The 72,089-nt window shown below is 36.0% G+C and overlaps 1 protein-coding gene across 2 annotated transcripts; it reads left to right on the top strand.

Annotated features, from left to right (window-relative positions):
- Positions 1-2,641: 2,641 nt before the first annotated feature.
- LOC109701911 (cytochrome P450 2C3-like) lies at positions 2,642-25,382 on the top strand. 2 transcript variants are annotated; one of them, XM_020187355.2, is made up of 9 exons: positions 2,642-2,850; positions 4,985-5,147; positions 6,719-6,868; positions 11,404-11,564; positions 13,896-14,069; positions 15,339-15,480; positions 18,182-18,369; positions 22,326-22,467; positions 24,589-25,382. In XM_020187355.2, the coding sequence occupies exons 1-9, from the start codon at positions 2,683-2,685 to the stop codon at positions 24,768-24,770; spliced, it is 1,470 nt and encodes a 489-aa protein (XP_020042944.1). In that variant the 5' UTR covers positions 2,642-2,682; the 3' UTR covers positions 24,771-25,382. The 2 variants fall into 2 exon arrangements, with proteins under 2 accessions (XP_020042944.1, XP_073934801.1); XM_074078700.1 differs by lacking the exon at positions 11,404-11,564 and having other exon boundaries at positions 13,933-14,069.
- Positions 25,383-72,089: the final 46,707 nt, after the last annotated feature.

Here is a 72,089-nt window from a genome sequence, read left to right on the forward strand (position 1 = left end):
ATTCTGAGCAAACAGTACATTACTGGAGGCATCACAATTACTAACTTCAAAATACACTGCAGTGCCATAACAATAAAAACAGCATGGTTTTGGCACAGAAATGGACATGAAAAACAAAGGCTTAGAAAAGAAGACCCAGACTTAAACCTACACATCTACAGCTAACTGATCTTCAACAAAGGAGCCCAAAACACATAATGGAGAAACGCTTGTCTTCAACAAATGCTGCTGGGAAAACTGGATATCCACGTGGAGAAATCTGAAACTAGATCCCTATCTTTCATGCTGTACCAGAATCAGCTCAACATGGATTAAAGACCTTAATATAAGGCCTGAAACTTTGCAACAACTTTAGGTAGCAGTAGGAAATACACTGAATCAGATAGATAAAAGGAACAACTTCCTAAATAGAACTCAAAAGGGTCAGCATTGAAGAGAAGGAATACACAAATGAGACTGTATCAAACCAAAGAACTTCGGCACAGTAAAACAAACAGTTAACTTTACTCAAGAGACAGCCCACAGAATGGGAAATAATCTTTGCCAGCTTCTTATCTGATAAGGGATTTATATTTAGAATCTACAGGGAACACAAAACACCTCAACTCCTGAAGAATCCATATTCCAATGAAGAAATGTGCGCATGAACTAAATAGTGAATTCTCAAAGGAAAACGTACAAATTGCCAGTAAATACATGAAGTGTTCAAATTCCCTGGGATGTTAATCAAACCAATGCTTAGAATAAATCTCACTACACTTAGAATGGACATATTCAAGGGCAATAACAATGACAGATGCTGGCGAGGATATAGCAAAACAAGAACTCTTATACACTATTGGTGGTAATGCAAATTAGTACAACCATTATTAAAAGCAATATGAAGATTCCTCAAAAAGCTAGAGAATTGCCATATAATTCAGTGATTCCACTCTTGGGCATCTACCCAAAGGAACGTATGTTGGATACAATAGGCACACCTGTACACCGATGTTCATCACAGCACTATTCACATTTCCAAGCTTTGGAAACATCCCAGGTGCCCCGAGATAATGAATGGATCAAGAAAATGTGGTACACATACACAATGGAGTTTTATTCAGCCATGAGGATTAATGATATGTGGTTTGAAGTTAAATGAATGCAGTTGGAGGACGTCTTGTTAAGTGAGGTAAACCAGGCTCAGGAAAACAAACAGTGCATGTTTTCTCTTGTATATGGAAGACAGATCCAAAAGATAAATATATACACAAAAATAATCATGATCCTATCAAAACTCATATGTAGAACAGATTTGAAATACTGGAACTACTCTATGGAACTCGGGGAATGATGCAAAGGAAAAGAGAATAATGGAGCATCAATAATATCGTAAAACATACAGTCTGTGCAGGTAGAGGATATAAGAATTTGTATTTAAAGCTGTTGAAATTGAGGAAAAGTGATAAGAGAGAGTAATAGAGAGAGCTCAAAAGAATAAACTGAAGTATAACCAAAGTGGGGACACATCGAGAAACTCCTATGAACATTGACTTGAATATTAACAATGAAAGACAGGACTATAAAATAGCTACAGTGTGTGGGGGGCACTAGGGGGAAGGGGGAGGGCAAATGAAGGAGATTAATGTGAGAATGTACAGTTAATGAATTTCGTATAACCATATGAAATAGAACAAAGAAACCTCTTGCAATTGCTTTAAGTGGGGGTGGGAAGGGGGGTTGAGGGGGAAAGACGATGGGGGTGATGTAACTAATGTACAACATAAACCTAATTGGAATTGTCACTATGAATCCTCTCTTACATAATGAATATATACTAATTAAAAATTATAAAGAAATTCTTAATAAAATATAAGCAACTGATTTAAACAACACATTTAGAAGATTATACACCACGATCAACTTGTTTTTATTCCAGGGATGCAAGGATGGTTCAATATATGTAAATCAGTAAATACAATACTGCATATAAACAAAATCAAGATTAAAAAAAATCACACGATTATCTCAATTGATGCACAAAATGTGTTTGATAAAATTCATCATCGGAATTGAGAGTAAGGTATGCGGCAAGGCAGTACAGCCAAAGAGCTGTACTGTTGTATTTAAGGAGTTTATTTCCTTGATATGGTAGATTCCATCAATTTTGTACTAACACTGTATCCCTTTGGGAGTATTTTTATTTATACCTGATGGAATAGGGCTGTAATAAGAGAATTGGGGTATCTCCAAATTCTGTAAGAAAAGACTGGTTCCCTGTTGCCTAATGCCTCTGTTCTGTACTTTTCCCTGGCATCTTCTGGGAAAAGGGACTGAGGAAATACTTCTGTCTTCATTCATATGATGATGAATCTTTGGAAAGGAATATTCTTTCTAATCATTTAGCAGCTACACGAATCACTGTTAATCCTTTGCATACTGGGTATTGTGCAGCTTTAATGTTAACTTATTGCCATTTTGATAGTGTTATTTCTGAATTAGTTTGAATAACAAAATAGTAACTTATCAGAAGCAAACATATCCTATTTCTTTTAGTATCTGCCAACAGAATGAAGTGTACTGAAGACAAATAGTGCTTAACCAAAGTTCAAAGACTTTGTGTCTGTTTGGTGATCAGAGTGCACAGTATTTATAGAATTGTTGAAGACTAAGTTTTCAATTGCACTTACACAAAGTGTATCAATGGATCTCTTCATCATCCTGGGGATTGGTCTTTCTTGTTTGATTCTTTTTTCTCTGTGGAGCAAATGCTATGTTAAACAGAAGCTCCCACCTGGCCCAATTCCTTTCCCAATTGTTGGAAATATCATACAGTTAAATTCTAAGAATATCAGCACATCCTTAAGCATGGTAAGTATATTAAATTTCTTTCAGTTGTATGTAATGAGCCTTAGAGCTCACTAGTGCATGGATACAAACACGGATGGATTTAATTGCCACACAGAAGTGATTTAGAATGTACATGTCATTAGAGTTTGAAAGCAGAAGCATGAATTTAGGTGTCTTAACTTGCTAGGTTTGGCTACCAATCCCAGAATAAAAACAGGCAAAATCAGTAGTGAAAAATAAAACTGTATTTTAATTTCACTGTTTTCAAGGAAAGACAGATGTAAGGGTTGTCTTTGGGTGACAATAGCAGTCTAGGAGTTGTATAAAGGAGAAAAGGCAAGGGAAAGCTTTGGAGGGGTTTGACAAAAATACAGTCATCTTGTGATTGCTGCTTGGGATCTGGGGGAAAATCTTCATGTGGTAAGAAGGAAATTGAATCTAGTTGCTGTTCAAGAGGTTGCTACTGCTCAGGCATAATTTCTATTTGCTTCACAGATGTCTTGTGTATCAGTCCTGTATCCTAGAAAGGGGTGATTTGTTTCCATGAGATGGCTATTCTTATTCCTAGTCCATCCCCATTATGCTTGCAAGGCATCACTGTTCCTGGAAGGTGTAGGGCAATGACTGATGACATCTACGTGTCATTCTAGAGGGTGTGGAATGGGAAGTTGGAAATGTGTTTGTAAATCTTGAGAATACCTTAGTACCTTTGTGTCTTGAACATGGCAACATGCAGAATTGAGCAGGTATCTCACCCAAAGTTTAAAGGAGACATAGAAAATGAAGGTAGAGATGTCAAGTTTTATCCATTTTTGAATCTATTTGAATCTGAGGCCCAAGTGAAGAATGAAGGGATTTTATCTGTATATTTTTAGCAACCTTTATCCGTAAGTACCTGGTACACATAGAGATATGAGAAGGTGAGATCCATGAGAGAGAAGATTATTGAAATGATGAGAACAGGCCTTCTTTGTCTACATTATGATGTATGTCCCTTTTGTAATAATTATGCTCTTTTGAGCTATACTGGAAATGAAATTGTTCTTAGTATTAAACAAGCTACTGACTGACTGAGGCTCCAGAATAAATTTTTGTAAAGCACAGCCTGATTCCAAATCAATGACATGACTAGTCTGGAGATGTAGCTCCGTGGTAGAGCACTTGCCTAGGCCTGGATTCCATCCCCAACTCCACAGACACAAAAAGAAGACATAGCTAGTACTTTGAAATTTTGACATTTTCTATTGTACATACTGAATGAATGCAATAAGTACTATACTCCAATTTATTTACACAGTGGTAGTGCTCTGAAGCCTGTAGAATAATCAGAAATCTGCCTTTTCCCTAGAAAAGGAAAGTATTTGCTAGAATACTGCCCCTGGAAGCTCCTGTTTCCTGTGCTTTGAGGTATACTTAAAGGAAATGGTGTCAGCCTCTCAGGTTAACCATTTGCCTATTCACAGCTTTGGACATGTTGTCAATCTCTCCTACTTTAAGAGGTAAATAATACTGGTTTTTCAAAGGTTACTTGAGTATACCATGAACTCAACAGTAATTAAATGACTACTTTGGATTAAACACTCAGTTAGGTGCTTGTATGGGATTTTAATAGTGAATAAAAATTTTAAAATACCCTAGAACTTAAAAGCTGGTGAGTAGGCATATATGACCAGGCAGCCATGTTCTCATGTGTTATTAATACATACAGTTTGTTAGTGCTAAAAGGATGATGAGGAGGATAATGATAGGTGATTATTAGTCTACACCTAGGGTAAGTGGGAGGGAATGCCCTTTAACAGGATAAGGAAGACATCATTTATTGTAAGACTAGGCAGGAAGAAAAAATTAAAGCAATTATATGTTGGCTGGAAATGTTAATGAAATAATATGGACAATAGCAAAATACAATGTTTGTCACATAGCAGGATCCGCATAAAAATCATCATAATAGCAATATAAGGAATAATATGATGACAATTACCTTTTTTATGTATTTTCTTATTAAATTTCTGGGTCTAAAAGTTGAATTCTTTCATAATGTTTGGATGAATATGAAAATGTCTCTCCAGTAAGATTAAATCAAACACATTTCCCTTATTTATGAACATTTCTGTTTTGAAACCCTCTTTTCTTGCATCTCTTGCTCATTTTCCAGCTAGCAAAAGAATATGGTCCTGTGTTCACTTTGTATTTTGGAATGAAGCCCACTGTGGTATTGCATGGATATGAAGCAGTGAAGGAAGCCCTGATTGACCGAGCAGAGGAGTTTTCTGGCAGAGGGAGTTTCCCAGTGATTGACAAAATCTCTCAAGGATTAGGTATGCTTCTTTTGGGGGAATGCCCATGGGATTATAAGTTAAAAATACCCCAAATATTAAAAGAAATTAGAACATTTGTGGGTGGGGTGCTTGTATCATGTTGTTCACAATTCCAAAATAATGTCACGAATAATTTTTTTGAATTGTGTTAAATTTGGGAACCAAAACGTATTTGGAATATTTATAGAGTTGTCTTCAAACCTCCTTCTATTTATTTAAAAATACCTTAGAAATATTAGAAGCCAATAGAATATAAAGAATAAAGCACAAGTATGCTCTGAAAAGAGGATAATGGAGAAACACAGAGATTATGCACTTGATTGATAGTGGAAAAGATGTTTAAAATTAGTGCAGTTGCTCCTTGATTTACATGACTGTAAACACAGCTGAAATTAAGATATTCCAAATCAATAATGCATTTAATGTCACCCAAACTTCATAGTCTAGAAAAACAACACACTTTATAATGGTGCTTGGTTAACTCATGAATGCTTGGCTGACTGGGAGCCTTGATTCACTGGAGCTGTCCAGGATTAGAAAAGAATATGATTATAGGTCAACCTTGGTAAGCATTAAAATTCAAACTTTGTTTTATAGGTCCTATTAAATAAGTATTCTTTTTGTACTGTTGCAAAGAAAAAAATCAGAATTTGAACCACCTTTTAAATTCAGGACCATATATATTTGAACTTTTTATGTTTGGAGCTGACTTTAAGAGATCCATTCTTCTGGTAGGTCACTAAGTTCTGCTAAGTAGACTTCCTAATAGAATCTTCGTGGGTGTGAAGACTGTATTTCACGGAAGAGTTTAAATAAGTACAAGTGAGTATGTAAATGTGATGAGCTATTTGTCAATAACTAAATAAGTATATCCTTTCATTGAAAAATATATTGTCATAAGATTCCTTCCAGTTCAGAGGGCAGAAGACTTATATCCTCTCCTCTCTCTTTCTCTGTCTCTTTCTTTCCCTTACTTCCTCTTCTATCGTCCCTCCCCACCTATATTCTTCTTCTCCCTGCCTCTTCCCTGCCCTTCTCCCCGCTCTCTCCATTCTTCTCCTCCCACTATTCTTGTGGTGCTAGGAATTGAATCTAAGACCTTGCAAACAATAAGCAAACTCTCCAGCACCCAGTTATATCATCATTCCCCACTTCCTGTGAGAATTGCCTTGTCCTGATGACTATTCTAAAATTCAAATATAATAAGAAAATTGAGCCATGAAAAGTTAAGTTATGATGTGGACTCACCTGGATATCAGCTATAGTCACACATTTTACTTCCAAATGAAGATTATTTGAAGATCATTACTCCAAGGATTATCTTCAACAAATTTGTCAGTGAAATAGCAGGGAAGGCACTATAGTCACAGAATAGTTCTGAGGTTTTGGGGAGCTAATAAGAGAAGATGAGTTTTATAATGTAAAAATTCAAGAGTCTCAGTTATAAAATACTAGTCTGGGTTAAGAGAAGTTGAAGGTGAGGCGGGAGACAATGGGAAATACTAAAGGATGCACTCAACAGCAACTCATGACAATAGAGGATATGCCTTTGCCTTTTCTTGTTCTTCTAGGTGTTGTTTTCAGCAATGGAGATAGATGGAAGCAAACCCGGCGCTTCTCTCTCATGGTTTTGAGAAATATGGGGATGGGGAGGAAAACTGTAGAAGAGCAAATTCAAGAGGAAGCCTTGTGTCTGGTGGATGCCATCAAAAAAACCAACGGTGCATTTTACTTACATAAGTAACAGTAATATTTATGTTGTACTAAATTACATTACAAATAGATTTAAAGACAGACTATAGAGTCTCAAGCACAACAGAAGTTTATTTTTGTTCCCATAATATTTGTAAAAGGTGAAGTATTTGGCATAACAGTCTTTTCAGGGACCAGATTGACAAACATTTTATGTCTTCACCATTTGGCTGTCAGTATCATGCAAAGGATGAGCCACAGTCTTTGTGTGGTAGTGGAGGAAGAAAAGACCAAGGAAATAAGTGACAGAGAAAATTTATTCCATATTCCTAGGGCTCTGCCTTTGTACCTGGGTAAAACCTAGTTGTAAGATGAACCAGAAAATGTTATGAGCTATGTACACAAGAAGAAGAAAAGACATGGGTATTGATATTCAGCCAGTAGTCTTGGGCATATTAATGTAGAAACATAATAAATTCTTGGCAAACAATAATGGGGCCACCAAATTCTTCCAATACTAGGGTATAATTTGCATCATATGAAAGAGTGTAGTAGTAAAGTGAGGGAACTGACAAGCACAATTTTCAATGTGTAGATGTGTTTATGCACATGTGGGATAGGAGAAAGACTGGGCAGGAGAACAGGTAGGAAGGTATGAGATCAGGATTATAAGAGATATGTGGTTTTAGGGCATCAATATCTAAATATTTTAAAGAAAAATTTTCACATTACTTTATTCTCTATGGTGAATTGCTATTGTGTTCTTATATCCAACATTATTTAGCTGTCCATATAGGATTTTCCCATATTTTTGCTATTAATATAAAATGTATTTATTGCAGACATTTGCTTAATCTTTTGTCAACCCTAAAATAAATTTCTGGAAATGAAATAAGAATGTCAAGGGACATAACTTATGCAATCATATTACATAGGAATGGGTCAGCGGTTTGGCAGATGAGGGATAAGCACGTGATTAAATTTGGTGTATATTTTTTGAAAACTTATTTTTGAATGCAACATATTGATTATTCTCATGAATACAACTTTTGAAAGTTTTTCAAAAACTGTTTTAACATAAGAGTATTGCATTCCATTATTTTTGATGTAACATTTTATGTAACTTGTGCTCTACTTTTGGCCTGATGGATTTTTTTTCAATCTTCCATGTTATTAATATAAAAATGAAATCCTTATAAATCTTTGCATGTCTCAGACTACTTTCTTAGGACAAAGTTGTGGGAATAAAATTATTAAAGACATATCTGTTGGAGATAAATATATTATATACAAGTGATTTTTAAGCTTAATTTACAATTTATATTTATATTTTTTACCATGCTCAACTTATACATAATGAGTATGGCCTTCTGTTCTTCTTAACCTATTTTCCCTAACACTTTGATTAGTTCTCCCTTGCTATGAGGTCCTCACATAGTTGGGAATGCCCATTTCATTGTCTTTCACAGATTGGCCAGAATTTTTTACTGTTGTTTTTTTAAATTTTCTTTTTTAACATTATTGTTGTATTGGGGGTACATTGTCACATTTTTGCATGGTCTTAAAATATATCATAGCTGAATTTACCCCCTCCTTCATTCTCCTTTGTCTCTCCACATAAATTCCTGGAATAGCTTCAACAGGTCTCACTTCTCATTTACATGCATGTGTATACAGTATTTGCAAAATATTCACACTCCTACACTCATTCTTCACATTCTCTCCTGTCTGACTTATACACACCCCTCCAGACATGACCTGTTCTGTGCTCCTATTCTGTGATTTTGTAAAAAAAAAATGACATTTTTGTTTACTTAAGATTTGTGACATTTTCATATATATATGTATTGTAAGCCAAATTGTTTCATGTCCTCTATTTTTCTCCTGTCTACCTTATGGTCCCCTTCTTGTGGTGATATCAACAGGCTTAACATCTCTGTATTCATTCTTGTATAGAAAGTACATTAACCATCATATAGAAAGGACCATATTCGCCATCAGAAATTCCTTCTTTTACACTTTTACTCCTGTTAGTGACCTCCCCTTAGCATGACCTGTTTTCATAATATTGCTTGCATTTATATTTGGCCTATATTGCAAATATGAGCAAGTACATGTGACCTTTGGCTTTCTGAACCTAGTTAACTTCAGTTAAGATGATGTTCTCCAGTTCCATCCATTTATCTGCAAATGACAAATGTTCATTCTTTATGGCTCAATAGAAGTCCATTGTATTTAAATGCCATATTTTCTTAACCAATTCATCAGTAGTGGGGCTAGTTTAGCTATTGTTAATAGTGCTCCAATAAGCATGGGTATATAGGACAATTATTTCAAACTGACTTACATTTCTTGGGGTATATCCCTGGGAGTGGCATTGCTGGATCATATGGCAGATCTACTTTTGTTTTTTAAGGAGCCTCAGTACTGTTTTCCATAGTGGTTGCAATAGCTTACATTCCCACCAGCAGTGTATGAGGGATCTTCTTTCTCAACATCCTTAACAATATCGTTGTTGTTTCTGTTCTTGATGATAGCCATTCTAACAAGAGTGAGGTACAATCTTAAAGTGGTTTTGATTTACATTTCCAGTATGGCCAGGGATGTTGAACATTTCTTCATGTGTTTTTTTTTTCCTTTTGGATTTATTATTTTGAAAACACTCTGTTCAGTTCATTATACCACTGCTTCATTGGGTCATTGATTTTGGGGGAGTTTAATTTTCTGAACTCCCCACATATTCTGGTTGTTAATCCCTTGTCAGGTGTATAGCTGGCAAAGATTTTCCTCCCGTTTTGTTTGCTGATCATCAATCTGGTTACTGTATCTTTTGTTGTATATTAGCTTTTTATTTCTGTGTAGTCCTTTTTGTCAATGCTTCTCTTAGTTCTTGAGCCATTGAACTTCTATTTAGGAAATTGCTGCCTATGCTATTAGTTCCAGTGTATTCCCTGGTCTTCCTGTATTAGCTTCAGTGTTTCAGGTTTTATATTAAGGTTTTAATCCATTTTGATTTGATACTTGTTTATGGTGAAAGACATGGATCTAGTTTCAGTTTTCTGCAGGAAGATGTCCAGTTTTTCTACATTTTTTGAAAAGGCTGTCTTTTCTCCATTGTTTGATTTAGGCACCTCTGTCAAAAATCTGGTAGGTATAGTTAGGTGGCTTCATTCTGTGTCTTGTGTCCTGTTACACATGTCTTCTTGTCTGTTTTTGTGCTAGTATCATGCTGATTTTATTCATATTGCTCTGTAGTATAGTTTGAAATTGGGTATTGGGGTACCTTCAGCATTGCTGTTTTTGCTCAATATTGTCTTTGCTATTGAATCATCTAGTTATTTCATTCTTGAGTCACAATATTTTAGCTGTCACTGCTTTTAATTAAAATGCAGAGGTCAAGAATGATGATTCCACACAATTTAATTGGATATGAAACGTTTAACACACACAGTACTTACTAGAAGGCAGCCTGACTCCCAAACAAGCCCAAAAATGGGGGGTGGGAGAGCAGGACAATGTTATTGTCTTGAGATTCTTGTGTGGTAAGTAGGTGGGGCCAGGATGAGGGTCCCCTGTGTAGTCCTGGAACTGCAGGAGTGAACTTCTTGCTGTGCTGAAATCAAGAACATTTGTGCTTTTGTAAATTTTAATTGCGTATTTTTTGTTGGTATTGGAGTTTGAACTCAGGGACTTGCGCTTTATAAGCATTTGCTCTATCACTTAACCCACACCCACAGCCTCTTTGTTGAGATATATTTGAGTTGTCTCATATTTATGCTTAGGACAGCCTAGAGTAGGATCCTCCTATTTATTTTTCCTGAGTAACTGGGATGACAGGCGAACACCATCAAGTTGAGGTTTGATTGGTCGACATAGGGTTTTGTGAATCAGCTAGCCTTGAATCAGTAACCTCCTGATCAGTGCCTCATAGAGTAGCAATTGGGCTTTTTAATCCTCTTTTCTACATGCTAGTCAAAGGGGAAGGACAAGCATTGAGGCTGAAAAGCTACCAGTATTCTAACATCCAAAAATAGAGTCACGCTCTTTATTTCACATAGGAAGCCAGTTCCCAAAGCTACAGCATATTTTTCAGATATCTTAGTATAATTCCAGTTTCTCTATCATTCTCGTCTTTAAGAAAAATGAAATAGATCATTTTGACTGTGTTCTGTTAAACGTATTTTCAAGTTTCCTCAGTCTTTTCAGTTTTTAAAAAAAATATATTGCTAAGATTTCTATGAGCTCTATTGGAAATTGTCTATACTGAGATTTAAATTAAACACATTTAAAGACATTATAAATGCCTCTATTCATGTGTTTTCTCTTGTGAATTAGGAGATTTGAAGTATAATGAACACAGTGGATAATTCACAGAGAAATTAATAAATTACCTACTGTAAATTGGACACTTTTGTTTGGAAAAACATAGTAAACATTTAAGCCTTGTAGTGTTTATAGAAAGAAAGACATTGCTAGATACCTCACCTTCCCAATTATTGTAAATAGTAAATTTAAGATTTGTGTGAGAGTTGTACATTAACTTCTAACTTCCATTGTTCTGTAGGATCTCCCTGTGATCCTAGTTTTCTTTTGGCCTGTGTTCCCTGCAATGTGATCTCCTCAATCATTTTCCAGAATCGTTTTGACTATGATGATAAGAAATTATACAGCTTGATTGAATACTTTCATGATAATATCAGAATTTTAAGCACTCATTGGATATTGGTAAGGCCCAGTTTTACTCAAATGTGATATTGTTAATTGACCCAAGTTCATCTATCTCACTACTCTAATGCTAACACATGGGAGAAGAGAGTTGGTAAGAAGGAAATTAAGTTTATTCAAGTGCTGGCATCGGGAGAAGATGTCAAGAAGCTATCATCCTTTAAAAAATGAAAAAAGAAACCATTTTAGGAAATTGATGTATGTGTAAGGGCATTTTTGGGGAGGAAGGAGAGTAGTTGAATGGTAGTTAAGAAGACTGTGTGCTGAGTTGTGCATTCACCTAAGATAACAATTTCTATTACTTGGAGGATGTTTTTACTTTTATTTTTAAATTTTTAGAGGAATGTACTTGAGATAAAAACTAATGACCTTGTTTCCACACTTGTTAATGTAATTCTGGAAATTATGTACTGATCCACTTTTAATTAAAGATCAATATTAAAAAGTCCTTACTGTAAGCATTGACATTATCTGAAGACCTTCAAGTATTCTTGAATCTAAAAACTGAAGAAAGATTACTGATTAGGAGCTCTTAGGTCCAGTGGTTTTCCTGCTCCTTTTTCCTGCTGTATCTGACTCTGGCAGTTCAGATCTCTGCCTTTTAAAACTGGATTTGTACCTGATATGGGTGTGCACACCAGAAATGCCAACTACTTTGGAAGCTGAGTCAGGAGGATTGAGAATTTTAGGTCAACCAGTATTGCTTGGTGAGATTTCTCACTTCAATAAAGAAATAAAGAGATAAAAACATAAATAAATGTAGACAGATTTTGTATCCATGAACAAGGGGAAAATCTCGCTTTATAAAGGGCAGTTTGCAACACAGTGTTAACCTAGTTAAGGGTGATACATGAAAAAATAGCTTAGCTAATATCACTGCTACAGTTCCCTTATATTAGTTTTTAAGATACAGAGTGGGAGGAGAGCAAAAGGAAACTTTTGCAGAGTACTTTTAACAGGCAAGGCAGCTCCAATCAGACATATTGCCTATTGCACAGATAGTGGAAGAATAAACATACGTTGGTTGTAACCTGCAAAAAAATTTTTTTTTGAGGCAGGGTCACACATTGTAGAACAGGCTGGCTTCTCAATCCTGATTTTCCTGTCTCTGCCTTCACAGTGCTCAGATTAAAAGCATGAGCCACCAAGCCTGGCAAAAGTTAGAAATTTTTAAAGTAAACTAAAAACTTGAACACCAGAGGGGTTCTATGCTTTTAGCATTTTCTTTCATTACAAAATAATTTTGTAGTTGATTTATTTCTCATTCCTACCTCATTCCTTTACCCTAGTAAAATTGGTCCAAATGAAATTAATCACAAAATCATTTGGAACCCGTTAGGTCCTTAATGTTTCAAGTGAAATTTACAGCATTAAATAGAATAAGAAGACCTATAGCATCTGTGTACTTCTTTTAAGGAAAGAAGTTTGTTCTTGAAATTCCTTCTTCCAATTTTTTTTATATTTACTGTTTGATGGTATAGGACGTACTTATTATTGTGGCACAGTCTCAGAACATGTTATTAACCCATGTTGTACAAATTTTGACAACTAAAATTCAGTATATGTTCTAAAGTCATGATGTGTTTCACCTGGGAAGGACTCCAGAGAGCAAACGTTTTTTCCTTCATGTTTTTGGAAAAGATATCAAACCTCAGACGTATTAGGCACAGTTTTACAAAATAGTTTATCAAGACAATCTGTTAGTTAGACCTAGAATATAGGTTTCTTGATTCTGTATCTAATTTTATTCAAACTTTTAAAATGAGTAACTTCTTTGCTGCTCTGCCTGATGCAAGGTCAGAGAACTCTGGGACTAACAAGACCAATGAATCAGTTAAATGTGTATATTCCTAAGGGAAGCAAATTCCTTGACACAGGTATGATAATTTATTTGGGAACTTCCTTAGTCCTTATGATGCACTGTTTCTTGATTAAGAGTTTCAGGCCTGGCAATTTTTATTTGACTCTGGACACATATGTGTAGTGAAACTGGCCAGAACTCTGGCTGCTAGCATTGATATCACTATTTTGGTTGTTTCGAATTGTAAAATAGCTGACTCAATGTTCTCATCAGAAAACAGGTGGCAGTAGGCTAAATTTCCTTAGAGTGCTGTGGTTGAGGAATCAATGTAAGTGGCACTGAAATTGCTTCATTAGATGTACAAATGGTGACTGATCAATTTCTCAGTGCCCTGATCTTCAAATTCTGAGTAAGTATTAGTGCAGGAGCTGTTGTATCCATCTTTACACAGCATCTAACAAAGTTTCTGACACCTAAAGATGTCTTTAAGTGTTTAGCAAATAAGTTTATAAGATTTTTTCCTCTTTCAGCTCTACAACACCTTTCCTATTTTACATTACCTCCCAGGAAGTCATAATGAATTATTTAAAAACTTTGCTGGCCAAAAAGAGTTTATTTTGGAGAAAGTAAAGGAACATCAAGACTCTCTGGACCCCAATAACCCTCGGGACTTTATTGACTATTTCTTGATTAGAATGGAAAAGGTATGATGAGACCTGACTTGTTACCATATGTGGTAGGTTATGTGACTCATAGATTGTCTTTGTTTTTTATGGCTAAACAAGGATATTTAAACACATTTTTCTTCTTTACAATATACACATTGCTTATGTTAACATTTGTTTAGGTAAACATACAGTGAACATGTCTGGCATACTATTAAATAATGAATGATCCAAGAATTAGAAGTAGTTGAATAATTATATGTATACATATATGTATGTGTATATAGTTGTATAATTTTTTGGTACTACAGCAGTTTGAACTCAGGATCTTGTGCTTGCCTGGTAGATGTTTTACCACTTAAACTATGCCTCATTTTCTTTTTGCTTTGGATATTGTCTGGAATAGGGTCTTGCATTTATGTCCAGGCCAGCCTGGACTGAGATTCTCCTATTTATGGTTACTGCAAGGATGGATGGTAGATGTGTGCTACCACACAAAGCTTTTATAGGTTGATAAGGAATCTCACTAACATTTAGCCTGGGCTGGCATGAAACTCAGTCCACCAAAGTTCTACCTCCTGAGCAAGAGCTTTTGCATTTTAAAGATGATTCTTTTTTTGAGTCAGACTGAAGCACAAAGACATCATTCAAGATTGATAATAATATGTCATTGCATATAAAATAAACTCCATGAATGGAAGATATAACAAGTTAGTGGGACTCAGGAATGGATAGAAATCTGCAGCGGTTCACTTCGTGGAGCACCTAGGGAGCCTTCACAGTTGAGGCTGGTTTTGAGGAAACAATGGCTGTGATCAAGAACGAGGATAAAATAGTTTCAGGGAATATTAATTGTGATCAAGTACTTGGAAATTTTGGTCTTCATTTTATTTGAGGTACAGTGATGAGTATGATGACTGATGAAGTTGAAAATAGTGAAAAAGTTTGGGGATGTGTCATACTGGATGCTCAGATGGAAAATTTAGGTATGATAAAATAGACAACAGACACTAGGTTGACAGTGAGTATCAATGAATTATTTAATATAATTAATGTTTGGAAAAAATTTCAGAGGACCTGATTTGTTCCAGTGTGTGAAAGGGTATGGAATCCGAAAGAACTTGGATACTTTAACTCTTAGTGTATGTTTTCATTGTGAAGAATTCTAATAGTCATTTCACTTTATCTCCTGCTACGGTATTCTGTAATGCTTACCTTAATTTACCAAATGCTGTTGCTATATTGATTTATTTTAAGGTCTCTGTGAGAGTTTTTGTTAAGCAAGTAAATTTCACACATTGTTTCTAGGAAAAACACAATAAAAAGTCTGAATTTACTATGGAAAATCTCATCATTACCATATGGGATATGTTCAGTGCCGGAATAGATACAACAAGTACCACAATGAGATATGGACTTTTGCTCTTGTTGAAGCATCCAGAGATCTCAGGTATGATCACAGATGATGGACAGATGAAAAGTCCAGTTAGAAACTGGTAGACAGGACAGATAAAAATTCTACCCTTTATCTACCTAGATAAGATAGAAAGAAAATTTCATCATTACTATATTTGCCTTTCTTTTAATGAATTCAATTTAAATTTCTTCAAATTAAAAAAATAAGAGAATGAAATATTTAAAGAACTGCAGAGATTTTAAGGCAGTGGTCAGTATATTCCCTGCTATAATGAATATCCTTGATTTGGCTTGGGGCAGATGGATTAACCCTTGCTTTGAAATATAGACAGAATTATGCTTTTTTCTTTCTTTCTCTTTGTGTCTTCTTTGTCAAAATAAATAGGTAATTGTCAAAAGATTTTTTTGTTAGTGCTGAGGCTTCAACTTCAGTACCTCATGCATGCTCAGCAGGCACTCTGTTACTGAGCTACATCTCCACTTACCCTCAAATCTGTTTCTGCTCAATTCAATTAGCACTGTAACAATTTATTTGAGAAAATTGTGATATTCCTATATAAAGAAGACTAGGTCTCCAAAAGAAGGTATTATACCCCAAACAAAAAAAATTTCTAATATGTTCTCTTTTTGTTATTGCTATAGATTAAATCAAGTACAATGTATATGACAGGCCAGTACTCTACCATTAGGTACATTTCGAATACCTAGTTCTTTTTTTTCTTTATTCATATATTCATATGTGTATACATTGTTTGGGTCATTTCTCCCCTCGACCCTCACCCCCTTCCTTTACCCGACCATCTTCACTTGCAGGCAAAATCTGTTCTGCCCTTTTCTCCAATTTTGTTGAAGAGAAGACATAAGCAATAATAAGAAGGACAAAGCATTTTTGCTAGTTGAGATAAGGATAGCTATACAGAGAGATTACTAGCATTACTTCCATGTTTAATACCTAGTTCTGAAACAGGGTCTCTCTCTGTAGCTCAGACTAAGTAATTAATTTAAGATGTACTGTGAGCTGACCTCAAATTTACATTCACTCTGACTCAGCCTCCTGATGCTGATTACAAGTTTGCAGCACCCAGTTTTCTGCTCAGCATAACTTCTCACACAATGTAACTTTTTTTCTACCATTTTTATTGTGTTTTTCTTTTGAGGTCATTTCTTTCACCTCTAAATTATGTTTTGTGTTTTAAGGTGTTTTAAGTTGTTTAAAAGGGTTTATACTTCATAAGATTTATGCTATGATATCACCCACAAAATTTCTACTTTAAGGTCCTTCTGCTCTATGATTTTAATCAAGAGATTACTTATGAATAGTATAATATAACAACATAGCTTTCAAGTGCCTTTGATTCTAAACATTGTGAAATGTTTGACACATACTTTGCAACATAACCTCACTAACTTTTATAAGTCTATGTTGATTAAGAGCACAGGCTGTATATATTTTATCAATATTTAAACTTTGTGTACATTTCACAAAGTCTTCTTGTGATATTTCTCCACTTTCACTATCATTTTCCTTTTTCATTTTTTCTTATACTGCATCTGTATTCATTTTACTATTCTTCCTTCCCAGATCATTATATACTGTGCCATTTTACTAAAAATTCTGATTTAATACGTAGTTGCTGGCCACTTTTTATTGACCATTATCTTCTAGAAGAAACTTACCTTCAACATGTGAAACTCTTTTTCTTATTTCCTCTTCCTCCTTCTTTTACCCCTCCTCCACCTGCTATTCCTTCTCCTGGTCCTTGAATTCCTCCTTCTGCTCATTTACAGGATCTCCTATGTAGCCTGGGCTGAACACAATTTGTGATTCTTCTACCTCAGAGTCTTTTGTTCTGGTATTATAGGAGAGTGCACCTACACACAGCTCCTGATTCTTCTTACAACTATCAAGTTATAGAATTTTTGCATGCTCCATTACTAAGTGATTCATGTAGTAAATATATACTATTTGACATTAGTATCAAATAAGAATTGTCAATTTGGAAAATGGGTGACAGATTTTAATAGTATTGGCTTTAAATTCCTACTTCAGTATTATATACCTGTGTGACCATAACCAACTGACTACCTCTCAATTGCTCAGATCCCTTTTTTCTTCCAGGTGAATAATATAGGAAAGACCACTCTTTACTTCGGAGTCCTTAGGAAATGTATTTCCTTCTTTCTACTCATTTCTTTGTAAACCACAAAAAATTATACCAAACACTTACAATACTTTAGAGGAAATATAAATTAGTATAATGAATAGTGTAGTATATCAGGCATAAAAATATGTTGTTTTCTTCTTGTTCACCTGTGGTGTATCAACTAAATATCTATTCCATTGTTTTGTTTATTAGGCATGGATGGCACTATGCACTTATCTTCTTGGAATATACACATTTATATCATAAACTGGCATGAATAAAATAGTTAATGTGCTTGAATTTTAGTGGCTTTTCAAGATTCTAGATCTCTGAGCTTATGAATCAAAAATTCACAAAGTAGGGAAAGTTTAGAAATGAATTTCATAGCATAATTGTATTTTATAAGTACATATATTTAAATGTCTAAAGAGCTTCCAATTTGCCTATTTAAGGGAAGTTTGTCTCTTCTGGAGAAAGCAACAAATAATTTTCCCATTTCTCCATGTATCATTAAATGTGCCCATGACAAAGAAATTATGGAAAAGATAGTTCCTATTCATTTCACATAAATTATTTCTCCTGCCTTGTCAGCTAGAATCCAGGAGGAGATTGAACGTGTGATTGGCAGAAACCGGAGGCCTTGCATGCAGGACAGGAGCCGCATGCCCTACACAGATGCTGTGGTGCATGAGATCCAGAGATATGTTGACCTGGTTCCAATAAATATGCCCCATGAAGTGACTAAGGACATATGGTTCAGAGGATATTTTATTCCAAAGGTGAGAAGTATTTCCTCCATATTCATCCTTAAGAATCTTAGTCTGTCAATGATTACAGTAGAAGACTTACATATTCTCTGACCTCCTGACGATATGACACAATCATAACTCAGTCATCTCACTTTATGTCCACTGTTACATAACTTCTTGTTTGTTGACTGAATTTTCTAATGTAATAATGCTTAGGCTTTCATAGACTTTTTAGTGCATTGATAACTCTATCCTCTGCTTGTCCACTGGTGCAATCTGCTGTCCATTTCTATGCTTTTCAGGTCATGTGCTTTACTCTTAGTGATTAACCATGATCCTATGTTCTCCTCTTCTTTATTCCTAGGTGTCTCCTTTCTGTTTCAATAACTTTTAACATTTCCTAACCAACAGTCTCCTATCTCTTGCTTTCCTTGGGCTACTGATCCTGACAGAATGACCATGAATTCCAATGGGAAGTTTTTATTATATTTGCTAAGATCTAAAATTTTGATATCTTTTTGAAAAAAGCCAAAACATGTTCTAAATGTTGCACAATATTTCTGCTACCATGCGTGCCAAAATGCTTTTTCTAATCCTGATCCCTCTTCAAAGTTCAGCTCTCCACCATCTTCTTTCACTCAAATGTCCTAACATTCTGCCTGATAGAAATAATCAGAGCAGAAGGAAAACTCCTTCAGTTCCGTTCTTATAGATTACTTAGCAACATCCACACAATTCTTTTTATGGCCTCTTATTGTGAAAAATGAAGTTTCTTTTAATCTAAAGTAAGTCTTTTTAGCTGTGGCATAGCTCACTTCCATCTCACTTTTTAAAAGACCTTCCTAAAACAATAATTTTGTCTTGTATTTGTTGAATTTATGATTGCTGGAGACCTAGGTTTGGCTTTTCTTTTTCTGAAAGTTTCTTTTTTTTAGATTTTTAATATTAAATTTTATGTATCTCTTCTTAAAAACCCAGTTTGTGTGATCATCTTTGCAATATGCTTAGTACTCTGCTTTATCCATTGTAGTAAGTATAAAAATACAGCTAGAAAACCTGGAAATGAGGTCTTTTCTCTAACATGTGAATATGTTTACTGACATGTAAATAGAGGTACTGATGTGTGATGTAACTTCTGTCCATTCCTTCTTTTTTCTTTTATTCATATGTGCATACAATGTTTGGGAAGGGGGGAGAAATGAAAGTTTCTTTATACTACCTCCATGACTCTAAATTTTTGGTATTTTTTCTCCTCTTTCTGATTTTTATTCCCACATGTCTAATTTAAGAGTTGTCTAGAGATATTGTAGAGTTCATATGGAGAATTCAGGGCTCTCCTCTCTGGCCCTTTCTTTGTGGAATTTATCCTGTTTGTATACTGCTTCTGTGTTGGCAGTTTAACTGAGTCTTTCTACTGGTACTTCTAGCTAGTGTTCCTGAGGTTTATAGCCGTGATTTATTTTGTCAATATTTTTCTGTCTGGTGCCTGCCCTCAAGATAAAGCCATGAAAATCTCAGTCAATACCATTGTCATTACATTAGAGTCTTCTGTATTGTAGTACTTCATGTTTTCAACATCAGTCTATTATTTGCATATATGGGATATTTTGCTGTCATTATATTTTTGTTAAAATTTTTTGTTTTCTTGCAGTGCTACAGATAGAACTCAAGGCCTTGCACATCTAGGCAAGTGCTCTGCTCTTGCTCTTTATCCCCAAACCTGTATGAGTATTCAAACCTGAGGCCTCCCTTTTGGAGTTTCAGTATGTCTACAGTGTACTAATCTTATTAAATTTACAAATTTAATCTTATTAAATCTTACTGATTTTATTAAAATTTTCTGTAGTCCCCAAGACTATTAATTCTATATAAAAGTTTTTTTCGGAACATTTTACTTTTTTAAGTTCTGTTTTTGTAGTTTATATTTGCTTATTATTATTTCTTTAAGTACATGGTTATATGAATAATATCTTATCATTAAAGTGATAATTCTAGCATGTAGTATATCATATGGCTTATTTTCATTTCTTTATGGGTCACATTTCTTTCTATTCCATTTCTACTGTTTTTTTTTTAATTGTATAGTGAGCATTTTGAATGATATTTTGTGTAGAGTCTGTTTTCCTGTTTTCTATAAGGTTATTGATTTTTATTTTGCCAGGCCATTAAACAACTAACAGATGTTTTTCATTTTGTTAGTGTTGGTGTATTCTTTTTTATTTTAGCTTAGATTCAATCTTGCATTTCGTGCATGGCATGATACTTAGTTTATGGTGGTTTATTTAGTCCAACAGTCTGGGATTTTGGCGTTGGCTGGTAATATCTGAGGTGCTGAGAAATATTTTCTGCCCTGGGTGGGTTGTAACTTCAGTACCTCCTGTCATTGCACATTTCTCATAGGTACCTTCAGATCTCAACTCCCAACCAGTCTTACTGTAATGGGCTTTGTGGAATTTCCTTCTGCATGCATGCCACCAAACCATAGCCATGGAGTCACAGAACACATTCTTGTACACCTCTAAGATTTCCCCCTTTTTAGGTTCCTATGCTCTTATACTCTGCCTTATAACTCTAGATTCTAAATATTGATGTCTCTTTCCAAATCTCAAAGTGAATGTCACTTTTCTTGGCCCTTAACAACTTGCACTGTGAGAGGACAGTATTAGAAATCCAGGTTGAAATGGGGTCTAACTTCTGTGCAGTAAGAATCACAATTCAGGATTTCACTTGTTCTTGTTACTAGGTTTACCTCTGTTCAGTGTGACAACTACTTCAAAATAGTTGTACTACTACAGCCAGGAGAAATGTTTTGTTACAAATTAACTTTATGTGGATCCTGCTCAGGGGCTGACCACAGAATTTTCCTGTACCTCATATTAGGCAAGCTCTGAGTTCACCCAGGCCAGCACAGGAATCACTGGTGAAGCTGTGCTACAGTAGAAGAAGATCAGGAGGGACTGAAACTTAAGTTTCACTTCCATGTGTGGACATAGGAATGGCATTTTTAAATTTGACTGATGGATTTTTTGTAATGAGATTTACATAATATATTTGAAGGGGCCATCATTGTTCCAGCAAACATCAAGGCAGATTTGAATTTTAAATTGACCTCTGCCAAATAGTGAAAGTGTGATCACAGGGTAGATCAGAAAGCATTGCTAATGATTTCATTACTATCACAATAGTAACAAACCACTGTCAACTGAGACGATTAACATGTGATAATCTCTGTGTAAAAAGAATTTTTGGCAGGACTTTCAGCTTGGTAGTATGGCTGATGTTTAGGATGCAGAAGTTCCTGGTTAAATCAGTAGTACCAAAAAAGTATTTCTTGTACTATTTATTTTAACATTTATAATAACCTAATGCAAATATGTTTACATTTTCCTAGTGATGTAAATGAAATACTGAAATGTTAAACAACTTACCATATGCCTGAGCTTAATTTGATAAAAAGGAAGATTCCATAGATTCTAAAAACTAGACCTTAGCTCCGTGTGTTCCACCATGCCTCTGAGTTTAGGAAAAGCCTACACATTGTACATGCTCTCTCCTTTCCACCAGTATCTTATAATTCATTGGAAGAGCAATAAAAGGAGAATTTTACCCCATCTCTTCATAGTAAAAAAACCCTGATGGTTATTCAGGAAAATTACCTATGAGCTGTTCTTTTCTTAAAAAGGCCTTCTACTTGGTCTAAAATGTATGAACTGGAGGTTTTCTGCAAAGTAAGTGGTGGTGTCAGACTACAAACTGGGTGAACAAAGCTTTGCTGTCAATGAAAGTACCTTGGACTGAGTTTCATATGAGTTAAGACTTGCTAGACTTGGGCATTAGTATGCTCTGTAACATTGACCAAATAAATTCTCCTTTTTGTGCTTCAATTGCCTCATATACAAAAAAATACTAGTAGCTGATGTATGCTTATTTTTTTCAAGTTCCATGACATCATTTATAAACTGGTTTATTTGTTTCTTTTATATCAGGGCACAGACATATTAACATCTCTGTCTTCTGTGCTGTATGATGAAAAAGAGTTTCCCAACCCTGAGAAGTTTGACCCCAGCCACTTTCTGGATAAAAATGGCAACTTTAAGAAGAGTGACTACTTCATGCCATTTTCAGCAGGCAAGCAGCATTGTTTGCATATGGGTGCCAGGGATCAAATGAGATGAGCAAGGGCTTTGCTTGGTGTTTTTGTTGGGTTGGGTGAATTGCTATTTCTATGAGGACAGAGGCACAACTCAAAGTGTCCAGAATATTTCCTATTTGACTATATGTTCCTTCTCATTCTCCTTCTTGATCTTGAACTAAGATTGTTATGAGCTCTTCCTAAGGTTCAGATTTGCCAAGGCTTTTCTCAGCTATCTTGGTACCTTGAAAAACTGGTTAACTTAAATTTATTGAGCACTTTATTTGGCATTTTATCACATGGTCAGATCCCAAGACACAAACATGTATATGAAGCAGATCTTCCTTCTAAGAGATAGGAAGACAAATTAATAGGCAATGAAACTGAAGTGTTATGAATGCCAAGCTGGAGCCTGTTGTGAGAACTCATAGAGATGAATTCCTATCTCTGGTCTTTTTGGGGTAGGGACAGTTTAATTGGAAGATAAGGGAAATTTTCCTGCAGAAAGTATCATGAGAGTATTTTCCTTCAATTTTGATGGTATTGGAAAGAAATAGGTTTTACCCTCCAAAATGTTAAAAAGAAAGTTAAATGAACACACAGTTTTCAGGATGAGAACAGGACAAGAGAAGTAAAGATACTTGATAAATTATTTAGGACAATCATCAGCATGAAAATGTTACTACTTCAGGATTGAAGATACAGGGAAAGAGGGGTGCAACTGGAATCCCAATAGACCTAAGCTTAGGAACAGTGGATGCTTTAATTGGAAAAGCATGTGTCAGTAGAGGAGTACAACCACTGTTCAAGGTGTGACCTGGCTGTATGAGTAGAAGCAATAACTACTCTTGAGTTTTCATCACCTAGTTCTCTGATTTCTTTCAGAAGCCTGAAGGGCACTAGCTTTTCAGTCAGTGAAGTTCATAGAAGTAAGTTTTCTGTGGATTAGTAGGTTTAAGGAGAAAACAAAAACATATCAGATCTGTAAAGAGGGGTAAAGAATACTTGTCAGGTTTCAAAGGAGAAGCAGGAGGAAGTGTGGATGGTAAAAGTCCTTTTCCACAGAAGTCACTGAAATGGGTCCAAAAAAAGAGGTTTGTTCCGAAATATCTAAGGCAATGTGTACTTTGGTATTGTTCCAAAATTATGTGCAATGTCCAGGGATGGTCTCAGTCACCCCCTGCTGTCCTACCACACATCTTCTTTCCTGTGCTTCACAGTCCATTACCACATGAGATTTCTCATTATTTCACACGTCATGCAGGCTTCCTTTGTCATGGCACTATAAGTATCAGTACAAGAGTCAAGGGTTAACCTTCAAAAATTACATTCCAGGCCTTGAGGTAGAAAAGTAATTTAAACTTCATGTGAAATGTACTACATTAGCAGGATTAGAGAATATTATGATAAACAAATAAGGGAGTTAATTTTATACTGCAGCATATCCAAGAATTATGCATAGAATAAGTTTTATCTGAGATGAATATAAAACTATATGGAGAATAACAGGCAGAGCAGAATGGAAGACTATTCCAGTTAGAGGAGTGACTGAAATCTGAGATAATGCTGGAATTTTTCAATCTGTTTGAGGATTGGTGTATAATTGCTAATGTCTTGGGGGTGGAGGGCCTGGGTAGAAGGAGCAGGAAGAAATTATATTTGAAGAAATGTTTGTGGCCTTGTTGTAATGTTTATTTTATATCCAGCAACCATCGCTTTGCAATGATTTTTAAGCAGGTTTGTGAGAAGATTGAGATTATCCCTAAGATACTGATTAGGGAAAATAGTCTAATGATATCTGTGTCACTTTGTGAATCATGTTAATTGGAAAAGAACAGCACATGTGTATGTGTGCATATGCTTACATAAACTGGTTCCTACAAAGCCTCAGCACAGCAGTTTCAATATGATTGCATAGAAATCACTTTTTATGTAGCAGGCTTAAAGAAATTTATGGTAAAACAGCAAGAAAACTAGTTTTGTACAAATACAGAAGAAAGCATACATTACTTAGTCATTCATTAATACGTTTACTAGTTCTATGTTAACTTAAGTCTCCATGTATGCTAACTTGTAATCAGAATTAAATTACTAACCTATTTGTATGTCATTTTTAGGAAAAAGAGTCTGTGTTGGAGAGGGTCTGGCCCGCATGGAGCTGTTTTTAGTCCTGACCAACATTTTACAGAATTTTACATTGAAATCTCTGGTTGATCCAAAGGAAATTGATACCTCCCCCAGTCTGTCTGGTTTTATCACTGTACCCCCCTCCTTTGAGTTATCTTTTATTCCAGTCTGAATAAATGGTAGGTTGCCAGACTACTGATTGAGACCTTGCAGCCTCAACAGAGCTAGAAGATATTCTCTGGCCTGTGTACCAGGCATTCTGCACATTTTCATGTCATCCTTAAGCTCTGCTCCTTATAATTGCCCCATTCTTTAAGATCTAGTGCAACTTTGCCTTCATGACTGAAATCTCACTGCTCCATCTCTAATAAAGTTGCTTTAGTAATACAATACTGAGATGATAAACTACATCTTCATCTGTAGTATGTATCATATGGGAAGTGCATTATAAATTTAGTATTTTGTTTTGGTTAAAATTATCAATCAGAAATTATTCAAGCACTTTAAAAATGTGTTTAAAATAAAATGTGAAATTGACTCTTCTCAGTCCTATATAACTCTCTATATGCATAATCACTTGACAGTTTTCATGCATACAATTTTTCTTTTCCTAATGATCTATTAAAATAAAATCATGCATAGATGCATAAGTTCTATGTACATCTTCATGCATATATATGTGCATGCTAAGTGTATGTGTGTTTATGTGTATATACACAGGGAAAAAACAGGAGAATATTATAGCTACAGGGAATAGTGAAATAAAACTTTATTGGCAAGTTTTTGTGGTGATACCCTACACTTCCTTTTCCAGTGTTGAATGTACACACTTGCAGACATACACAGAAATAGACATATTAAGACAAAGAGAGGGAAATATTTATATATGTTTATTTTTTATCATGCACATACAGAAATGGGTATCTGTATATATGGGTTGCAAGATAACTGTGATTTAGGGGTGATGTTTATATACTAATTTTTCATAGATATTTTTATAAACATTATAAGGAATTTTGCCATATAATACTTCATTGTTTCCATATTTTTAAAAATTATTGCTGGATTTAAATTTATTTCCCTATTCAATGAAAAGTAGATTATTGTTCAACCATTAAAATACAAATACATATATGTTTTACTTCTTTTGTACTATTTCTTCAGGATGGTCTCCTAGTGTGGAGTGGCTGCACTGTAGTGTATATGGAACTTTATTTTTCAGATATAGTGACAAATAGTGCATTAAATATTATGTGTTTACTTTTCTGTTACAAGTGGTATTAAGGACTGTTTGACCTAATCCTTATAAACACTGAAGATTGAATTCTTTTGTATTCAATTTTATTTCTGTTGCCTTTTACAGATTTTTCACTTAGAAAATCCTATCATATGCAAAAAAATCTAGTTGAAGTGACCAGAAATTTCTAGAAATATCATCTACATCTATGTTTTTATCTTTTCTCTCTGCCCCTATTTCTATTGCTTACTATACACACATATACAAGCTTGCATACTTGAATTACTGCACTCAAATGTCCATTGGGAGCATCCATAAGTGTCAGATATAAGGCTTTGTGTAAAAAAATGTAATGGAATGTTAGATAAATTCATATTTCAAAGCCTGATGTTTGGTATAATTTTATCCTTGAAGGGATTGCTGATTTGAAATCAGGAGCAGAGAGACTGAAAGGCTGACTATGAAATGTCATATAGCAACAAAAAGTATCAATAGGGTGCTTCATGACTGACACAGCTCTGAACTCTAAAACTAACCCAGTGAAGGGCTAAATTGTTCCCAAACTGCAGTGTCTTAAATTGCATAAAATCAACTTGATGAGTTTTTTTTAGATCATTCACTTTATTTATAATGAGATGAGTGTCTTTACTCTTTCTTTTCATCCCATGAAACTCATGCCCAGTCCATTCTTTATATTGAAATAAAAAATGACAGCATAGCAAAACTTAAGAGAATGGCAAAAAGTAGTTCTTAAACGTTTATGCTAATAAATAGCTTTTACAGATATAATAACAAAGGATTTTTAATAAATACCATTGCATCCTAACAGCCTAGTACTGGCAGAGAAACATAAATGCAAATTAAGAGAAGGAAAGGGATAGCAAATATCAGAGCAGAAAGAAATGATACAGAGATTAAGTATACAAATTATTAACGAAACAACTCTTGTCTTGAAAAGAGAAGCAAAATCCAAAAACCTTGCATATAGACCTTAGCATCATATCTGAAACTTTGAAATTACTATAAGTCAACATAGAGGAAACACTTCAATATTTAAGTACAGGCAGTGCCTTTCTGAACTCCAGCAGTTCATGAATTCATAGCAAAAATAAATGAGATTTTGTCTGATCCAAAAGTTTCTGCACAGCAGAAGAAACAATAGAGTGAAGAGACAGGGTAAAAAACTTTACAATATCTACTCATATGACCTTTATTTTGGGAATGAATGTTTAAATTCTATAGTGAATTCAATTATTTGATACAAAGAATAAATGAATCCATCAGTAAAAGTTGAAATGAATCAAATAGAAAGTTTTTAAATGAAGAAGAATGAATGGCCAATAAGTACATGGAAAAAATTCACATCTTTTCCATCAGAAAAATACAAATCAAAATTATATTGAGATTCTATCTCATCCCAGAATGGGTATCATCAATAAAACAAAAAACAACAAAAGTTCATTAGATTGCTTGGGAGTGCCAAGAAGGAACCCTTATACACTGTTGGGTGGGTTCGTTATTTAGTTTACCTGTTACAGAAATAGTATGAAGTTTCCTCAGAAATTTAAAAGTTGAAAGTTCAATATAATCCAGCTATACTGTTAACTGGGTTACACCCCAAATAATCAAAGACATTTACTGTAAAAATATTTGCATACCAATGTTTTTGCTGGAATGCTTACAAAATCCAAATCACGAAATTAGCTTAAGTGCCTTAAACTGGGATAAAGAAAGCTTAGTATATGCACAGAATGGTTTTTATTAAGTCACAGAGTAGAACAAAATCATGTCACTTGCAGGAAAATGGATGTATCCTGAAATCATTTCGTTAAACAATTTAACAAAACCAGACTCTCAGCAAGACAAGTATTCCTGTATGGTATTAAGTGAAATGTAGGGGGAAAAGACACATGACAGTAAAATTGAGGTATTAGAGATGTGGAAGGATGAAAGGGAAGTTGGGAGATCAGATAAAAGTGTAATAAAGAAAATGATCAATGTGCATTATATGCATGTATAGAAATGTCCAAATGAAATTCATTAATTTGTATCATTAACACATGCTAATAAAAATAAAAAAGCAGACCTTTAGGTGAACTGGAGTGAATTCAATATGATATATTAGATACATTGTAAGAATCTTTGTAAATGCTACAATGTGCCCCTACCCAGCACAACAATAATAATAATAATAAAGAAAATTTAATAATAATCATGAAACTAAAAAATAAAGTACTTGTGTTCAGATGATAAAAACGAAAGTACAGGTGGAAAAAATATGACATCGAACAATGTATGACAGAAATAAAAATGATCATTACAGACTACTATGAAAATCTATGCCTACCCATATAAGGGAAAACCTAGAAAAACTGGATCTATTTCTAGACATATATAAACTGTGAAAACCGAACTTTTAAGACATAAAAAAGTAGACCAAAAAACAACAAAATAAATTCAGTAGTACAAGATTTCTCAACAAGTAAAAATGTATGACCAGATGGTTTCATTACTAAAACTGGCAATAATTTGAAGAAGAAGTAATAATAGTTTGTCTTGAGGTGCCACAGTTCCTGACTTTAAACTATACTACAGACACATAGTACTAAAACAAAATGGTACTGGCAAAAAAAAGGAATACTAATGGAACAGAATAGAAGACACAAATATGAATCCACACAGCTATGTCCAACTGATTTTTAAAAAATGCTTCCAAAACATACAATGGAGAAATAAATTCATCAGTAAGTGTTGTTGAAAAGAACAGGACATTGGCATGAAGAAAACTGAAACTATATCCGTGTCTTTTAACCTGTACAAATATCAACTCAAGTGGATTAAGAACCTTATTATAAGACCAGAAACTGTGATGCAAGTGCCAGAAAAATTAGGGAGTACGTTGGAACATATAAGCATAAGCAATAATTTCCCAAATAGAACTCTAATGGTCACAAGAAGAGAAAGGATTAGCAAAAAGACAATGAAATTAAAAAGCTCTACACAAATGGTCACCCAATTGAAGATGCAGTTATGGACTGGGAGAAAAATCTTTACCAGCATACATCTGTCAAGGGATTAACAATCAGTGGAATAGAGGCCTAGTACAAATACAATCAATAGTATATATTCATGAAACTATATAAAGAGCATGTATCCAAAGTGAGACTGATAGATGAGACCAATGGAGGAGACAAGAGAATATGGAGCTATCATATAAGACAGTGAATATGGTGAAAATATTATGTAGTCATATATGAATATGGAAAAATGAGACCTTTTGAAACTATTCTAATAATGGGGTAGGGAGGACAAGGGAGAATGTTGAACAGGGTTAATTTAACTAAATATGCTGTAAGCACTTTTATAAATGTCACAAAGTACATCTAATAAAACACTGAAATGATAGTTAAAAATTTAAAATAAAACAATTTGTCTCAACAAATTCCCAACAGTTGAGGGGGAGGAGCACTTCCAAATTCATTCTAAAACTCAGTATTACCCAGGTACAAAACCAAATTAAGAACATTTCAAAAAACTACAAGGGTATATTGCTGATGAACTTGCCTACAAGAAATCTCAATAACACAGAAGCAAATGGAATTCCTAAGCCCCTGTCTGACTCCTCCTACTAAACTACTCTAACCTCTCTCTAAATCTTACCAGTATCATTCCACAGGTAGTGTGCCTGTTATGATCTTTATGTAAGTGAAACCACACTTGCATATATACATGCATACATATGTAAGCACATATATAATACACACATAGATACACACAAATATATATATGGATAGATAGAAAGATAGATAGATATTTAGCATTTGGCTTTGTGTTTGTAAGATTCATTCATATTTTTGTGAATAACAAGAGATGTTTTCTGAACAGTTATCTTTATAAATATTCTATAATTTAGTTTGTGGACATGTTTTGCTCCTATTGGGGGACTCTTATGGACCATGTTGGTAATGACATTCCTATATGCAACTTTTTGCATTTGTTCAGTACATACATAGAAATATAATTTCTATATATGCATGTATTTTAATTTTGCAAGTACTGCAAAAGAATTGTTGAGCAATTAAGTCAATTTATAATTTTAGTATTAAAATTTATAATTTTTAGTATTAAGTATTAAGTCAATTTATATTTTAGTATTAGAACACATACCTCCTGTATGTGTTCTCCCCTTGTCATATGACCCAAGTCCTACAACATTGCTGTATTTGCCTTAGATCTAAAGACCACATATGAGGGACATCATATGACTTTTGGTCTTCTGAGTCTGGCTAACCTCGTTCAGAATGATTTTCTCCAGATCCATCCATTTACTCGTAAATGATAATATTTCATTCTTCTTCATGTCTGAATAAAATTCCATTGTGTACAAGTACGACATTTTCTTGATCCACTCATCAATAGTGGGACATCTTGGCTGTTTCCATAACTTGGCTATTGTGAATAGTGCTGCAATAAACATGGGTGTGCAGGTGCCTTTGAAGTAACTCGTGTCACATTCCTTCATGTATATCCCCAGGAGTGGGATTGCTGGACCATATGGCAAGTCTATGTTTAGATTTTTTAAGAAGCCTCCAAATTATTTTTCAGAGTGATTGCACCAGCTTGCATTCCCACCAGCAGTGTATGAGTGCTCATTCCTCCCCAAATTCTCACCAACACCTGTTGTTGGTAGTGTTTTTGATGATGGCTATTCTAACAGGGGTGAGGTGGAATCTTAGTGTGGTTTTGATTTGCATTTCTTTTATGGCTAGAGATGGTGAGCATTTTTTCATGTGTTTTTTGGCCATTTCAATTTCTTCTTTTGAGAAAGTTCTGTTTAGTTCAGTTGCCCATTACTTTACTGGTTCATTGATTTTGGGAGATTTTAGTTTCTTAAGTTCACTGTGTATTCTGGTTGTCAGTCTTTTGTCTGCCGTATAGCTGGCAAAAATTTTCTCCCACTCTGTGGGTGGTCTCTTCAGTTCAGAGATCATTTCTTTTGCTGTGTAGAAGCTTTTTAATTTTATGAAGTCCCATTTGTCCATCCTTTCTCTTAGTTGCTGAGCTTCTGGGGTTCTCTTGATGAAGTCCTTACCTATACCTTTTAGTTCCGAGTGTTTCCTGCTCCTTCCCATACATCTTCAGAGTTTCAGGTCTGATAGTAAGGTTCTTGATCCATTTCGAGTTGATGCTAGTACAGGGTGATAGGCATGGATCTAGTTTCAGTTTCTTGCAGATGCATAACCACTTTTCCCATCAACATTTGTTGAAGAAGCTGTCTATTCTCCTTCGTATATTTTTGGCACCTGTGTCAAAAAATGAGGTTGGTGTAGTTGTATGGATTCATAGCCAGGACTTCTATTCTGTTCCACTGGTCTTCATGTCTGTTTTTGTGCCAGTACCTTGCTGTTTTTATTGCCATTGCTTTGTAATATAGTTTGAAGTTGAGTATTGTGATATTTCCACCATTGTTCTTTTTGCTGTATATTGCCTTGACTATTCACAGTCTCTTGTGTTTCCAAATGAACATTATGGTAGATTTTTCAATCTGTGTGATGAAAGTCATTGGGAATTTGATGGAAATTGCATTAAACATGTAGATTGCTTTTGGTAGTATAGCTATTTTTATTATGGTGATTCTACCAATTGATGAGCATGGGAGATCTTTCCATCTTCTGTAGACTTCCTCGATCCTTATCTTCAGGGGTTTGTAATTATCCTTGTAAAGGTCATTCACAGCCTTTGTTAAGTTTACTCCTAGGCATTTGCTTTTTTTTTGAGGCTATTGTAAATGGAATTTTTCCCATAAATTCCTTCTGAGTTTGTTTGTTGTTGGTGTATAGAAAAGCTAATAATTTTTGTAATTTGATTTTGTATGCTGCCACCTTGCTATACCTGTTTATGGTGTCTAAGAGTTTTTTGGATCTTTAAGGTACAGGATCATATCACTGCAAATAAGGATATTTTGACAGTTGCTTTACCTATTTATATTCATTTTATTTCTTATTTTTGCCTAATTTCTCAGGCTTGAAATTCAAGTACTATGTTGAAAAGGAGTGGGGATAGTGGGCGCCCTTGTCTCATTCCTGATTTTAGAGGAAATGGTTTCAGTTTTCAGCCATTAAGTATGATGTTGGCAGTAGGTTTGTCCTATATAGCCTTTACAATGTTGAGGTACATTCTTTCTATTCCTAGTTTTCTTAGAGCACTTATCATGAAGTGGTGTTGGATCTTGTTGAAGGCTTTTTCTGCATTTATTGAGATTATCAAGTGGTTTTTGTCTTTGCTTAATGTGCTATATTACATTTATAGATTTGCATATGTTGAACAACCCCTGCATCCCTGGGTTGAATCTGACTTGGTCATGGTATATGATCTTTCTGATGTGTTGTTGGATTTGGTTTGCCATTTTTTTATTGAGGATTTTTGCACTGATATTCATTAAGGAAATTGGCCTATAGTTCTCCTTTTTGGAGGTGTCTTTGGTTTGGGATGAGAGTAACATTGGCTTCACAAAACAAGTTAGGCAGTGTTCCTTCCCTTTCTATCTCATGGAACAGTTCAAGGAGGGTTGGTATTAGTTCTTCATTAAATGTCTGATAGAATTCAGCAGTGAATCCATCAGGTCCTGGACTTTTCTTTTTTGGGAGACTCTTAATTTCTGCTTCAATTTTGTTTTGTGTTAGACATCTGTTCAGGTGAGTAATAACCTCTTCATTCAGTTTTGGATGGTCGTAAGTATCTAGAAATCAGTCCATTTCTTCAAAATTTTCAAATTTTTTAGAGTATAGGCTCTCAAACTGGTCTCTGTTGATTTCATGGATTTCCATGGTGTATGTTTTTATCTCCTGTTTTGCATTTCTGATTTTACTGATTTGGGTTTTTTCTCTCTTCATTTTAGTCACATTTGCCAAGGGCTGTCATCTTATTTTTTCGAAGAATCAACTTTTTGTTTCAGTGATTCTTTGTATGATTTTTTGTTTGTTTGTTTCTATTTCATTTATTTCAGCCCTTATTTTAATTATTTCTCTCTTTCTGCTTGTTTTGGTAGTTGCTTGTTCTTGTTTTTCTAGTAGTTTGAGCTGTAGTATTAGATCATTGACTTCAGATCTTTCTGACCTTTTAATATATGCACTCATGGATATAAACTTTCCTCTCAGTACTGCCTTTGCTGTGTCCCATAGGTTCTGGTAGGTTGTGTTTTCATTTTCATTAACATCCAGGAACTTTTGAATTTCCTCGTTTATTTCATCAGTGACCCATTGATCATTGAGCAATGTGTTGTTCACCTTTCAATTATTTGCATTTTTTACTGCTGTTTTTGTTGTTGAATTCTAGTTTTAATGCATTGGCATCAGACAAAATGCATGAGATTATTTCTATTTTCTTATGTTTCTGAGGCTTGCTTTGTGCCCTAAGATATGATCAATTTTGGATAACGTTTCATGAGCTGCTGAGAAGAATATATATTGTGCAGAAGTTGGATGACATATTCTGTAGACATCAGCTAGGTCTATTTGATCTATGGTGTGATTTAATTCTAAGATTTCTTTATTGACTTTTTGTTTGGATGACCTATCTATTGGTGATGGGAGGTATTAAGGTCTTCCACTATCACTGTGCTGGAGTTTATATATGTTTTTAGGTCGTTCAGAGTATGTTTGATGAAATTGGGTGCATTGACATTGGGTGTATATAGGTTGATAATTGTTATTTCCTTCTGGTGTATTTCCCCTCTTATTAGTATGGAGTGTCCTTCTTTTATCTCATTTGATCAATGTAAGTTTGAAGTCTACTTTGTCTAAGATAAGTATTGCTACCCCTGCCTGTTTTTCAGGGCCATTGGCTTGGTAAATTTTCTTCCAGCCTTTTACTCTCAGCCAGTGCTTATTTCTGCCCATGTGGTGGGTCTTTTGTAGGCAGCAGATTGTTGGATCTTCCTTTTTAATTCAGTTTGCCAATCGGTGTCCTTTGATCAGATATTAAATCAGTTAATGTTCAGTGTTAGTATTGATAGGCATGTGGTGATTCCTGTCATTTAGGTGTCTTTATTGTTTAATGGTTTGATTGTGTGCAGCTGAATCAACATTCTCTCTAACTTCTTGCCTTTTCTTCTCCGGTGGCTTGGTACTGCCTGTCCTTTCATGGTTTTGTTTGCTTTCACTTTCTGTGTGCAGAATTCCTTGGAGAAAGTTTTATAGTGGTGGCTTGGTGGTCATATATTGTTTTAGTTTCTGTTTATCATGGATAGTTTTGCTGGGTAGAGTGTCCTAGGATTGAAGTTATTTCCCTTTCATTCTCCTGAAGACCTCACTCCATGCTCTTCTTGCTTTGAAGGATTCCATTGAGAAATCTGCTGTGATTTTGATGAGTTTACCTTTGTATGTTATTTCTTTTTTCTCTCTTACAGTCTTCAATATTCTTTCTCTGGTCTCTGTGCTTGTTGCTTTAATAATAATATGTTGTGGGGTATTTCTATTTTGGTCAAGTCTCTTTGGTGTCCTGGAGGCTTCTTGTACATGAATGGGCATAGTTTTCTCTAGATTTGGGAAATTTTCTGTTATTATTTTGTTGAATATATTACACATTCCTTTTGTTTGCACTTCTTCTCCTTCTTCAATGCCCATGATTCTCAGGTTTCATCTTTTGTTGGAGTCAGTGAGTTCTTGCATATTCCTTTCACAGGTCTTGAGTTGTTTAATTAATAGTTCTTCAGGTTTTCCTCTAATTACCATTTCATCTCCAAGTTCTGATATTCTGTCTTCTGTTTGTTCTGTTGTGCTGGAATGGCCTTCCATTTTGTTTTGTATTTCTGTTTCATTCTTTTTTCTGAGGTTTTCCATGTCGTGGGTCACTTCCTCTTTAATATTGTCAATTTTTGTCTTTAACTCATTGAACTCTCTGTGCTGTTCTCTGTTTCAGTTTGGTGTTTATGTAGGGCTTCTATGATTTCGTTTATTTATTTCTGGGTTTTCTCATATTTTTTGTTTTTCTTGTCTTGGAATTTCTTGAGTGCCTCCTGTATGCTTTGGTTGATCATGTCTACTAACATTTCTATGAAATTCTAATTGATTACTTCCAGGATTTCTTCTTTCAGATTGTTCTTGTGGACTTCGTTGAGTTCCTTCATATAGTTGATCTTTGTTTTTTGGGAGTCTGTATCTGGGTATACGTTTTCTTCATTTCCCTCTGAATCCTATACTAATTTATTTTTGGGGAGAGAATGGTTTCCATCCCTTTTTTGTCTTCCCATATTTCCACTATGTACCATTTCTGTCCCTGGACTATGTGTAATTTAGTATTAGCTGAATTACAATAATAAAACTAACAAAACCAAGAAAGGAGGAGAAAAAAGAGAAAAAAAAGAAAGAATAAAACAAAAAAGGAGAACCAAAAGAAACAATTGGGAGAGATGGTGGATGATCAAACAGCAAATCAGACACCCAAACCCTTAAGAAAGGCAAAAAAGAAAAAAAAATCACCAGTTCAGGAACAGTAGAACTACAGTCTTAGTTGTTCTGGTGTTACTCCTTTAGAATCCAGTCTTTTCTGTCTGTGTCTCCTAGACAAGTTTGGAGCCTTCCTGTGATAAGTGGCAGCTGGGTGGGGTCCTGGCAGGCCTGAGGGGGTGGGGCCTGGCAGAGTGGAGATCCAGTTGTCCCATGGAGCTGCGGCCCAGCAGACCCAAGGGTTGGGGGCACAGCATAGCAGAGCATTGGCTCCACAGGCCTATGCATGGGGGGGTTGGTGGGCCCTCTGTTCTTTTAGTAAATCATGGTGTGGAGAAGCCTTCCATGAGATAGGGGTTCAGAGTGCCAATGTTCCGGCTCTCCCTGGTGCTTTACCTCATTCAAGTGCGTCTTCAGCGTGTCAGCACAGTCCTTGATTCGTGGAGCTCATGCAGTCTGTGGCTGTGTCCCAGTTGCCATCTTGGATCAACCAGGATATCTTTATTTTGGATAAAGTCAACTTGATGGCATTTAGTTGTTTTACTGAACAGTAAATTTTAAGACACACTTAAGGTTTTGTAAATAACAAAAGAAATGCTTCATGAGTAATGATTTCTGTGACTATTCCACAAACCAATATTTTCCATTGTGTCATAGGCATGTGGTTTGCTCCCATAAGTGGATATATGTGATAATGCTTTATGAACATTGCCTTAAATAATTTTTAGTAGCCTAACAAATGACATTAATTTTGTATATACTTACAAATACAATTTCTGTATATGGATGTGTTTAATTTCATAAATACTCCTAAATAATATTGAACTGGTTGAACCAATTTATGGTATTACTATGAGAGTGCCAAATTATTCACATTCTTGGCAACAGTTATTGTAGTCAATCTTTTTTCATATTAACTTTCCTGATGGGCCTGTAACCATACCTTATTGCAGTTAGGATCGGTTTTCTGTGAAGCCTGATGATGCTAAGGGATTTTACAGTTGCCTATTTGCAATATCACATATTCTTTTGTGAATGGACTCATATAATTTGTATATACTTTGTTGTTTGGATACATAGATAAATTTAACAATCCCATAACTACAGAAAACTTGGATGCTTCCACACTGAGTTTCTTTTTATATTAAATTATTTGGGAGAAAAGTCCTGAGCTGTTGTTCCTAATACCCAAAATATGTTAGTGCATTATTCCTAAAGACAACAATTCTCCTGTGTAACAGTAATACAACTATTGATATCAAGAAATTAATATTGATGCCTAGAGGCATCTCGTTTTCAAGACAAATAGCTCACTTCTCAGTAATTGACTATGATACACCTTATAATTCAGAATTAATTCTCTGACACCCTGTTAATGCAGCCTCTCTCAGATGACCCATTGTATGTCCTCCTCATGTCTCTTGGGTTCTAAAACCCTATGTTGGTGAAATAGATGTGATTCACCTCTCCTTAGGTCACATAGTCAGGAGTTCAGAATCATTAAACACTGTTGAATACTGTTAAAGTGATAATATTTTCAACAATGAGACCATTTTGTAAGTACCTATCACACTGTTTTTTTTTTTCTTTTAAATATGCCAAGGTGTTGGGGACTAGAAATTTTGTCTCCTTAATTAACAATTGTTACACATTTCAGTGGGGACCCAGCTACCTTGAACGAAGGGTTGTCAGTTAGTAAGCCCTCGCAACAACATCAGCTGTCTTGAACCCAAAGAACAAGTTTGACTTCTGAAGGCAGTGCCCCAGAAAATAGCTGAACATGGACTTTTTCATTTGCCTTCACAAAGCCTTGGTGAATATGATAGATTGGAAGCAACTTCCTTCTATTCCAGAGGGAGAACATTTTTGTTGGCCCAGTAGAAGAAATGTAGGAACAGAGTCTTCTTTTGCATAAGACAGTACCATGAGTGGTTCAAACACAGCTTTTATTTCCATTATTTGTCTGCCATGATTGGAGCAAACTTTCTTATCATACCCTGATACCACAGGAACCATCAGTAGGAGTAGTTTGGGTCAACAGTAATGGGTAGGGACTATGTGATTACGGGGAGTGCTAACATTTGTAAGTAATGAGAATTTCCAAGTGCTTCTATCCCAAGTTTCAAAGTATGAGTGCTGTAACCCTTGTTACTGGTACAACTGTCAAGCACCATAGATCCTGATCCCTGGGTGAAGGATATTCACTTGATCTCTGATTGCCAAGTGTTCTAAACTCCACTACAACTATGTGAGTTTCGTTGCAGAGAGCCCCACCTAATTCTTTGAACACTTACCCACAGCTGCTGCTTGTGAAGGAATAAAAGTATCCTCATACATACTTGGATAAATGATGTAACCACTGTATCTAACCCTGTGGAGAAGAAGGTCTCCAGTCAACTGGTTTGGAACATGTTCTCACCCTTCATGGGGATTTCCTTTTAACCCAGCTTTGCTCTTAATGTACTTGCCAGGTAGCCCCATGGTACACATCAAAGTTTTTCCCACTTTCTCAAGCAGTGGTACCTAATGCTTTTCTTCAACAATGCATATCTTACTCATTGTTTGGTTTTATCTATAACTTCAAGGTAAGGAACTATATGTATGGATTTTCTAATAATCTGCTCAGGATATCATGTATCATGTATGGTGTGCAGTCACTCCTCTCTGTGTACACCTTGATCTTTATGTTTAGAGTGTCATGGATGACCCCAAGCTAATCCTCTTCAACCCCAAGCTATCCTTTTCAAACTGAGTAGGAACTTGGAACTAATATGGAGAACATAGCTTTTCACTAGTACCATAAGTACCTAACTTGATTGGACATAGAGTTGATTTCATGACTTTCATTTTTCAATAAGATAGAGAAGATAAAGAGAGAAGGAATAGACAATATAAGTTTTGCAAATATAGTCTGAATTATGTGTACTTATGTATTATTAGACATTCATCAATTTAATAATCTTTCCAAACATGCTTCATGCTATGTGTATCTTCCTTAAGATACAGTTTTGAAGGATGGAACAAGATGAAGGATGAGCAAGATATTTTCTGAGCTTTCCCTAGACACACTGGGTTGCTATGGAGTGAGAAAAGATAAACCTTATAGTTGGTGGATGGAGAAGGAATAACTTCAAGGCTTTGGAATTAAATGTAGTACCTGGCAGACCATGATGAAATCTCTTGGTGAGTAGAGCTTCATGACTCTGGTACTTTGAGTTTTACTTTTGTACTAAGCCCATAAACTATTTTAGCCTGGCAACAAAAGAAATTTCACCACTATCTCAATTTCAGTATCTGGCAAGAAAAAGGAGAGCAAAGCTCCATCTGCTTTGGAGTAGAGCAGGAAACCTAGCTCAGGACTTTGCCTTGAACCAAAGTGTAAGATCCATCTTAGTGAGGCCCAGCCACAGGCAGAAAGCATAAGTCCCCATATTTTGTCCAGAGCTTGCAGATTTAGTTTCTTTAATTGTCACAACATCAGATGAAGATACTTGCTTCAATGGGACAGACTCAAGTATGACTTGCATCAGTGCCAGCATTGGAGTTACTTGTGGCTATGAGAGTAAGTCATGACCCAACTTAGTAGAGCAAGAGACTGGCTTCACAAACACTACCCCAATCTTGGGCAGCATAGTGTGAAAGGAAAATACATTTAAGTAGGCATAAATCAAGGATAGATGCACAGGATTTTGCCTTGGAGCTAGATTCAGGGTTGTGAATCCTAATATGGGATAAATACTTGTGGTTCTGTCCCCAGGCTAATGCATAAGGTCTGTGCCTCTAGAGAAGATAATGAATCAGATAGAACCCATGGCTTCTATCTATGGGACTTCCTTTCTATACAGAATGACTGTGGCTGCCTGCCATGTTCTTTTGGCACAAATCCACCTCGGCAGCTGGCAGTACCTAGCAGCACTGGGCTTAGTCTTATTCCAGTGGTGGGCTGGTCTCAGCTGCCAGCTCTGAAAATGACACACCCTTGTGTTGTTTGTTGCTGGACTACCACAGTATTGAATCACAAACTCCAAGTAAAACAAGGAGAGTAAGAATAAGGCACTCTTTGGGGGTAGAACCAGGAGGTTAACATCAAGGATTAGAATAATTCTTGAAGCTTCTCACTTCATTGGTGCTTCTGCTTAGAGCCAGGCAGTATGCTTCAGTTCTTGACTGCAGGATGATGACCATGAAAAATGTTGTACTTTTCCTGGCCTCAGAATGAGGCTTGCAGGAAGGACTATCTTCTTTCGATACTCATCCATTTTATTCTGAACAATACATCATATATGGATAATAAACCTCAAATGTGATACCAACTATTTTAAAATAGCAATAGCATTACAACTTAGGACTCAGAGAAAACCTAACCTTAGCGCAGCACCTATGGATGAGATGGTAGTTCTAAGAATAAAAAAAAATTAAAAAATTTAAAAATAATAACAAAAATGAGTGTAGTTCCCCTAATATGAAACTGTGAATATAGAAGCATCACATTCATAACATGCTCAGAAGAATATAACTCATTGCATGACAAATTATTGGATAGATCATTTAATGAATGGGTAGACAGCAAGATAGGCAAATGAAAATATGATGGAGTGATTTGTTACTCCCCTTCTCATGACATGTTAACATGTGACTTTAACAAACTTACTAATCAAAAATATTTATCGAATGTCAGGGTCTTTGTAACACTTTGTTAAATATTTTCACATTGTAAATGCCAAATTGATTTTAAAATTCCATTGACATTCTACTAGAAATTCCTCTATAAGGCTTGTGTTTTCTCATGTTCCATAATTTTTCCAGTCTTCACACCCTCTGTTAAAAGCCCTGGGTATATATATTTTTTTCAATATGCAACACACAATGAAGTTTCAAGTATTGTGTCATGTTATTCCATTTGACTGTGATGCACTGTTCTTATACAACATTCATGAAACAGGTTAAATGTCATTTCTTTATTTCACTCTTATTTTTGTCCTTTTTCCTTTCATTGTTGTTCTGGGTTGGGATACATTGTGGCATTTACAAAAGTTCTTACAATGTATCAAGTATATCATAATTGAATGCTCCCCTTCACTGTGCTCCTTTATTCTACCCCTCCCCAGATTCCTGGAATAATTTCAACAGGTGTCATTTTTTCATTTACATTCATGTATACAAATTTTAGCACTATATTCATCCTCCTACTCCCTTTTTCATCCACCTCCCACCATTTGGGTCAACCCTCTCCCTTGGGCTGGACCTGATCTGCCCTCCTGTTCTCTGATTTTGTAGAAGAAAAACAGAGAAAAGATAAAAACAAAAACATGACATTCTTGCTTATTGAGATACCGATAGCTACACAGGGAGTTTCCTATTATATTTCCATGTATAGTTGAATTGTAACACCAATTGGTTTATATCTTCTAATTTTCTTCATTCTACCTTAGATCCTTTCTTATGGTTGTTCCAGACAGCTTAAAACTTCTATATTCATTCTTGTATAGAGTGTGTATCAACCATATTAAAGTTCTAAGTTTCGTGCTTTTACCCTTCCCCTCCTATTGTGATCTCCCCTTAGTATGACCAGTGTTTCACAATATTGTTGCATTTTTATTAGGACTGTATTCCACATATGATAGAGAACTTGTGGCTTTTGGCCTTCTGAGTCTGGCTGTCTTCACTTTAGATGATGTTCTTCAGTTCCATCCATTCAACTGTGAATAACGAAATTTCATTCCTCTTTGTGGTTCAGTAAAGTTCCATTGTATATAAAACCACATTTTCTTACTCCATTTGTCAGTAGTGGGAAATCTTGACTGTTTCCAAAGCTTAGCTATTTATGAATAGTGCTGCAATAAACATGGGTATGCATGTGCCTTTGTTGTAAGCTGACTCACATACTTTCCTGTATATCCTTAGGAATGTTATTGCTGGATCTTATGGCAGATCTACTTTTAGTTTTGTAAGCAGCTTCTGATTTGTTTTTCATAGTGTTTGTACTAGCTTACATTCCCACCAGCAGTGTATGAGAGTTCCTTTATCCCTGAATCCTCACCAACATTTGTTGCTGTTTGTGTTCTTCATAGTAGCTATTCTAACAGGAGTGAGGTGAAATGTTAATGTGGTTTTGATTGTCATTTTCTTTATGGCCAGGATGGTGATCATTTTTTCATGAGCTTTTAGCTATATGGACTTCTTCCTTTAATAAGGTTTTGTTTCAGTTCATTTGCTATTTCTTCATTAGATCATTGATTTTTTGAAGGTTAGTTTTATTTTTACCTCTTTGTATATTCTGATTATCAGTCCCTTGTCTGATGTTTATCTGGTAAAGATTTTAACCCATTCTATGGGTTGCCTCTTCTATTTAGAAACAATTTCTTCTATTGTACAGAAGCTTTTTAATTTCATGTAGTCTCATTAGTGAATCCTTTCTCTTAGTTGCTGAGTCAATTGATTTCCACTGTGGAAGACATTGCCTATGCCTATTGCTCCCAGTGTATTCCCTAATCCATACTCTACTAGCTTCAGGGTTTCAGGTTTTATATTAAGGTACTTAATCCACATTGAGATGATACTTGTAAATGGTGACAAACATGGATCTAACTATAGTTTTCTGTAGGCAGATACCCAGTTTTCCCAGCAACAGTTGTTGAACAGGTTGTCTTTTCTCCATTGTATTTTTTGAATTTTTGTCAAAAATTATGTGGGTATAGCTATAATTTATATCTGGGTCTTCTGTTCTGTTCCACTGGTCCTCATATCTGTTTTTGTGCTAGGAGCATGATGTTTTTGCTGTTATGATTCTGTACTATAGTTTGAAGTCAGATATTGGCATAACTCCCACATTGCTCTTTTTGCTCAGTATTGCCTTGGCTATTTGTGGTCTTTTGTGCTTCCAAATGAACTTTAGGTATGATTTATCAATCGTTATGATGTATGTCACTGAGATTTTGATGGGAATTGTGTAAACATGTAGATTGATTTCAGTAGTATAGTCATTTTTACTATTTTGATTCTGCCAATCCATGAGCATGGGAGATATTTCCATTTTCTGTAGTCTTCTTTGATTTCTTTCTTCAGTAGTTTTTAGTTTTCCTTGTAGAGGTCATTTATATACTATGTTAAGTTTGTTCCTAGATATTTGTTTTTTTTTAAGGCTACTATAAATGGAATTGTTTTCCTATATTCTTTCTTAATCTGCTCATTGTTGATGTATAGAAAGGCTACGGATGTTTGTAATTTAATTTTGTACCCTGCTCCTTTTCAGAAGCTTCTTGAAGTGTCTAGTTTTTTGGTGGTGTTTTTGAGGTCTTTTAGGTATATGATATTGTGTTCTGTGAATGGGTGTAGTTCTGTGAATTCTTTTTATTTCTTTTTCTTGTCTTATTGCTCTGCCTAGGAATTCTAAGACTATGTTGAACAGGAATGGAAAGAGTGGGCACCCTTGTCTCTTTCCTGACTTCAGGGGAAATGTTTTCAGTTTTCCGCATTAAGTGTGATGTTGGCTATGTATTTGTCACATAAAGCCTGTATTATGTTGAGGTACATTCCTTCTATTTCTAGTTTCATCAGAGTTTTAATCATGAAAGGGTGTTGAATTTTATAGAAGGCATTTTCTGCCTCTATTGATATGATCAAGTGGTCTTTGTCTTTACTTCTGTTAGTATGCTGTATTACATTTAATGATTTGAATACTTTTAAATATCCCTGCATCCCTGGAATGAAGCTGATGTAATCATGATGTATGATCTTTTCAAAATGCTGTTGAATTCTGTTTGCCATTATTTTATTGAGGATTTTTGCATCTATGTTTATTAAGGAGATTGACTTACAGTTCTCTCTCTCTCTTTTTTTTTTTTTGCATCACTGTAATAGTGGCTTCATAAAATGAGTTAGGCAGATCTCCTTCCTTATCTATTTCTCAGAAAAGTTTAAGGAATACTTGTATTATTTCTTCTTTAAATGTCTGGCCGAATTTAGTGGATACTCTGCCAGGTCTGGATTTTTTAGGGGGAGACTACTAATGTTTCAAATTCAGTGCATGTTATAGATCTGTTTAGGTGATTAATATCTTCTTGGTTCACTTATGGATAGTCATATGTACCTAGAAATTTGTCCATATCATCTAAATGTTCCAAATTAATTGACTATAGGTTTTCAAAATAGTTCTTGATGATTCCTAGATTTCCTTGGTGTTTGTGGTTATCTACCCTTTTTGTTTCTGATTTTATTAATTTGGCTGTTGATCTCCTCATTTAAGTCATATTTGCCAGGGATTTGTCAATCTTTTTTGTTTTTTTCAAAGAACTAGCTTTTTATTTCACTGATTCTTTGTATGTTTTTTTGTTTTGATTTTTGGTCTCTGTTTCATTGATTTCTTCCCTTGTTTTTATTATTTATTTCCCTCTGCATATTTTGGGTTTAGTTTGTTTTTGTTTTTCTAGAAGGCTAGCATTAAGTCATTTATTTGAGATCTTTCTGTGTTTTTAATATATGAACTCATGGCTATAAACTTTCCTCTTAGGACTGCCTTTGCTGTGTCTCACAGATGTGATAAGTTGTACTTTCATTTTTATTAAATACAAGGAAATTTTGATTTTCTCCTTTATTTCTTCTATGACCCACTAATCATTGACCAATCTGTTCTTTAATCTCCAATTGTTTATTTTCTTTGTTGTAGAGTTCTAGATTTATTGGGTTGTGGTCAGATAGTATGCAGGGGATATTTTAATATTCTTATCTTTGTTGAGGCTTTCTTTGTGCTCTAGGATATGGTCTATTTTGGAGACAGTTCCATTGGCTTCTGAGAAGAATGTAAATTGTGCTGTTGCAGGATAGAATACTCTGTAGAATTTTGTCAGGCCTATTAGATCTATGGTGTTGTTCAATCTAGAGTTTCTTTGTTGATTTTTTTTGTCTGGATGACCTATCCATTGGTGGTAAAGGATATTAAAAGCTACCACTAACCCTGTTTGGTGGGTTGTCTGTGATTTTAGTACATTAATATATGTTTAATGAAGTGGGCTGTACTGGCATTGGGAGCATACAAGTTTATGATTGTTATTTCCTCTTGAAGTATGGTCCTTTTATTTGAATGAAGTGACCTTTGTCTCTTCTGACTAATTTAGGTTTGAAATCCACTTTATCTGGTATAAGTATTAATTTTTCTGCCTGTTTTTGGGGGCCATTAGCTTACTAAATATTCCTCTACTTTTTCACCCTAGAACAGTGTTTTTTTTTTTCTGTCCATAAGGTGTGTTTCTTTTAAACAACAAATTGCCAGGTCTTCCTTTTTAATCCAGTTTATCAAGCTGTGTTTTTTGATGGGGAAGTTAAGTCCATTAACATTTAGTGTTCATATTAATTGGTATGTGGGTTTTCCTGCCATTTAGTTATTTTTATTGTTTAAGGATGTGTGTGTGTGCAGCCAATTCTATGCTACTCTCTGAGTACTAGTTTATTCTTCTCAAGAGGTTTAATACTTCCTGTCCTTTCATGATTATATTTGTTTTTGTTTCTGTTTGTAGGATTCTTTCAGAATCTTGTGTAGTGGTGGTTTGAAGGTCATATATTGTTTTAGTTTCTGTTTATCATGGAAGTCTCTTATTCCTCCATTAATTTTGAGTGTTAACCTTACTGAGTAGAGTATCACAGAACTGACATTGTTTTCTTTCAATACTCAAAATACCTCACTCCATGTCCTTCTTGCTTTTAAGGTTTATGTTGAAATATCTGCTGTTATATTGATGGGTTTACCTTTATTTTTTATTTGATTTTTCTCTCTTACAGCCTACAGTATTCTTTCCTTGTTTTCTGTCCTAGTTGTTTTAACATTGTGAGTTCTATTTTGTATATATTTGTTTGGTGTTCTGGAGGCTTCCTGTACATGAATGGGAATCTCTCAAGATTTTGGGGAAATTTCTGCTATTGTTTTGTTTAAATTTATGTATACTTTTGGCTTGCAGATTTTCTCATTTTTCAGTGCCAGTGATTTGCAGGTTTGGTCTTTTAATGGAATCACTGATTCTGGGGTATTCCTTTTACAGTTCTTGAATCTGTTACCTAAAAATTCTACTGTTTTCTCTTCAACATCTATTTTGTCTTTGAGTCCTGAAATTCTGACTTCCACTTGTTTTTGTCTGCTGAAGTGGCTTTCAAGTGTATTTTTTATTGACATATGCATCTTTTTATTTCCAGGATTTCTGTTTGATTCTTTATTCTGAGATTTTCCATATCTTTGTTAGGTTCCACTTTCATATCTTATGCTGTCTTCTTTATTTCATTTATCTATTTATTGTAATTTCTTTAGTTTCATACTGGATTCTGTTGAAGCTCCTCTAAGTCCATTTAGTTTGTCCTGTGTCATCTTGTGTTTTTATATGTATTGTCTTTGAGTTGCTTTTGTATGCTCTCTTTAAGCTTCTTTTGAAGCTCTTCCATGAGTATTGCTATGAGATCCTTTTTTAGTTTCTCTTTGATCATCTGTTTATTGACCTCATTGGGCTCATTGGACATACATATCATTCTACTCTGGTTATTCAATTCCTTAATTTTCCACTAAATCCTCTATTGAATTGTTAGTCTTTTGAGCAGTTGTATTCCCCTGCCTCCTTCTTCTCCCCATTTTCTACTTTTCTTCCATGCTCATATGTTATTGATTGGCTAGTTGGGGGTTTTAATTACCTGTTATCTTTCCCTTTACTTAATTACTGTGCTGTGGCTAGCTTAGTTGTTATCTATGTTGATGTAGTGCTTCTATCCCCTAACCTGGAAATATAAGTTAGCAATAACAAATTCACAGATTCAATGCCAGATCAATTATTTACATAGTATATGGAGAATCCCTTGATGATACTACCTATAAGCAGTAGGAATTTGAGGAGTAATGGCTGCTTTGATGGAGGTATTTACTTAGGTAATTGAAAATATGGTGCACTTAGGGGACAGAAAAGGGGTGATTTGATAAGGGAGGGAAGGGTTGAGGTCTAGAGATTATAGGGTATTAGTTCCTTTGTGTGTGTTAGGGTGTAGTTAACTTGTTCTGGGGAGCATGCTTGTGTGAGGGATTATAGATGTGTAGGATGGATGGAGGTAATGTGCAGAATTGGTGCAGTAGAATAATCAGCAAGTGGTGATTATGGAAAAGGTAGGGCATTGGGGTGAAAGGTAGGGGGAGTTGAGAAGAAAGTGAAGACTGGAGGAGATAATGGAAGAAAATTGCAGAAAAAATAGCTAGGACAAAGAAGGAAAAGTGGGACAAGAGAGGGCTAAGCAGATTGATATTTGGACAGAAAGGAAGAGGGAGATAGGTAACAATGGATTGTTGCATAAGAAAAGGACAGAAAATAAAGAGAATAAGAATAAAGATAAGAAAGAAGCAGTAATAAAATTAAAAATACTGCATTAAAAAGTTCAACAATGAAAATCAGTCCACCGAAAGCCCTGGAATTACTTTTAGGCATTAAATCCAGGTACTGGCATTTTTGTCTGTGGCTTTCTTGGTGTCCCTGTTCCTTCTCAATGTTGGTATGCAGGACAGTGTGGCAATGGATGCTGCCTCTCTTTGGCCATCTTAGGGGCAGTCAGCTTGGGGTTTGTGAGCCCAGTGTTTCCTTGGTCTGATGTGTTAACTTGTGCGGACAGAATCTCTGAAGTGGTCTTGCCTGGAGACAAGTTTTTGAGCAGTCATTCGTCCCTTCCATCCAAAGGGCAAGTTACAGATGAGCTCTGTGATTGCTCACTACCAAATTCTCCCAGGTGGTTAGATATGCTTCTATTTTTGCCAGGTGTCAGCTGAGTCACTCCACAGCCACTTTGGTTCTGGCTGCTCATCCCGTTCCCCAAAAAAGTAGAATAATTCAGCATTGTGCTCTGCTCACAGTCCTCCAAGATAACTCAGTGATCCAGTATGCCACTACTCTAGGAGGTTGTTTCCTCACCCTGCCCCCATGAAGCTCTTCTCCCCACCCCTGCTCTTAGACTTCAGTTCTTCCTTGTGTGGAGAGCAGAGTGTGAGAAGCCTATGAGAACTTGACATGAACACAGCTACATCAAATAATCTGCAGGCTGGGATTAGCAAAGCCCCCAGCTGCGGAAGGGATTAAGAGAAAAATGCAGCACAGCTGCTTTTCGTAAGAATAAGGATGTTTACACCATGATCTTCAGGCAGGAACAATACCAGTATGTGCAGAAAGTAGCCGTCACAGGTCCCCCCTGTTCCTGACAACTACAATGTCATGCAGCCCCAAGAACTGTTGTTCTACTTCCTGTTTTATCTCGGTATAAACTCCCTGAAGGTGGTTGAGGTTGCTATGTGTCCCCACCAGAGCACCCAGCCAACCTGATTGAAGCTTTTTGCATGTTTGCCTTTTGTCCTTTCTCAATCTCTCATCGCTTTCAGTTAGGTTTCTAGGACCAGCATTGCGCAGGCCATGAGATGTGGTGCCTGAACAAGGACCTAACTATGGGGGAACATGAAACCCAAGACTAGGAGACACTCTCCAAGAAGAACACCTATTTGGGTTGCAAATTCACACTAACAGAATTGGGTCCAGGCCAGTGGGGAAAAACAGCTTATGGCTTTTCCTAAATCATGGCTGGTTCTGTTCTGGGAGAAATGGCTTTTCCCAAAGAAGACATGCTCTGGCAGCCTGCAGGTCCAGTGCCAAATAGTCTCTGGCTGTTATGTGAAATTTAAAAGCTGTTTTAAGGGTTGGTCATTAAATTTTATGTTCCCTATGTGTTGGTGTAATTTGTTGGCTAAAAGTATTCAGAATTACCCAAATGTTGCTACCATGACTTAAGGTATTTTCTGAAATCCTGGCAATGACAATTTCTGCTTCCCTCAGCAATGTACCATCTTGGATTCTAGCCCATTTCAGTTTCTCTGACACCATTAAACAAATATGTCTTGCTTTCACTAGGTTTCTTGAACATCTTGTGAATATTTTGTTAGACATGTGGATTACCTGGAATCATAATATTCTAACTATTTTATTTATTTTTCTCTTGTGTAGACATGTGACTTCTTGAACAGAGATTGAAATAGGGTGTCAAAGATGGGGGTTACATGGTCAGAGTCTCATCACTCATATTGGCAATGTGGAGATATAATATCCAAAATGTCTTCTTCTGATTGGAGGAAAGATTGCGTGCTCTATGGTCATTGCAGAATGTCCTGCCACAACCCTAACATGTCCATACCCTAATGGCTATTTAGCTATGCTTTTGTCATTTTTTGACTGAAATCAAATTTCCTGCACCTGTGGTACATAACAATATAAAAATGCCAGGTCTTTTCTTGTTTCCATTATCTCTTTACTGTTAGAAAAAGCTCAAATGCATTTTTATAATTAGAATGATACTTGCACCATTTTTTGCTCAATAGTGTGTTATGAGAGTGTAAGAAGTTGACAGCTTCTCTCAAACAATCCTCACAACAGCAAAGTGTACTTCCTTCTCTCACACCACTAGTTCCACTGGGTTACAAATAAGTGTTCACTCATCTTGTCTACAAAAACAGGAGGCCCTTTGCTGTTCTCTGCTTTTTTCTAAAACTAACTCTAGTTGGTGAAATGAGCATTACATCATAGAAGACACTCAATGAAGCTGTGGGGGTGATATCAGCTTCTTACAGTGAATGAGGAAAGTTTATGTGTTTTACATTCTAGGAGACCTTCAGTTCTTTAATGTTGTCAATACAGGAAGAATGCAAACAACCAGAATTAGATCAGCAAACTAAATTCCCACTATTCTAGAGCAAAAATGAGGATGCACCATGAGCAACAAAATTTTATGGGCATTGGGATTGTTTCTCCTCATGAACAGAGAGCAATTCCACCACTCTCAAAGGAGGGGTAACAGGTAAGTTGCAACTGATCTCCAATAGTTATTTTGCATCTTAAATCACATATTCAAATGGATTTTCTACTACCTTATGAGAAAGGCACAAAGTAATCACTTTTATTAAATTAGCTACTATAATCTGTAAAGTGATCAGGTTCAAACATCACGGGCTTCAGATACTCTTTGTCTTCCTGCAGTTTAAAAGTCAGTGATGTTAATGTGATTGTGGCCTAGAAACAAAACACACACATACACACACACACACACACATACACACACAAACCAAGTTATGAAGATGTCATGCAACAGAAAATTACAATGGGAGTCAGTTAAGTCAATGCTTTGTTCTATAGAAAAGAAAACCAGTTCAAAGAGAAGTGGTGACATTTCTAGCAAGACTTATTATGTCACAAACACAAGAGTTGGAGAAGTGACGGTGGTCTGGTTAATGTACCCGTCAAGAGCATTTGACTACTGGGTAGTTCCATATCTGTTGACAGAATTTCTGGGTCTGTTTCACCTTATCATCATGCTTGGACATTTGTATCTTTTGTCACCTGCTCTAGCTCATCATATCAGTCTCCAGACAGTTCGTGTGGTTTATATTTTCTAATGGAAGATGCCATTTTATTGCAAAATATCAGAGTGTGTGGTCACAGGGTTTTTTTTTTTTTTTTTTTTGTGGTACTAGGGTTTGAAATCCGAGCTTGGTGTTTGCTAAACAGGTGATCTACCACTTGAATCGCACCTCCAGCTCTAGATGTACTTTACAAATTAATACTTGATGTATTTAATAATGTGCTCTTCTAGAATGAAAACAAGTTCAAATCAAGTAGAAGAGTTTTAAATATTCACATGTAAGTAAACGGAAAATGAGACCTGTTGTTACCATTCCAGGAATGGGGGAAGCGATAAAGGAGAGTGATGGAGGGGGTCAATTCAACTATATTTTATTGTAAGAACGTTTGTAAATGTCAAAATGTATCCCCAGTACAACAATAATAAAAAATTAAAATTAAAATACAGATAGAAAAATAATATTTAATGTTTATCATTGCATGCTCATTGTATTAATTTTATTTTTTAATTTAAAAAGCAATTTTTTATTTGATTTTAAAATCAGAATTAATGTCATGCAAATGATAAGAACAGTTTCAGATTAAGTGGATGAGAATGCAAAGGAAATAGATTTTCATAGTACAGAAACTATTCTCTCAAGTTGATCTTAGATTATCTGTCATTAACATTCTCCTATTAACACTTAAAGAAGATTAATGCATATGCTGATGGGAGAATTAACCTCTGAATCTATAATGTCAAGTATTTTCCATAAAAAGCTTCAAGATACATGCTTGAAGAATTTGCCTATTTACAATTAGAGCTGACACTACTAATTTTACAAAAATGATTTTATTAATTTTACTTGCAGATTTATCAAGAGTGCAAAGACCTAAGACTTAATTTTATATCACATCATGTCTCCATAGATACATATCTGTGTACAGGGAATTCAATTGAGCTAGAATAACACTGTCAAATAGAAATGCCTGCAAATTACATGGGCATTGTATCTAATGTGACTAAAATTAAAAGCTTTAATTTTATTATATTTACATTTAAATTGAGACATGTAGCTAGCTGTTGTTGCATGGAACACCACAAATTAGAGTGGTTAACTGTAGTTCTGTTGCACCTTGCCACTATTATCCCAATCCCTCTGCACACAGACTAACATTCACCACCACTTTTAATGATATATATTTTAAAATGTTTTATTTCTGTCCTTTAAAAATTATAAGGTAGAAAAATTATATCCAAGAGAATACAAGTGCACTGGGTAATTTAATGGCTAGCAAAAGAGTAGATATTGAAGGGTGGAAATAAAGCACTGCATTTCCACCATGATCTTTTGGAGCAAAATATAATAGTTGAAAGGCAAATATGCATTAACTTATAAGTTCAGTGTCACTAGGGGATTTTACATGAGAAGTCCAAGAAATTTTGAGCAATGTAAAATGACAGGTAACTTTCTCAGGCTGTGTGACAGGCTCAAGTGCAGGGGAATTAAACTGAGGCAGAGAATTGTGTTTTCAAGATTGATGGTTCAGTTGCAGGTTGATTGATAAGTTGTGGATATTGGTGAGGGAATGCTTGTGGTTATGATGAAATGTTTAGGTTGAATGAGAAGAAAAATGAAAATACGGATGAGTAGATTGGAAGAAGTTTGAGTCAAAAATTTGGAACCTTGTATGAAGACAGGTAACAGGCATAAAGAATGTAAGAGAGTGAATATCTGTAAAAATAGTAATTTCTCATTATGATATTGAAGCCTGAAATTTTGTATTTCTTTTTTTTAATGTCAATAAGAACTTTATTTTTTTATTTATTTTTATTTTTTATTTAATTATTTTTTATTTTCTATTATGTGCATACATTGTTTGGGTCATTTCTCCAATCTGCCCCCCTCCCGCACCTTTCCCTCCCTCCTCTCCTCAGTTTCAGGCAGGTCCCGTTCCACTGGTGACTGATTTTGTTGAAGAGAAGACTTAAGCATAATAAGAAAGACAAAGTATTTTTGCTAGTTGAGTTAAGGATAGCCATACAGATTCCTACTACTGCTCTCATGTACCCAGGTGTTGCTTCCTGTGTTGATTCAACTCTACCTGATTTTTACATTGGTTCCTGATCCCCTACTAGTGATAACCTGTCGCTTTAAGGTTTCTGTATTAGTTCCTCTGCAGTGGGGATATCAAACACTTTCATGTTTTGGGTTTTCTACCTATTCCTATATCTCCCATATGTGGTCTCCCCTTTTCTTGTGATCCTAGTCCAACAACATTGCTGCATTTGCACTAGATCCAAAGTCTGCATATGAGGGAGAACATACGATTTTTGGTCTTCTGAGCCTGGCTGACCTTGCTCAGAATGATGTTCTCTAGTTCCATCCATTTACCTGCAGATGATAAGATTTCATTTTACTTCATGGCTGAGTAAAATTTCATTGTGTACAAGTACAACGTTTTCTTGATCCATTTGTCAGTAATGGGGCATCTTGGTTGTTTCCATAACTTGGCTATTGTGAATAGTGCTGCAATAAACATGGGTGTGCAGGTGCCTCTGGAGTAACCTGTGTTGCTTTCCTTTGGGTATATCCCCAGGAGTGGGATTGATGGATCATATGGCAGGTCTATGTTTAGATTTTTAAGAATCATCCAAATTTTTTCCAGAGTGGTTGCATCAGCTTGCATTCCCACCAGCAGTGGATTAGGGTTCTTTTTTTCCCACATCATTGCCAGCACTTGTTGTTGGTAGTGTTTTTTGATGATGGCTATTCTAATAGGGGTGAGGTGGAATCTTAGTGTGGTTTTGATTTGCATTTCCTTTATGGCCAGAGATGGTGAGCATTTTTTCATGTGTTTTTTGGACATTTGAATTTCTTGTTTTGAGAAAGTTCTGTTTAGTTCAGTTGTCCATTTCTTAATTGGTTCATTGATTTTAGGAGAGTTTAGCTTCTTAAGTTCCCTATATATTCTGGTTATCAGTCCCTTGTCTGATGTATAGCTGGCAAATATTTTCTCCCACTCTGTGGGTGGTCTTTTTAGTTTAGAGACCATATCTTTTGTTGTGCAGAAGCTTTTTAATTTTGTGAAGTCCCATTTATTCATCCTTTCTCTTAGTTGCTGGGCTGCTGGGGTTCTATTGAGGAAGTTTTTGCCTATATCTATTTGCTCCAGAGTACTTCCTGCTCCTTCCTGTAGTAACTCCAGAGTTTCAGATCTGATATTTGCGTCCTTGATCCATTTTGAGTTGATAATAGTACAGGGTGATAGACATGGATCTAGTTTCAGTTTCTTGAAGACAGGTAACCACTTTTCCCAGCAACATTTGTTGAAGAGGCTGTCTTTTCTCCATCATATATTTTTGGCACCTTTGTCAAAACTGAGGTGGGTGTAGTTGTGTGGGTTCATATCTGGGTCCTCTATTCTGTTCCACTGGTCTTCATGTCTGTTTTTGTGCCAGTACCTTGCTGTTTTTATTGCCATTGCTTTGTAATATAGTTTGAAGTCAGGTATTGTGATACCTCCAGCATTGCTCTTTTTGCTGAGTATTGTCTTGGCTATTCACAGTCTCTTGTGTTTCCAAATGAACTTTAGGGTAGATTTTTCAATGTATGTGATGAAAGTCATTGGGATTTTGATGGGAATTGCATTAAACATGTAGATCGCTTTTGGTAGTATAGCCATTTTTACTATGTTGATTCTACCAATCCATGAATACGGGAGGTATTTCCATCTTCTGTAGTCTTCCTGGATCTCTTTCTTCATGAGTTTGTAATTTTCCTTGTAGAGGTCATTCACAGCCTTTGTTAAATTTACTCCTAGGTTTTTGATTTTTTTTGAGGCTATTGTGAATGGAATTGTTTCCATGTGTTCCTTCTCAGTTTGTTCATTATAGGTGTATAGAAAAGCTAATGATTTTTATAGGTTGATTTTGTATCCTGCCACCTTACTGTAGCTGTTTATGGTGTCTAAGAGTTTTGGGTAGAGTTTTTTGGGTCTTTAAGGTATAGGATCATATAGTCTGCAAATAAGGATTTTTTGATGGTTTCTTTACCTATTTGTACTCCTTTTATTTCTTCTTCTTGCCTAACTACTCTGGCTAGAAATTTCAGTAATATGTTGAAGAGGAGTGGGGATAGTGAGCATCCTTGTCTAGTTCCTGGTTTTAAGAGGAATGGTTTCAATTTTTCACCATTAAGTATGATGTTGGCTGTAGGTTTGTCATATATAGCCTTTACAATGTTGAGGTACATCCCTTCTATTCCTAGTTTTCTTAGAGCTTTTATCATGAAGTAGTGTTGGATCTTGTTGAAGGCTTTCTCTGCATCTATTGAGATGATCAAGTGGTTTTTGTCTTTGCTTCTATTGATGTGCTGTATTACATTTATAGATTTGCATGTGTTGATCCACCCCTGCATCCCTGGGATGAAGCCAAATTGGTCGTGGTGAATGATCTTTCTGATGTGTTGTTGGATTTGGTTTGCCATTATTTTATTGAGGATTTTTGCATCGATGTTCATTAGAGAAATTGGCCTGTAGTTCTCCTTTTGGAGGTGTTTTTGTCTGGTTTTGGGATGAGTTAGGCAGTGTTCCTTCCCATTCTATTTCATGAAACTGTTTAAGGAGGGTTGGTATTAGTTCTTTTTTAAATGTCTGACAGAATTCAGCAGTGAATCTGTCAGGTCCTGGACTTTTCTTTTTTGGGAGGCTCTTGATGGCAGCTTCAATTTCTTTTTGTGTTATAGAGCTATTCAGGTGATTAATATACCCTTGGTTCAGTTTTGGATGGTTGTAAGTTTTCTAGAAATCTGTCCATTTCTTCGAGATTTTCAAATTTATTAGAGTACAGGCTCTCAGAGTAGTCTCTGATGATTTCCTGGATTTCTGAGGTGTTTTTTGTTATCTCTCCTTTTGAATTTCTGATTTTACTGATTTGGGTTTTTTTCTCTCCTCATTTTAGTTAGGTTTGCAGGGGTCTGTCAATCTTACTTATTTTTCCAAAGAACCAGCTTTTTGTTTCATTGATTTTTTTGTATGTTTTTTTTTGTTTCTATTTTATTGATTTCAGCCCTTATCTTAATTATTTCTTTCCTTCTGCTTCTTTTGGGGTTTGTTTGTTCTTGTTTTTCTTGGAGTTTCAACTTTAGTGTTAGGTCATTGATTTGAGATCTTTCTGTCCTTTTGATATATGCACTCATGGCTATAAACTTTCCTTTTAGGACTGACTGCCTTTGCTCTGTCTCATAGGTTTTGGTATGTCATGTTTTCATTTTCATTAACTTCCAAGAACCTTCTAATTTCCTCTTTTATTTCATTAGTTACCCATTCATCATTGAGTAACGTGTTGTTCAGCTTCCAATTGTTTGTGTATTTTTTACTGCTGTTTTTGTTGCTGATTTCTAGTTTTAATGCATTGTGGTCTGACAGAATGCATGGGATTATTTCTATTTTCTTATATTTGCTGAGGTTTGCTTTGTTCCCTATGATATGATCAATTTTGGAAAACATTCCACGGGCTGCTGAGAAGAATGCATAGTGTGCAGAAGTTGGATGAAATATTCCATAGACATCAGCTAGGTCCATTTGATCTATGTTGTGATTTGGTTCTAGTATTTCTTTTTTGATTTTTTGTTTGGATGACATATTTATTGGTGATAGGGGAATATTAAAGTCTCCCACTACCACTGTGTTGGGGTCTGTATATGCTTTTAGGCCCTTCAAAGTATGATTGGTGAAATTGGGTGCATTGACATTGGGTGTATATCGGTTGATGATTGTTATTTCCTTTTGGTGTATTTCCCCTTTAATTAGTATGGAGTGTCCTTCTTTATCTCATTTGATCAAAGTAGGTTTGAAGTCTACTTTGTCTGAGATAAGTTTTGCTACCCTTGCCTGTTTTCAGGGACCAATGGCTTGGTAAATCTTCTTTCAGCCTTTCATGCTCAGCCAGTGCTTATTTCTATCAATGAGGTGGGTCTCCTGTAGGCAGAAGATTGTTGGATTTTCCTTTTAATCCAGTTTGCCATCAGCGTTTTTTGATGGGGGAAGTTAGTCCATTAACACTCAGTGTTAGTGTTGATAAATATGTGGTGATCCCTGTCATGTAGTTGTTTTTGTTGATTAAGGGTTTGATTGTGTGTAGCTCAATCAGTGTTACTCTTTGTCCTTGCCTTTTATTCTCCTATGGTTTAGTTTTGCCTGCCCTTTCATGGTTTTGTTGCTTTCATTTTCTGTGTGCAGAATTCCTTGGAGACTCTTTTGAAGTGGTGGCTTGGTGGTCATATATTGCTTTAGTTTTTGCTTATCATGGGAGACTTTTATTGTTCCATATATTTTGAATGATAGTTTTGCTGGTTAGAGTATCCTAGGGTTGAAGTTATTTTCATTCAGTGCTTGGGAAGACTTCACTCCATGCTTTTCTTGCTTTTAATGTTTCTGTTGAGAAGTCTGCTGTGATTTTGATGGGTTTGCCTTTGTATGTTATTTTATTCTCTCTCTTACAGCCTTCAATATTCTTTCTCTAATCTACGTACTTGTTGTTTTAATGATAATATGTCGTGGGGTAGTTCTATTTTGTTCAGATTCTGTTTGGTGTTCTGGAGGCTTCCTGCACCTGAATGGGCATAGTTTTCTCTAGATTTAGGAAGTTTTCTGTTTTTATTTTGTTGAATATATTGCACATTCCTTTTGCTTGCACCTATTCTCCTTCTTCAATGCCCATGATTCTAAGGTTTGATCTTTTGATGTAGTCAGTGAGTTCTTGCATTTTCTTTTCACAGGTCTTGAGTTGTTTAGCTAATAGTTCTTCAGTTTTCTCTTTAATTACCATTTCATCTTCAAGTTCTGAGATTCTGTCTTCTGTTTGTTCTATTCTGCTGGAATGGCCTTCCATTTTGTTTTGTATTTCTGTTTCATTCTTTTTTCTGAGGTTTTCCATATCATGGTTTACTTCCTCTTTAATATTGTCAATTTTTTACCTTAATTTGTTTGTCTCTTTGTTTGTGGTGGTCTCAATTTCAGTTTGGTGTTTATTTAGGTTTCTATGATTTCATTTATTTGTTTTTGTGTTTTCTCATATTCTTTATTTTTGTCCTCTTGGAATTTCTTGAATGCCTCCTGTCCATTTTGGTAGACTGTGTCTAGTAGCATCTCTATGAAATTCTCATTAATTACTTGTTGGATTTCTTCTTTCAGGATGTTCTTTGGGCTTTGTTGGGTTCCTTGGTATAGTTTATCTTTGTTTTGTTGGAGTCTGGGTCTGGGTATCTGTCTTTTTCATTTATTTCTAATCCTGCAGTACTTTATTTTTTTTTGGGGGGGGAATAAGTTTCCTTCCCTTTTTCTTCTTCCCATATTTCCAGTAGGTAATGCTTCTATCCCTGAACTATGTCTAATTTAGTATTAGCTGGGTTGCAGTATTAATACTAACCAAACCAAGACAGAAGAATAAAAGAGAGAGAGAGAGATGGAAAGATAAAAGTAATAGAGTGTAAAAGAAAAAAAATGGAGATGGTGGATGATCAAATAGTAAACCAGGCAGCAAATCCCTTAAAGAAGGGAAAAAATTAAAAATTAAAAATTAAAAAAATAAAAAAAACACCAGTTCTGGAGCAGTAGAATTGTAGTCTTAATTGTTCTAATGTTAGTTCTTTAGCATCCAGATCTGTCTGCATGTGTCTCTTAGGTAGGTCTGGACTTTTCCTGTGGCAAGTGGATGGTGGGTGGGGTCCCATGGGACTTTGGGTGGAGGACTTTAGCTGGGGTGAAGTAGCGAGTCTTTGGAGCATGGGCTTGGCATGCTTGAAGGGCGCAAGCCAGTGGAGGGGAGATCCTGCATGTCTGTGGATCCCTGGCTTGACAGGCTTGGGGGGTGTGGTAGAGAAGAACTGAGATAGTGTGTGTGTGGGTTCCTAGCTTGACTGGCCTTAGGGGCACAGCCTTGCACAGTGAATATTGTGCAGTGCTGTGCTGGCTTTGGGTGTGTGGCCGGCAAAGAAGTGATCATGCAGGGCTGGGGAGCGTGGCCCAGCAAGACTGAGCTCCTGCAGGGCTGTTCAGGCTTTGGGAGTGTGGCAGGCAAAGCAGAGGTTGTTCAGGGCTTGAGAGCATGGCTCAGTGAAGCAGAGCTCCTTCAGGACTAGGCAGGTCTTGGGATCCTGGATGGCAAAGCAGAGATCATGCAGGGCTGGGGAGTGCAGCCCAGCCAGATGGAGTTCCTGCCGGGCTGAGCAGGCCTGGGGGGGGCCATGGCCTGATGGAGATCATAAGTGTCTGTGGATCCCTGGCCTTAAGGGCTCATCCCAAAGAGATTCTGCAGATCCGAGGGGTGGGAATTTGGGGTACCACATCCCTGGTGGGGCAAAGGAGCAGGGCCAGAGGATCAGAGATCACATAGGGTGTGGAGAAGTGGCTCTGTGGGCCTATGGGGTCAGGCTTGGGGTGCAGCACCTGCTGTTCTTTTAGTATATGGTGGGGTGGAGAGGCCTCCCACGAGCTAGATGTTCAGAGTGCTGATGTTTCAGCTCTCCCTGGTGTTTTACCTCATCCAAGCAAGTCTCCAGCTTCTTGTTAAAGTTCCTGGATCACAGAGGTCAGAAGGTTTGTGGCTGTGTTCTGGTCACCATCTTGGATCTCCCCCTCATTGTATTAATTTTAAAAAGTACAGTAACTATTTTATTTCAAGAAATCTAAAACAAACCAAAAAGCATTACAAAATTAAAAATTGATTCATTTTATTTTATTTCATGTCTGGATCATCAGTTCAGGCAAAGGATCATCAACTGAAGTTGAACAACTTGGAGGGGTAGTTTAGAAAGCATGATTAACACACAGTCTAAAAGAATCAAGGTTCAGCTTAGAAGAAAAACGTTTACATTTGGAATAAGATAGTTTCTGAATAGAAAGTCACAGGTTACTGAACGTGAGCAGTTGGTGGGGATAAGGTTAATGTGTCTTTGCCTTTCATGATACATAGCATCTGTGTAGGGCATGTGACTTCTGTCCTGCACAGAGGGGTTCTGAAGCCTGCAAACCATGTGTTCAAATTTTCCTGGACATTAGCTGGCCATACAGAAGTAGGAAATAATGGAAGAGGAGAATATTGACAAAGCAATTCAGGGCTACATGGAGCATGATAAATGCACAAGAGCAGCATTTTGCACATAAACTACACCAGGGACACACTTAGACGTATGAATTTCCATGGCGTCCATAAACCATTCTCCTACTACACAGGAGTCATGGCACATTAGCATATGCCTATAATACAGCATCTGAGGGAAGGACTATAAATAAAGATAACTAAATATTTCACAAAATAAAGAAGTAGGATTTAGTAAAGAAATTACAATAGTTAAAGACAAATATAATCAAATATTAAATTTACATCACAGCTATCTGTGACACTTAAAATTACTGTGGATCTGTACATGAACAAATATTTTCTGTGTGAGAAAATTCATATTGGTGTACTCATAATTTTCCTGCTTCCTAAGAAATCAATTTGTCCCTGTTTGCAGAAATAATCTTATACCTGAAAGATCCTAAATTCTCAATAAAAAAACCTCTGATTTGAAAATGACATATGTTTAGAGAAGATGGATGTTTGCATGCTGAATGTCTCTTATTCAAATTATTTGAGAAAGCCTGAACTGATGTACCAAGGACCCAAAATATGTTAGTATTCTTTAAAGCATTTCTCCTATATAATGATAATACAACTACAAATGGCAGGTTATTAATATCACATTTAGTGATCTAGTTATCTAGTTTTCAAGACAAAATGCTCACTTCCCAATAAATGCCAATGATATTCCTTGTATTTCAGAACTCATTTTTTGACTATACAGTCATGGCAGCCCCCTTATGTGACTCATTGTGTGTTTTTCTCATGTCTCTTGGATTCTGAGATTCTATGCTAGTGAAACAGATGGTAGGGATCCATCTCTCCCTGGGGAACAGGGCAGGGTTTAAGCATCATTACAGAAGTATTGAATATTGTTAAAACTCTTATATTATCAATAATGAGCCCTTATTGTAAGCACCGACTTTGCTGTTTTTCTTTTTAAAATGTGAAGTGTTGGGGACAGAGGAAGTTTGACTCCTTACTTGATAATTGTTAGGTACTACTCTGGTGACCTAGCTTCCTTGAATATAGTGTTTCCAGTTAGGCAGTCAAACTGCTTACATGTCAGTACCAGCTACAATGAACCCAAAGCACAAGTCTGGCTTTTAAAGACAGTGCCCCAGCAAACAACTTGAACTTGGACTTTTTCCAATAATAAGCTTTGGTATATATATAAGAATTCTCTGTAGCCTAAAGGGGAAGCATGTCTTCCTGGCTTAGTATAACAACTGTGACTGGTAGTAACATAGTCTTTCATTTACATAATTAATGGCCATGTCAGGTGACAGAGATTGTCCTACAGTAGTGGTGGAAGCAGGAGCAGTGGTCAGTTGACTTGAATTATATATTCATGAGAAGAAACAGACCAACTAGGATCTCCTGCTGTTATAGGAATCATTGACAGGAAGGGCATTGGTGTGAATTTGTCAGCTGGCACCTCTGCAGTGCTGGGAACACAAACACTTTTGTGTGCTGAGAACTGCCAAGTGCTTCTTGCCCCAAGCTCCAGAGCAGGAGATCTGAAAACCTTGTTGCTTCCACAATTGTCAGGCACCTTGGGCCCAGCTCATTGGGATGAAAGAGACCTTCCCTCAACCCTGGCTGCTAAGTACCCTGATCATGACTACCAAGGTGTATGAGCTGCAACACTGAGGGTACCACCAACTCTGTCCACATTCATCCAACACTGCAGCTTTCTAAGGGTTAAAAACACTCTAAAAGCCAGGGCTAAATTAAGGTATTTCTCATTAGATATCCTATATATCTATCCCTGTAGAACAGAAGGACTTCAGCCAGCTGTTTTGGAACATGGGGCTGGTACTCCATGGAGATGTGCTTTTCACTCTGATTTGCTCTCAATCTGTTTGATAGGTAGCTACATGACCTACGGTAAGTCCTCCCCACTTACTCTAATACTAGTATTGAATGCTTGGCTGCCACAATCACTACATTCATCATTGTCCAGTTTTTTAAAACTTCAAGTTAGGCAAGCATTATCATAGAGGTCCTGATAATCTGCTCAATGTGTGATCTACAGTGCCTAGCCACTCTTCTCTGTGAAAAACTTGCTTTTGACCAGCATCAGGCAGACCATGATGAAATCCTTTGTTGAACAGATCTCTATTATGTTTGCCCTTTGGCTTGCACTTGTTTACTAAGTTTTTTGAAGTATATTAACCTGGCAGTAAAGAATCTGCCACCAGTACCACTTCCTAAAATTCTGGTAAGAAAGAAACAAGAAATAATTCAGTCACTGAGGTGTGGGGCAGTAAAACTAGCACTGGACTTTGCTCTGGATCTCTTTCAGGTCAATCTCAGTAAAGTCCAACAATGGACAAAAACCAGAAGTCCCTAAATTTAGGTCAGAGCTTGTAGATGGAACCTGTATATCTGTAAAGTAATAGTTGGAAACCTGTGCTTCAATGGGGCAGATTTATGTTTGGAGAACATTAGTGTCAGGCTTGGAGAAACTTGTGGCTATGAGAATAAGATATAAACCAACTTAGTGTCACCTTGGTAACCATGGGTTTGCCTTCATAATCACTACCCAAATTCTGAGCAGCATAAAGAGAATCAAGTCTCTATTCTCTGGACATAAGCCAGGGTAGGAAGCGTAAGGCATTGCCTGGGAAGTAGTGTGAGGGTTGTGGCACTAAACATGGGTCATATTATAATGGCTGCTGTCACCAGGCTAATGCCTAAGGATAGTACCTCTGGAAGAACCATGTAACTAGATAGAGACCCATGGCCCTTACCCATGAGACTTCCATACCAACCAGCATCACTTTTGTCTGCTTGGAATAGTCTAGAGGCACAAGTTTTCCTCAAGAGTCACATGGTAGCTTTAAGCTTTATCCTACCCGAGCACTGTGCTGGTCTCATTTATGATCTGAGGGCATGACACAGCCTTGTGATATTGGTAGCCACAGGACAACCCAGGGACTTCCTCTCTTAACAGAGGCAAAAAGCAAAAAGTGTAAATGTCTCCTTTGATGGAGGGAAGGAGGTTGACATGACATTTTAGCATAAAAGCTTGGAGCTGATCTCTTGGTCCTTCTGCCTAGAGCCAGAATCCTACAGTGTTTAAACACAGTTTGGTGACCTTACACAAGGTTTCAGGGTCTTTCCTGGTCCCACAGAGGATCTGTGTAGGAAGAATCACCTTCCTTAGATACTCCTCCATTTCTTGCTGAACCACGTAGCAAGTATGGATAACATACTTGGGCTTGGATCACAGCTTTTTTGATAAAACATTTCAGCAGAGGATTCATGGCAAACCTAAACTTAGATCACCATCTAGTGCTGAAATAGTAGTTGTAAAAATCATCAAAGGAGAATTAATCAAAACAACAAGGACATATAAACTCATCACAGTAAGACTGGCTATTCTCAAAAAGACAGTAGGTAATCAGTGGTAGTAAGCTTGTGAAGAAATGGAAACCCTTGCACATGCTGATTGAAAGATAAATTAGCATAGTCAGTTTGGAAAATAGTCAGTAAATTCTTCATAACTTAATATCAGGACTACTATATGATACAGCAATCCCAGTGCTTGCATATATCCAATCCAATGGAACTTTAACCATTATGTTGAAGTACATTAGCAAACCTGCACTCTCATGTTTACTGCAGCACTTTTCATTATACCCTCAAAATGAAAACAACTTAAGTGCCAATCTACTTATGAATGAAAAGAAAATGTGGTACGTGTATACAATAAAATACTATACAGATGTATAAATATAATATTCCTTGTGATATAAGCAGAAATGCAAATCTTTATGTTAAATGTAACTAGCCAGACACAGAGTATTATTGGATTATATCATTCATGTGGAATATACATTTAAACTTTGATCTCATAGCAGTTGAGAGTAGATTTGTTGTTATCAGAGTTTGAGAAGAGTAGAATGGAATGAGGAATGTAAGGGTGTAGATTAATGGGTACAGAGTTATAGTTAGAGAGAAGTAAGAAATTCTGCTGTGCATTGCACTGGAGAGTCACTTAATAATGAAAATGTAGTGCACATATTGAAAAGGTCATAGAAAGGAGTTTGAATGTTTTAGCTACAATGAAATGAACAACATTCCAGATGTATGTGTTTAACCTAGTAAAAACATAAAACAATGTATGTGTGTGACAAAACATTTTATGGTGATTCAAAAATATGTATAATTTTTGTTATTGTACAGAAGTTAAGCTTACTAAATTTAAACCTAATAAAGCACATCCTGTATTTGCATCATCTTGAGGTGCATTCTGACATTTTGTTTAGTAGAAAAATATCACATGCAAAATTTGTGTACTATGATCACATTTTTACAAATAATATTTATCCATACATAATGTGTGTATACACACTATATACTATATGTTAATGGATGTCTATGTACTCCTGTGTGTACAGATACATATGTGCACATAGACACTAACATGTTGGCTTGATCTTGCCTGACAATGGGATTTCCTCTGGGAGATATGAAGAAATGGAAAGACTGATGTCTTTTCTCATTTAATACATTTCAGGAATGAAGGAAATGATAGAAATTACTGGAATTTATTATATGGAGATACTCAACTGTATATGTTCTGGAGAGTAACTGGAGTAATGACTTCAAGGTATTATACATACTTACTTTGAAATAATGTTTGGAAAATAGAAAAATAATAAGAAAGAGAAATATTTCTGGGAATTTTGTTCTTTTTGGGGACAAAGGGGTAACACTAAGAACATATGAAAAAAATACACTCGAGCCATATGTTTTCCAATATGAAAGCATTAATATATAGTTGGCTCTTAGATAATGATAAGAGATGAAATGAGATAAGATAAAAACAATAGATCAATTTTCTTTTTCTTTTTTCACAGTTACACCAAAGCAGATGTTCTAAACATATTGTTTATTCCTCCCAGTGACTTATTATCATAATATTTCCCCACAGGGTGAAACTCCTTCTGGACATTATTTCTGAATCAAATCTGTACCTCCATGATCACTAGGTAGCAAAGAGACTTGTAACAACCTACACTTTATATTCTTTATGTTTATCACATATGAACCAGCATGTTCTTTGGGTTACTATTTTCTTTCAGTTCTTACTTGAAATCTGAACAAATAGAAAAACCTGGGAATGGGCCCAGCAATTAAATATACTTTTTATTAAGTAGAAACAGAGGAAAAATGAATCTGAACTGTCATGTGCTAATCATCTCACTACTTTACAATCAGAACATATCATAACTATCATTAGAAACATATTAGCAATTGAGGTGGCCAATGCAACTTTTACAGAGCATCACGAATAGCAGTTATATTTATGTAGTGACTCAGGACACTCTTCTGAATGGACAATCTGGAAAGGAGGAGCAGATGTGACAGGAGATGTGAGGGAAGGCATCCCTCATGGAGAAAGGAGGTGGACTAAGATACGATTTGACAACACAACAGCAGCCTGACAGTGTTCTTCATACTGGAATGAAGCAGAGCTAGTACCAAGGTGGCACAAAAGCAAATCCATTAGCAGCTGGGATTTTGTTGAGGTTCTTAGGGTTAACCAGAGATTTCATATTAAAGTTCTATAAAATGATGGTCAGGAATAAAAACAGTTCTATACATCCCAGACCCTCTTCCACACAAATCCATTTTCCTGAAAATAAAAATAAACAGAATTTAACTGTAGTATATAGCTCTTAGTAAAAAATAGAAAAAGAAAAAACTATAGTATTAATGAGGGAGTTTTCACAGCCAAAGTCTCAGACCACAAATGTAAATGTGGAGATTTAATATCTGGATTTTGGAGACAATAACCTGATTCTGATTAGAGTGAAAGCAATGTATGTGCTCTTCGATCATTACAGAATGTCCTAACACATAAAGTAATGGTTATTTTGAAGACTTTCTGAAACTCTTTTTTTAAAAATTTTTATTTTATTCATATGTGCATACAATGGGTCATTTCTCCCCTTTTCCCCCACCCCCTCCTATGCCCCACACCCCCTCGATACCTGGCAGAAATTATTTTGCCCTTATCTCTAATTTTGTGGAAGAGAGAGTATAAGCAATAATAGGAAGGACCAAGGGTTTTTGCTAGTTGAGATAAGGATAGCTATACAGGGAGTTGACTCGCATTGCTTTCCTGTACATGTGTGTTACCTTCTAAGTTAATTCTTATCGAACTAACCTTTTCTCTAGTTCCTGGTTCCCTTCTCCTATGGCCTCTGTTGCTTTAAAGTATCTGCATTAGTTTCTCTATGTTGAGGGCAACAAATGCTATCTAGTTTTTTGAGTGTCTTACCTATCCTCATACCTCCTAATTGTGCTCTTGCTTTATCATGTGATCAAAATCCAAACCCCTTGTTGTGTTTCCAATTGATCTAATGTCCGCATATGAAGAAGAACATACAATTTTTGGTCTTTTGGGCCAGGGTAACCTCACTCAGAATGATGTTCTCCAGTTCCATCTATTTACTCGCAAATGATAACATTTCATTCTTCTTCATGACTATAAAATTTCATTGTGTATAAATACCACATTTTCTTAATCCATTCGTCAGTAGTGGGGCACCTTGGCTGTTTCCATAACTTGGCTATTGTGAATAGTGCTGCAATAAACATGGGCGTGCAGGTGCCTCTGGAGTAACCTGTGTCACTTTTGTTTGGGTTTATCTCCAACAGTGGTATTGCTGGTAGATCTATGTTTAGATTTTTAAGAAGCCTCCAAATTTTTTTCCAGAGTGGTTGTACTAGTTTACATTCCCACCAGCAGTGTAAAAGGGATCCTTTTTCCCCACATACTCACCAACACCTGTAGTTAGTGGTGTTGCTAATGATGGCTATTCTAACAGGGGTGAGGTGGAATCTGAGTGTGGTTTTAATTTGCATTTCCTTTATTTCTAGAGATGGTGAGCATTTTTCATGTGTTTTTTGGCCATTTGAATTTCTTCTTTTGAGGAAGTTCTGTTTAGTTCACTTGCCCATTTCTTTGTTGGTTCATTAATTTTGGGAGAATTTAGTTTTTTGAGTTCCCTATATATTCTGGTTATCAGTCCTTTGTTTGATGTGTAGCTGTCAAATATTTTCTTCCACTCTGTGGGTGTTCTCTCTGGTTTAGAGACCATTTCTTTTGTTGTGCAGAAGCTTTTTAGTTTTATGAAGTCCCATTTTCTATACTATCTCTTAGTTGCTGTGCTACTGGGATTCCATTGAGAAAGTCTTTGGCAACACCTAGTAGTTCAAAAGTATTTCCTACTCTTTCCTGTACCAACTATAGAGTTTGGGGTCTGATATTAAGATCCTTGATCCATTTTTGAGTTAATATTGGTATAGGGTGATAAACGTGGATCTAGTCTTAGTTTTTTTGCAGACTGCTAATTAGTTTTCCCAGCTGTTTTGTTGAAGAGTCTGTCTTTTCTCCATCATTATGAAGATTGGCCTATAGTTCTCCTTTTTGGAGGTGTCTTTGTCTGGTTTTGGGATAAGTGTAATACTGGCTTCATAAAATGTGTTAGGTAGTTTTCCTTACCTTCTTATTTAGTGTAACAGTTTAAGGAGGTTTGGTATCAGTTCTTCTTTAAAAGTCTGATAGAATTCAGCAGAGAATCCATCAGGTCCTGGACTTTTCTTTTTGGGGAGACTCTTGATTGCTGCTTCAATTTCATTTTGTTTTATAAATACATTCAGGTGATTAATTTCTTCTTAGTTCAGTTTTGGATGATCATATATATTTAGAAATCTGTCCATTTCTTTACAATATTCTAATTTATTTGAATATAGATTCTTGAAGTAGTCTCTGATTATTTCCTGGACTTCCTTGGTGTTTGTTGTTATTTCCCCTTTTGCATTCCTAATTCTGCTAATTTGGTTTTTTTCTCTCCTCATTTTAGTCAGGTTTGCCAGGGGTCTGTTGATCTTGTTTATTTTTCAAAGAACCAACTTTTTGTTTCATTAATTCTTTGTATGGTTTTTTTGGCTTCTATTTCATTGATTTCAGCTTCTATTTTTATTATTTCTCTCCTTCTATTTGTTTTGAGATTTGCTTGTTCTTGTTTTTCTAGGAGTTTGAGATGTATTATTAGGTCATTGATTTGGGGTCATTCAGTCTTTTTAATATATGTACTCATGGCTGTAAACTTTCCTCTCAGGACTGCCTTTGCTGTGTCTCATAGGTTCTGGTAGGTTGTGTTTTCATTTTCACTGACTTCCAGGAAATTTTTAATTTCCTCTTTTATTTCATCAATCACCCATTGTTCATTAAGCAATGAGTTATTCAGTTTCCAGCTGTTTGCATGTTTTTTGTCTTTACTTGTGTTGTTGAGTTCTAGTTTTATTGCATTGTGATCAGATAGAATGCATGGTATAATTTCTATTTTCTTATATTTGCTGAGGCTTGCTTTGTGCCCTAGGATATGATCTAGTTTGGAGAATGTTCCATGGGCTGCTGAGAAGAATGTATATTGTGTAGAAGTTGGATGAAATGTTCTGTAGACATCAAGTAGGTCCATTTGATCTATGGTATGTTTTAGATCTAGGATTTCTTTATTGATTTTTTTGTTTGGATGATCTATCTATTGGTGATAGTGGGGTGTTAAAGTCTCCCATGCCCACTGTGTTGGAGTTAATATGTGCTCTTAAGTCCTTCAGGGTATGTTTGATGAAATTGGGTGCGTTGACATTGGGTACATATAGGGTGATAATTGTCTATTCCCCCTTTTATTAGTATTTAATGTCCTTCTTTATCTCATTTGACCAATGTAGGTTTGAAGTCTACTTTGTCAGAGATAAGTATTGCTCCCTCTGGCTGTTTTCAGGGGCCGTTGGCTTGGTAAATCTTCTTCCAGCCTTTCACCCTAAGCCTATGCTTATTTCTGTTGATGAGATGGGTCTCCTGTAAGCAACAAATTGTTGGATCTTCCTTTTTAATCCAGTTCATCAAACAGTGCCTTTTGCTGGGGGAATTAAGTCCATTAACATTAAGTGTTAGTACGGATAGCTATGTGGTGATTTTTGTCATTTAGTTGTCTTAGTTGTTTGAAGGTTTGATTGTGTACCTAAATTGAGATTACTCTCTACTTTCTTGCTTTTCAGTGCTTCTATGGTTTCTTTTCTTTCTTCTTGTGCTTTTTCAAATTCTCTATTTTTGTTGTCTTAAAATTCCTTGAGTGTCTCCTGTACATTTTGGTTGACCATATCCAGTATCATCTCTATAAAATTCTCATTGATTACCTGTAGTATTTCTTCTTTTAGATTATTCTTGTGGGCTTCATTGGGTCCTTTGGCATAGTTTATCTTCATTTTGTTGGAGTCTGGATCTGAGTATCTGTTTTCTTCATTTCCCTCTGGTTCCTGTACTAATTTTTTTTCTGTAGGGAAACTGGTTTCCCTGTTTTTTCTGTCTTCCTGTCATTGCCTTTGATGTTGTTATTGTCCCTGTACTGTGCGCATTAAGTACTTTTAGCTTATAATAATAACAATGGTTATATTTAGAATGAAAGGGTGAGAGGAGAGGGAAAGCAGAGAAGGTAAAGAAAAAAGGGAAAAATAAATAAACAAACAAGTAAAAAAACAAAAACAAACAAACAAAAGTGTCAAAGGTATAAACAGGGAGCGATAGTGTACTAATCAGAAGTATGCTAAACAGGCATTAGAGAGACAGACAGAGGATTAAAAAAATTTTCCAAGTTCAAATGCAATAAAGTTTCAGTCTTAATAACTTTGGTGTTAGTCCCTCTGCCTCCAATCCTGGAGATGGTGTCTCAGAAGTAGTTCTGTAGTTGTCGCTTTGTGGTTGCATATTGTTTTAGTTTCTGCTTATCATGAGAGACTTTTATTGCTCCATCTATTTTGAATGATAGTTTTGTTGGGTAGAGTATCCTAGGGTTGAAGTTATTTTCAGTCAGTTCCCAGAAGACCTCACCCCAAGCTCTTCTTGCTTTTAATGTTTCTGTTGAGAAGTCTGCTGTGATTTTGATGGGTTCACCTTTGTATGTTACTTGTTTTTTCTCTCTTACAGCCTTCAATATTCTTTCTTGAGTCTCTGTACTTGTTTTAATGATAATATGCTGTGTTCTACTCTGCTGGATTGGCCTTTCATTTTGTTTTGCTCTTTTTTCTAAGGTTTTCTATATCCTGAGTTTCCTCCTCTTCAATATTGTCTATTTTCACCCTGAGTTCATTTATCTCTTTATTAATCGTGTTCTTTGCTTCACTTTGGTGTTTATACAGTGCTTCTATGGTTTCTTTTATTTCTTCTTGTGCTTTTTCATATTCTCTATTTTTGTTGTCTTGGAATTTCTTGAGTGTCTACTGTACATTTTGGTTGACCATATCCAGTATCATCTCTATAAAATTCCATTGGTTACCTATAGTATTTCTTATTTTAGATTATTCTTGTGGGCTTCATTGCATTCTTTGTCATAGTTGATATTCATTTTGTTGGAGTCTGGATCTGAGTATCTGTTTTCTTCATTTCCCTCTGGTTCCTGTACTAATTTTCTGCTGTGGGGAAACTGGTTTCCCTGTTTTTTCTGTCTTCCTGTCATTGCCCTTGGTGTTGTTATTGTCCATGTACTGTGTGCAATTAAGTATTTTGTAGCTTGTAATAATAACAATGGTGATATTTAGAATAGAGGGGTGAGAGGAGAGGAAAAGCAAGGAAGTTAAAGAAAGAGGGAAAACCAAGTAAACAAACAAAAAATCCCAAAGAAATAAACAAATAAAAATTTTCAAAGATATGAACAGGGAGAGATAGTGTACTAATCAACAGTAAGCTGAACTGACATTAGAGAGACAGAGAGAGGGTTGAGAAAAAAAAAATAAAAAAATCTCCAAGTTCAAACACAATAAAGTTTCAGTCTTAATAATTTTGGTGTTAGTCCCTCAGCCTCCAATCCTGGAGGTAATGTCTCTGAAGTAGTTCTGTTGTTGTCTCATCAAATGGGAACAAAACAAAACAAGACAAAACACCACGAAGTGTGCCAAGTTCAGTAAGTTTTTCAGCATGCAGGTGTAGTTTGGTTGTTGTCTTATCAAAGGCAGGGAGAAAAAAAGAAAAAAAAAAGAGTCTTGAGACCATTTTGTGAATGGCTATCTGAGGCTGCAGTTCACCTGCCCGCTGCTGTCAGCCTGCTGCTGTCAGTCTGCTGTTGCTGGAGGCTTTATTTATGCAGACCTCAGGAGTGAGCTTAACACTTACTTAGCCCCTCAGGCTATGTTTACTTAGAGTTCTGGGCACAAACGCCACTGCTACAAGCTTTCCCCTTTCTAAGCACACTGGGGGAGGTGACACTGCACCCACTTTATCAGGCCTGTTTGTTTATTTACTGTTCATATGGGAAGTGGGCCTTCCCCCCTCTCCTGTGGACTTTTCCTCCCACTGCTACTTTTACAAGCTTTCCTGCTCCTGTTTTCTGGGTGTGTGCCACCACTCCTGTCTTCTCTGGCAGGCTTGTTTATTTACAATTCTGTGAGGGATTTGCCCTCCCCCCCTTCAGCACTCAGGGTGCCCCACCCTCTTTGCTACATGTCTTTTTTGTTGTTATTGCTTATTATTCAGTATTTTTTATTTTTAACTTGGGTGGGGGTCAGTCTGTCCAGGGGGCTATGCTGATCTGGCCCAGGGTTGTCTGTGGAAGTACCACATGCTGCATAGCTCACCTTGTGCTCCTCTTCTTCCCAAGCAGTCTGGGCTCTGGCATCTGGCGGTGGCATGGGAGCCCTCCTGGTTTCTCCATTTAACATGGAGTGGGAATGTTACGTGCGGGGTGTGGGTGTGGAGGAGTGAATGTTTTGCCTCTTCTCAGTGGTTTTCCCGGTAATGTGTATCTCCAGTGTCTCTCCAAGATTTTACTTTAGGAGGCATGCTTTGTGCTTCCTTCCTCTGGCCACCATCTTGCAATCTCCTGAAAATCTTGACAAAAGCAAATGTCTGGTTCCAGTGTCTCATCATGTAAAAATGCCACCCTCTTCTTCTTTCTATTCTCTCTGCCTTTTGGAAAATGCTCAGTATATTTTTTAATTAAAATGTTATGTAATTCATTTTACACTTAAATTCATAAATAAGCAAGATTCCTATCACTGAATTTACCAAAATGAATTAGATTACATCATTAACTAATTAATTGTTGATTGTTAGCATCATTCAGGTGACATAAATATTGTACCCTCCAAACCAAATTATGATTGTGTTATCTTTTTGGTATTTTCTTGGAATAAACCCTGAGTCTCTATTTTATTTTATAATTCTCCAGCTCTTGAGTTAGAATTGTTTCCAAATACTCAAAGTGATATTTAAAACTCATAGGAATAAATGTTCAGTGATTGGGAAGTCTCAAACTATAAATTATCCCTCTTTTGTTAGTGGTTCTGTCCTCCTCCTCACACCTGCAATGTCCAGTTAATCTTTTGTGAAGTGACTATATCTAGGCCTGGTGCCAGCCATTTTGCTGACAGTCTTAACATCCTACATGAGCATTCCTCTTTCCTGGAGCCCATGATTTCCTCTGATTTGGTTTCAGACAGTTGGATAGAACATATTCTCTATTATTTGGTGAAGACTAGGAAATAGAGGAATGAATTATGGCAAACATGGAGGTATGAAAACACAGTCCCACACTATTTTAAACTGATACATAATGTAACAGCTACTCTTGAGAATTTTGATGTAGTTTGAATCCCAATAATCATATATGAATTGTTATAGCTACCTGAAAGTTTATGATTATATATTTAATCCTTATAATAAGAAATGCCAAGAATTTCTTTCCTTGAAGAGTGAGTTTATTTCATTCATTGTAATGGGAACTTTGAGAGAACTTTCTAAAGATGGTAAAATATACAGAACAAGCAGAAGACAGAATCTCAGAACTCAAAGATGAAATGGTCATTAAAGGAAAAACAGAAGATCTATTAGTTAAACAACTCAAGACCCATGGAAAGAAAATGCAAGAACTTACTGACTCCATCAAATACCAAACCTGAGAATCATGGGCATTGAAGAAGAGGAAGAAGTGCAAGCAAAAGGAATGCATAATATATTCAACAAAATAATAACACAAAATTTCCTAAACCTAGAGAAATCTATGCCCATACAGGTGCAGGAAGCATCCAGAACACAAAACAGACCTGAACAAAATAGAACTATCCCACAGCATATTATCATTAAAACAACAAGTACAGAAACTACAGAAAGAATATTGAAGGCTGTAAGTGAGAAAAAACAAACAACATACAAAGGTAAACCCATCAAAATCACAGCAGACTTCTCAACAGAAACATTAAAAGCAAGAAGAACTAG

The sequence above is a fragment of the Castor canadensis genome, chromosome 7, assembly GCF_047511655.1.
Source record: "Castor canadensis chromosome 7, mCasCan1.hap1v2, whole genome shotgun sequence".
Lineage (NCBI taxonomy): Eukaryota > Metazoa > Chordata > Mammalia > Rodentia > Castoridae > Castor > Castor canadensis.

Coding starts and splice junctions, on each gene's coding strand:
- LOC109701911 (XM_020187355.2), top strand. CDS start 2,683: ATGGATCTCTTCATCATCCTGGGGATTGGTCTTTCTTGTTTGATTCTT. Junction 5,148..6,718: donor CAAAATCTCTCAAGGATTAG/GTATGCTTCTTT, acceptor TTGTTCTTCTAG/GTGTTGTTTTCAGCAATGGA. Junction 11,565..13,895: donor TAAGCACTCATTGGATATTG/GTAAGGCCCAGT, acceptor TTCCTCTTTCAG/CTCTACAACACCTTTCCTAT.